Source organism: Balaenoptera acutorostrata, chromosome 9 (assembly GCF_949987535.1).
Source record: "Balaenoptera acutorostrata chromosome 9, mBalAcu1.1, whole genome shotgun sequence".
Lineage (NCBI taxonomy): Eukaryota > Metazoa > Chordata > Mammalia > Artiodactyla > Balaenopteridae > Balaenoptera > Balaenoptera acutorostrata.
This window is the reverse complement of record NC_080072.1, coordinates 76,385,991-76,458,079: the sequence shown is the minus strand read 5'-3', so window position 1 is coordinate 76,458,079 and position 72,089 is coordinate 76,385,991.

Sequence of the window (72,089 nt, the reverse complement as noted above, 5' to 3'; positions counted from 1 at the left end):
TTAGTGCAGAAGAATGAATAACATGTGTACACTATGTGTGAGATTTGGTGTAGGTAGAGAGAGAAATACAGAAAAGAAAATGTAAAAGAACACAAAAGTCAATGTATAGCCATAAAAGTGCATTACAAAGTGCAACCCTTCTAATATATATATATATATATATATATATATATATATATATATATATATATATTTTGTTCTATTTTAAATACAAATTGAGGGCTTCCCTGGTGGTGCAGCGGTTAAGAATCCGCCTGCCAATGCAGGGGACATGGGTTCAAGCCCTGGTCCGGGAATATCCCACATGCCACGGAGCAACTAAGCCCATGCACCACAACTGCTGAGCCTGCGCTCTAGAACCCGCAAGCCACAACTACTGAACCTGCGTGCCACAACTACTGAAGCCCACACACCACAACTACTGAAGCCTACGCACCTAGAACCCGTGCTCTGCAGCAAGAGAAGCCGCCATGATGAGAAGCCTGTGCACCACAATGAAGAGTATCCCCCACTTGCTGCAACTACAGAAAGCCTGTGCATAGCAACAAAGACCCAACATAGCCAAAAATAAATAAATAAAATAAATAAATTTTTTTAAAATTTAGAAAAAAACAAAAATTGGCACAAAGTCACAAATTTTTGGCTCTCTAATGTAAAAGATTGATACAATTAACATTTAATACAATGTTTATGAAGATTCAAGCAACAAAATGATACATAAGTACTTCTAGAATAACTCATAATTTTTGCATATCATCAGACCAACTTTCAATTCTTGAAATACAGAAATGCTTCTACATTTCTAAGTGGCACCTGAAAATGCAGAGGGACAGTGTTCCTGTATTGCCCTCGGGAGATAGTGGAAAGTAGGGAGCCCTCAGAGTCTGAGAAGGATATGACAACTCCGCTTGTGCAGCCTTTCTTGCTTTCTGTCTATAATTTCCTTTGGAACCTGGCAAGGACGATTCTCCCCTGAGGGAAATGCATTGACCTTAACAGACAAGGGGGGCAAGCAACTTGGGTTTATTATTAGATGTGCTTTTCAGAAGTGAAGTTTTAAAAAATGTTTCAGAAAGTGGTGTTTAAATTGCTATAGCTGCAGGCACCTGTAGTTTATGTGCTAACCATGTATGTATGTTTTATGAAGCTTTTTAATCTGTAATTCACTTTTTTTAAAAAGGCAATCACCATAGCAACTATCAGAAAGTTTTGTGCTGGTTTTGACACACAGAGTATCCAAGCAGATAATGCCATATATATCCTATGAAGCCTGCTTAAGCTAGGAATGCCTGGTTTCAGGAAAGTGAGAGTTAACCCATTATTTTAGTCATTTTTTTTCTCATCACTTTAGGCAAATGATGAGGGTGCTGAAGTAAAAGAGAAGTAAAAAACTACTGAATGGTAGGTTTACCACTGCTACTGGCTGAGAGGCCCCTTCCTTAAAGTGACCTTAGCAATTTTAAAAGAAAGCCTAATATAAGAGATCAGAATTTTCCTTTCAATCATAAGGTATTATCTGTAAAGAAAATAAACATTTCCCTTCATGATCACATAAATGTGATTTTTCACATTAAAAATTCACAGGAACTATGGAGACTAATTACTTTTTATCCCAGTAACATGGTAAGGCTATGTCCATAAGAAACCATTTTCATCTCAGATCAGCACAAAACAGTGAAAAATTTTTTTAAATACTTAATGCAATTTTACCAACAATAAAAAATCTGAGAATTGTTATATTTTGGTGATATCAGAGTATGTACATGATATTGTTTTCTTCTGCTTGTAATAAAATTAATAGACGTCTTTTATAAATAGAATATTAAACATGTTTGGCTATAAAATTTGATTAAAACAAATATAATTCCACAAATGTATCCTCAATTTTGAAGCTTTACAAAATGATTTTTTAATTTTTATTTTGGAACTATGTTTTAATGTTGGATTTTCCTTCTTAAATCTCAATTATTTAAATGTATTTCTGAAAATATTTCAAGCAAATCATCAATTAGTAAAATAATGACAATCTGGGTCATAGTTAATAAATAATAATTAACTTATCATTCAATTATGTTAATCATTTCATATTTATTGAACATACTTTATTATATGTGCATGACTTCTAGGTACTACAGGGATAATTTTTCAAACTATTTATATGATCCCTGCCTCTAATAAGTGTGTACTATAAAATGAGATGATAAATAAAAGACAGCTTAAGAGCTAAAATATGTGCTCCATGCAATAAGCAATCATCTGATCATCTTCACATCTACTTCATGCAATCCCCAAGGAAGGCTGCTACAATCTTTTGTCCTTATCTTTATATGTTATATGAAAGGAGATAATCACATTTGTATTATTTCCCCATGGTCAACATATATCCATGGAAAATTACATTTTAAGTTCACATATCTGCTGGGACTTTGAGAAGTAAAATTTAATCTTGGCTTAATTTCCTCTATGGTGGAGCACCACTTTTCTTTTCGCTTTGGACGTCAGCATGTGGATTCTACTGTCATAAAAGACTTTGTCACCCCAGCAAACTCCATCTTAGATGCACATCAGGCATGTGACACATGCTTTTACTTTTCTGGCTGCACACTTGACTCTGAGATATTCACAGCCTCACCTAAAGCTCAAGATCGGGTTTCTCTTAGACTTTTGAATCTTTGCCTGATATCAAGGAACTGCCTTACTTGACTCCTGACTAACTTCATTTTGTTCCTCAGGATCTGAACGCTGGGATATTTTACACATTTATTTGTTTATTTATTTGTATGTCTGACATTCCATTTGTTTCTTTTGATCTTAATTTGTAGCCGCAAGTCCATATCCTGCTTCTAACCCATTTCTCGAAAGGGTGGTATTTTTTCCAATTGTTACTCTTAGCCCCATTCACTTCTGTTTTCTTGAAGGATCTTCCTCTACGTTTTTACTCAGCTCTTTCTAGAGTAGGGAATGACCCTTCATTTGTGAAAAGAATTATAGATGTCAGTAGACACATAAAATGCATGTACAAGATTTTCATGTGTAAAAATTTACACATTTCTTTCCTGGGGAGAGTTTTATAGCTTTCATCGGTTTCCTTAGTGGGTCACTGACCCTCTAAAAGTTTGACTATTATTGCTTATATTTCCAATGTACACACCCATTTACTCCTAGACACTGCATCTTCTACTGGCTTCTTTTCCTTCCTTCTTCTCCATTGCTGGGTACCGCACTGAACTCAGTTTTTAACCCTGCATTACATTGTCTGCATTAGAGGAGATACCTAATTTCACTACTTTGGCTGCATGTGAAAAAAGAAGACCTCAACATTTCTGGCCCAGACACCAAATATTATTAAATTCAAATTAACTAAAATTGGACTGATTATCTTTCCTCCAAAATTAGGTATCTCACATCTATAGGTGACACTATAATTCTTTTGATCCACTAAGTGCAAAGCTTTGGAAATATCTCTTTCTTGTTCTCTTTCTCAATCCCTAGGTGGAATTGACATCCAACAATATTGCATCATACAATATAAACTTCCTACTATCGCCCTCCATTTATCTCAGGCTAAAATTATTGAAGTAGCTTGTTTTATCTTTTCCTATTCTACAATTCATCTCTAAATATTACCATCAGAAGAAAGTTTCCTAATGTGTTATCATTTGCTTTCAATTTACAGAAAATTTCTGGTAGATGCTAACTGTCCCAATGCCAAATCTCACACTTCTATACCTATCATTAAGAGGCCTAACAATTTGGTTCTTATTACTGTCCCCAGACTTACATCTCCAGTGTTATACAACCTAAACCTCTTTCCAAAAGAACCTGTTGTACAAATATACCATGTGCAATATTCCTGTATTAATGTTGTGCCTAAAACTGCCACTCTCATCTTTGTCAAATTATGTTCATTATTTTAAAAAATCATTTTAAAGTTCTGTGTTATCCAAGAAGGCTTTCCTAATTTTTCTGCATGTTCATGGTGTTCACTCCTGAAAATCACATTAAAAATACAACCACTCTTTATTTTCTTTGCAAAGTACTTAGCACATTTAGAAGGCATGAAATATTTGAGTCACCTTGCCATTTTGTGAACATTCCTGACTAGCATGTGAGGTCCTTAATGGCAAAGATTGTGCTTTTACCATATGTTTTCTAATCCAGAGATTTCTTAGTTATGCAGGCTACATACTCAGAGATTTTTGTGTAAATGATGAATTCCATAGAAGCATATCAGTTTTAAAAGTGTGTTTATAATAGGGTTGCCAGATAAAATAGTGAATATCCAGTTAAATTGGAATTTCATAAACACAAAATAATTTATGAAATAATTATTTATGATAATTAATGAACAATTTTGGTACACACATGCCATGCAATGTTTGGGTATACGTATACTAAACAACATCTGTTGTTTATCTGAATTCAAATTTTACTTGGTGTCTGTATTCATATTAATTGAATCTGGCAACTTTAGTTTTCTTTATAGGGATAAACAATTATATGGAATTTAAAACTAAACAATAATGAAGTGAAAGTTGAGCAATAGATTCAGTGTTTTCTTCCCTTCCCATTTAGAATGTAATAGAATATATGGTGAAAAACTATCTAGAAATAGATATTTTGAATTTTGTGGCCTGAGGTTCAAAACCAACTGTCTTTATCTCATTGCAAGTTACCATAGTCTCCCAAGTGAGTTGATGAGTTATTTGTCTCTTTTCTTAATCAGTGTTTATTTAGTTTTTCAATCTTTAACATACTATAAAAGCTTGATATGTGCCACGTACTTTTTTACCTTTTTACGTTTAGATGCTGATGTTATAGCAACAAATAAGACCAACAGAATACCTACTTTAAAGTGACAAATATAATAATATAAAAAGAAAAAAGAATTAAAATTTCAGACAGCAATAAATGCTATGAGGGAAACAAATCAGGTAGAGTGATAAGAGTTGGATGGTCGGGGAGCACCTCTGGAGGAGGCCACAGTTGAGTTGAGTAGAGGCTTGAATGATAGGAAACAGCCATCCATGAGAAAGGGTGAAGCAGGAGCATTCCAGGCAAAGGGAACAGCTGAAGGAAAACTCAAATGGAAGAACAAGCTTGACATACCTGACAAACCAAGGAATTGTACTGTTACTAGACCGTATAGGGCTAGGGAAAGGTGAGTGGTTACAGATGAGGAGGGAGAGGTGGATAGAGGATAGATCATGCAGAGTCCCATTGCTCTTGTTAAAGGTAGTGGATTCAATATTAAATATCTTAAAGATCTACCAAAAAAGGATTGTTTTAAATGACATGTGGAACATTAATTGTTGAGGGTGGGAGACAAGAGAATACACACTGGTGCTGTCTACTAAAGTATGAGAACTGGAGGTAGTGACTCACAGATGAAATCAGGATTCATTTTGAGGTCAGAGCCAACAAATTGTGTTAATAGAACACTCAAGGCAAGAGAGGAATCCAGGGTAAATGTTGAGTTTTGATTTGAGTATCTGGATGAATGGGAAGCTAGAGGAAGAAGCATGATTAGCAGCAGTGAAATGATTCACAAATTCAGGCTTGGGGTGGAATAGCCATTCCCTTGGCTAGAGTTCTGGATAAAATTGCATTTTATTAGGGCAAGAGAAAAAGTCCTTGCTAGGGATTATGAACCCTTTCTGATCTATTTTAGAGAGTAAACAATGGTTGACAACTCCTACCCAGGTATAATAGCATGTGTATTATCGGGGAGGAAATGTTTTAGGAACATTAACTTCAATTTAATGTACATGCCAATATTTAAATTTCTCAAAGCCAGAGGTCAGTCTTATTATTATTATTATTATTATTATTATTATTATTAGTCTTATTATTAATCTTTAGTGTAAATGTCTTATACACGTTATGACAAGTGCCTAATAGATGTTAATTAATAACTTTCCATTCTTAATGGGCTCCTTTCTGTGTATACCTGTATCATATTAACTGAGTTCACATTATTTTCTCAGATAATCTTCTAATGTTTTTTAATCCACAGCCTTCCCCTCTAAACTCTGGCTTTGAGACCAGAAAACTAGTTAAAATATATTTTTTATATTAAAAGATTTTTTTACCTCATTATTGAACAGATAAAACATACTCATAAGCACATGTTAAATGAAAGAGATTCATACCTTGGGGAAAGAAATTAAATTCGAAAATAATTCTAAAGCCACTTTTTTTTTTGTTTTTTGGAGCAGGTTTATAATGGCTAAGGCCATAATAAAAAACGTCAGCTTTAGAGACTGTATCTCATACTGATATCAGCATGTGAAACTCAGCAGGGACACTAAATTTTGAGCATTAACCAGGTTAATCCACAGAGCAAACATCATAGCTATCAAAATCTAAGGCAGCTTTTCGACCCTTTATGTCATCTCTCTCTATAAACCTTATAGTTCACATAAGGATTCTGTTCTTTCTGATTAAGAGAGGAAGAAAATTCTGTCAGCTAACTCAATATCTTACTAGTGAAAAACACAGAAAATTATAAATAACAGCAGCTACTTTATATGATTGGTGAAATGCCATGGCAAAGCAAGCATAATTCTCTCCAGGGCTAGGAAATTCAAGTTTCATCTTAGACATCTCATCTTCATCATTTCAAGGTTTAAATGAAAACAAAATATGTTTTCATAGCATTTTACGCGATTGTATTTTAAGTTCCATGAGTAAAACTAACCACAACAATTACTAGCATTTGACCTTTCTACCTATATTACCTATTTCATAGGATTTTATGAGCTAATATTTGTAAGTATTTAGAACATTGCATGGCATCCATTAAGAATAATATCCAAGGTTTCAATATAAAAAAGTAAATATCTCCTAGTTATTACTTTAAAATGTATATCTCAGAAATAACTAATTTTCTTGTCAACTGCATTATTATGAACTTTCATCAAATCTTTAACCATGGTCATTTTTAAGTCTTTTGTCATTTACAGACAGTTCTGGGTGTACTCTGATGATTTTGCAAATATGTTCCTATAAAAGGGTTTCATCTTCAAGAAATTCATGGAAAAGACTCTGACAAGTACAGGTTTCTGGTAACTGACTGTACTGCTGAACTGAATGAATAAGCATTTTCAGAACTCTAATGAAAAACTGATGAACTCATAAAAGTGCTAACAAAAGATCAAGATGAAAAAAAAGAAATTAATTACATGGGACTGAGTGAACTGATGAGGATGAGTATAATTTTTGTGACTTTCTGTCTGAATTAAAAAAAAAAAATCCCACAAGGACTCAGAGGAAAAGAAAATACAAATCAATTTTCACTGCAAAGTAAAGGAGTTGTTACAGTGGAGGATTACTGGACTGAATGTCAATATTATGACATAGTATAAGTGTGTTTCATGTTTGGTAATTGCAATCATTGTTGCTTTTGTTGTGGTCATCCATGTACAATGCTTGGTGTCAGTCTATTTATCTCTTGTAAAAATAAAATACAGTGTGTGTGTGGAAAAAAAAATTAAAAAAAAAAAGTAAATATCATTATATAAGTGCAGAGGCATAGTTTCTGGGGTTTTTTTTACTTTAATTTTCATTTTTTTATCAATCAGAAAAAGTAATCATTTTTCAATGCCACAAAATGGGTAAGATGTAATTTTTGGTGTGAATTTAAGAGTTTTCTTTAGTTTTTTTGTTTGTTTTTATATCTTTATTGGAGTATAATTGCTTTACAATGTTGTGTTAGTTTCTGCTGTACAGCAAAGTGAGTCAGCTGTATGTATACATATATCCCCATATCCCCTCCTTCTTGAGCCTCCCTCTCACCCTCCATTTCCCACCCCTCTAGGTCATCACAAAGCATTGAGGTGATCTCCTTGTGCTACGCAGTGGCTTCCCACTAGCCATCCATTTTACATTAGGTAGTGTATATATATATATAAATGCTACTCTCTCACTTCGTCCCAGCTTCCCCTTCCCCCTCTGTGTCCTCAAGTCTGTTCTCTATGCCTGCGTCTTTATTCCTGCCCTGCCACTAGGTTCATCAGTACCTTCTGTTTTAGATTCCATATATGTATGTTAGCATCTGGTGTTTGTTTTTCTCTTTCTGACTTACTTCACTCTGTATGGCAGACTCTAGGTCCATCCACCTCATTACAAATAACTCAATATCATTCCCTTCTATGGCTGAGTAATATTCCATTGTATATATGTGCCACATCTTCTTTATCCATTCATCTGTCAATGGACATTTAGGTTGCTTTCAAGTCCAGGCTACTGTAATAGTGTGGCAATGGACATTGAGGTACATGTATCTTTTTGAATTATGCTTTTCTCTGGGTATATGCCCAGTAGTGGGATTGCTGGGTCGTAGGGTAGTTCTATTTTTAGTTTTTTAAGGAACCTCCATACTGTTCTCCATAGTGACTGTATCAATTGATATTCCCACAAACAAGGCAGGAGGATCCCTTTTCTCCACACCCTCTCCAGCATTTATTGTTTCTAGATTCTTTGATGATGGCCATTCTGACTGGTGTGAGATGCCACCTCATTGTGATTTTGATTTGCATTTCTCTAATGATTAGTGATGTTGAGTATCCTCTCATGCATTTGTTGGCAATCTGTATGTCTACTTTGGAGAAATGTCTGTTTAGGTCTTCTGACTATTTTTGGATTGGGTTGTTTGTTTTTTAAATATTGAGCTGCATGAGCTGCTGGTAAATTTTGGAGATTAATCCTTTGTCAGTTCCTTCATTTGCAAATATTTTCTCCCCTTCTGAGGGTTGTCTTTTCGTCTCATTTATGGTTTCCTTTGCTGTGTAAAAGTTTTTAAGTTTCATTACGTTCCATTTATTTAATTTTTGTTTTATTTCCATTACTCTAGGAGATGGGTAAGAAAGGATCTTGCTGTGATTTATGTCATAGAGTGTTCTACGTATGTTTTTCTCTAAGAGTTTTATAGTGTCTAGCCTTACCTTTAAGTCTTTGATCCATTCTGAGTTTATTTTTGTGTATGGTGCTAGGAAGTATTCTAATTGCATTCTTTTACATGTAGCTGTCCTGTTTGCCCAGCACCACTTATTGAAGAGGTTGTCTTTTCTCCATTGTATATTTTTACCTCCTTTGTCAAAGATAAGGTGACCATATGTGCACGGGTTTATCTCTGGGTTTTCTATCCTGTTCCACTGATCTATATTTCTGTTTTTGTGCCAGTACCATATTGTCTTGATTACTGGAGCTTTGTAGTATAGTCTGAAGTCAGTGAGCCTGATTCCTCCAGCTCTGTTTTTTCTTTCTCAAGATTGCTTTGGCTATTCGTGGTCTTTTGTGTTTCCATACAGATTGTAAAATTTTTTGTTCTACTTCTGTGAAAAATGCCATTGGTAATTTGATAGGGAGTTCAATGAATCTGTAGCTTACTTTGGCTAGTACAGTCATTTTCACAATGTTGATTCTTCCAATCCAAGAACATGGTATATGTCTCCATCTGTTTATATCATCTTTGATTTCTTTCATCAATGTCTTATTTTTCTGCATACAGGTCTTTTGCCTCCTTAGGTAGGCTTATTCCTAGGTATTTTATTCTTTTGTTGCAATGGTAAATGGGATTGTTTCCTTAATTTCTCTTTCAGATTTTTCATCATTAATGTATAGGAATGTGAGAGATCTCTGTGCATTAATTTTGTGTCCTGCTACTTCACCAAATTCATTGATTAGCTCTAGTTTTCTGTTAACATCTTTAGGATTCTTTATGTATAGTATCATGTCATCTGCAAACAGTGACAGTTTTACTTCTTTTCTCATTTGGATTCCTTTTATGGCTTTCTCTTCTCTGATTGCTTTAGTTTTATTGATCTCTGCTATTGTTTCCTTAATTTCTTTTTTATTTATTTCTGATCTGATCTTTATGATTTCTTTCCTTCTGCTAACTTTGTAGGGTTATTTTGTTGTTCTTCTTCTTCTTTCTCTAACTGCTTTAGGTGTAAGGTTAGGTTGTTTATTTGAGATTTTTCTTGTTTCTTGAGGTAGGATTGTATTGCTATAAACTTCCATTTTAGAAATGTTTTTTCTTCATACTTCGGTTTTGGGTTGTTGTGTTTTCATTGCCATTTTTTTCTAGGTATTTTTTGATTTCCTCTTTGATTTCTTCAGTGATCTCTTGGTTGTTTAGCAGCATATTGTTTAGCCTCCATGTGTTTGTATTTTTTACAGTTTTTTTTTTCCTGTAATTGATAATCTAGTCTCATAGCATTGTGGTTGGAAAAGATGTTTGATATGGTTTCAATTTTCTTAAATTTACCAAGGCTTGATTTGTGACCCAAGATATGATCTATCTTGGAGAATGTTCCATGAGCACTTGAGAAGAAAGTGTATTCTGTTGTTTTTGGATGGAATGTCTTATAAATATCAATTAAGTCCATCTGGTCTAATGTGTCATTTAAAGCTTGTGTTTCCTTATTTATTTTCTGTTTGGATGCTCTGTCTGTTGGTGTAAGTGGGGTGTTAAAGTTGCCTACTATTATTGTGTTACTGTCGATTTCCCCCTTTATGGCTGTTAGCATTTGCCTTATGTATTGAGGTGCTCTTATGTTGGGTGCATAGATATTTACAATTGTTATATCTTCTTCTTGGATTGATCCCTTGATCATTATATAGTGACCTTCCTTGTCTCTTGTAATAGTCTTTATTTTAAGGTCTAATTTTTCTGATATGAGTATTGCTACTTCAGCTTTCTTTTGATTGTAATTTGCATGGAATATCTTTTTCCAACCCCTCACTTTCAGTCTGTATGTGTCCCTAGGTCTGAAGTGGGTCTCTTGTAGACAACATATATATGGGTCTTGTTTTTGTTTCCATTCAGCCAGTCTATATCTTTTGGTTGGAGTATTTAATCCATTTACATTTAAGGTAATTGTCGATATGTATGTTCCTATTACCATTTTCTTAATTGTTTTGGGTTTGTTATTGTAGGTCTTTTCCTTCTCTTGTTTTTCCTGCCTTGAGAAGTTCCTTTAGCATTTGTTGTAAAGCTGGTTTGGTGGTGTTCAATTCTCTTAACTTTTGCTTGTCTGTAAACCATTTGATTTCTCCATTGAATCTGAATGAGATCCTTGCAAGGTAGAGTAATCTTGATTGTAGGTTTTTCCCTTTCATCACTTTAAATATATCCTGTCACACCCTCTTGGCCTGTAGAGTTTCTGTTAAAAAAATCATCTGATAACCTTATGGAGAGTCCCTTGTATGCTTTTCATTGCTTTTCCCTTGCTGCTTTTTATACTTTTCCTTTTAATTTAATTTTTGTTAGTGTGATTAACATGTGTCTCAGTGTGTCCTTCCCAGGGTTTATCCTGTATGTCACTCTCTGTGCTTCAGACTTCATTGTACTATTTGCTTTCCCATGTTGGGGAAGTTTTTCGACTCTAATCTCTTCAAATATTTTCTCAGACCCTTTGTTTCTTTCTTCTTCTTCTGGGATGCCTATAATTCGAACATTGGTGCACTTAATGTTGTCCCAGAGAGAGGTCTCTGAGGCTGTCCTCCATTGTTTTCATTCTGTTTTCTTTATTTTGCTCTGCAACAGTTATTTGCACCATTCTATCTTCCAGCTCACTTATCCATTCCTCTGCCTCAGTTATTCTGCCTTTGATTCCTTCTAGAGTATTTTTAATTTCAGTTATTGTGTTGTTCATTACTGTTTGTTTGCTCTTTAGCTTTTCTAAGTCCTTGTTAAACATTTCTGGTATTTCCTCTATTCTATTTCCGAAATTTTGGATCATCTTTACTATCATTACTCTGAATTCTTTTTCAGTAATTTTGCCTATTTCCTCTTCATTTATTTGGTCTTGTGGGTTTTTATCTTGCTCGTTTGTCTGCAATATATTTCTCTGTCTTCTCATTTTGTCTAGTTTACAGTATTTGACGTCTCCTTTTCCCAGGCTGCATGGTCATAGTTCCTCTGTCTTCTGTTCTCTGCCCCCGGTGGTAAGTTTTGTCCAGTGGCTTGTGTAGGCTTCCTAATGGGAGAGGGACTTTTGCCTGCATTCTGGTGGGTGGAGCTGAGTCTTTCCCTCTAATGAGCAGGGCCATGTCAGGTGGTGTGTTTTGGGGTGTCTGTGAGCTTAGTATGCCTTTAGATAGCCTGTGGGCTGATGGGTGAGTTTGTTTTCCTGTTCTGTTTGTTGTTTGGTGTGAAGCATCCAGCGCTGGGAGCTGTTGGCAGTTAGGTTGAGCTGGCTCTTGGATTCATTTAGAGGCCTCCGTGAGAGGTCTTGGTGAATAATCTTCCCTGGGGATAGGAATTCTCTAGTGGTCTAGAGTCCTGGACTTGGTCCTCCCACCCCAGAGCCTCAGGCTTGACCTCTGGTTAAGGGACCAAGACCCTGTAAGTCACTCGTCCCAGCAATAGGGGGATTAAAAAAAAAAAAACTAACAAAACCCCAGACAAATGGTAAAAAGTAAAATCAAACAAACAGAAACAAACAAGGAAACATGCACACACACAAAAGAAACAAATACAGAACCAAATAAATCAAAAAGCAAGAGAACAACCAGACAAACAAAAGAACCCAATAACAAAATCAAACAATTAAAAAGAAATCTGACAAAAACATAAAACCAAAAACAAAACCAAAGCAGAATTCCAATTGAAGAATGAAGCAAAGAAACAAAATGAACCAAATTTTCTTTTTTTTAAATTAAAAAAAAGAAAAAAGAGAAAGGGGAAAGAAGACAGAACAACAGAAAAGCAAAGTAGAAGTAGAAATATTTAAAAAAGAAAATATGCTAAAGAAAGAAAAAAAAGACAAAACCCCAGAGAAACGGTAAAAACAAAATCAAGCAAACAAAAAACAGAAACAAGGAAACACATACACACGTAAAAGAAACAAAGAGCCAAATAAAACAAAAAGCAAGAGAACAGCCAGAGAAGTAGAACTCAAAAACAAAATCAAACAGGATTAAAACTAACAAAAACACATAACCTAAAAACAAAACCAAAGTAGTGTGCCAACTGTACAATAAAGCAAGGAAACAGAACTAACTGGTAAAAATGATGTAAAAAAATAAAATAAAAAACACTGGTCAACAGAAAAGCAAAGTAGAAATGGAAATATAAGAAAAATATATTAAAGAAAAAGAAGAAAAAAATAAGTGAAAAGAACTCAGAACAACAGAAAAGCAGAGTAAAAATAGAATATATAAAATAATAGAAATAAAAAATATCTTCTAAAACATGAATATCCCAAAAGACTAAATAAAAAAAAATATTAAAAAAACAAAGGAAAAAGAAAGTAAGAAAAAGAAACAAAAACAAAGAAGCCAGAACCAACAACAGAATGAATCAAAACATGATAAAATTCATAGTAATCATTATGTTTCCCTGAGGTCTCCACTGTAAATGTCCTTGCACATGCTGTGAACCACAGCCCACCTCTGCCTCCACAAGAGGCTCTACTCTGCCTCTGGGCTGGTCTCTGGACTTGTTGTGGACCCTGTGGGCACCACTCAGACTCTGATCTGGTCTAATTCCTGCATGTGCTTGCCCCTAAAGTCCACAGCTGCTAGAGCTAGACTGTTTTCATTTGTGGGAACACTCATTGTGTACTCAAATATTCCATAGATGCAGGGTCTACCTAGCTGATCACAGGTATCTAATCTGCAGCTTGTATTGCTGATGGAAAGATTTTCAATCTTCTTCATTAGTCACCCCATCCCTGGGGTTCAGCTTTGGTTTTATCCCCACCTCTGTGTGTGGTCCACCCACAGGAGTCTGTCCTGAGGCTGCCTTAGAGCTCTTGGTCCTGTGAGGACCAGGCACAGAGGTGGTAAGACTGCTTGAATCTCAGAAACCCCAGCAGTGCCAAATGTGTAGGGAAGAAGGTGGCCATGGGCGCAAGAGATATGACCCTAGTGAGGGCCTTTTCTGGCACCTGGAATAAGGCACATGATGGACAGTCCTGGCTGGGCTTTTTCTAGCACCTGGCAGCAGGCATGGGAGGGCTGGCCCTAAGAGGGCTTTTTTTTTTATTGCTCAGCATCCAGCGCACAAGAGCCAGCCCTGAGCTGGCTTCTTTTATTGTCGTTGGCAGGTGCTGGAGTGTGGGGAAAGAAAGGTTACAGTAGTGGCTCTGCCCCCTGTGTGTGACTCAGCAGTAGTGCCCTGCTTCCATGGCAGTCCAGTCTTCCTCCATAGGCATTCCCTGCTGCAGATTTCCTCCCTCCTGTCCTCTCAGTCAGTCTCCCCACAGCCAACAGCAGTTCTTACTCCGGACCTGTTCTCCAAGCCCCATGCACCAGCTCCCAGGCCCCTTGAACACCTGTGAACACATGTCCCAGTCTGGGTCATGTAAGGCCATGGTTCAGACTGTCTGTGTATTTCTCATTCTGTCTCACCTGCCACAGATAGGCTGTTTCACCCTCTTCCAACAGCCTCAAATGCTTCCCTTCTGTCCCAGTAGATTTCCCCATCTGATGGGGGGGTTTCTCCTTCACAGAGTGGGTTTCTGCAAATTCGGGAATCTCTATTTTGCTTCAGCTCCCCTGCCCTGGGATGCAGGTCCCATTCTACTTCCTCTCCTCCTCCTTCTCCCTTCTTTTCTCCATCCTAGCCAGTTATGCAGGGATCTTTATCGTCCTTTCTGGTGTCCAAGGTCTTCTGCTAGTTTTCAGCTGGTGTTTTGCGAGAATTGTTGCATCTGTAGATGTATTCCTGATGCATCCGTGGAGAGAGATGAACTCTATGTCCACCTACTTCTCTGCCATCTTGAATCTCTTGAGAGTTTTCAATTTTGTGGGCTTTGGATTTCATCTCCTCACTGCTTCTGCAAGCCCACTAGCACCTACCACACTGAACATGTGGCCTTGATCATTTCACCTTCCCCAGCAGCTTTGTTGTCTGGGTTGTTTCTTTGTGGTGAAATATAGGCGTCACTGTGCCCCTTCTCATCAGTGATTCATATAACCAGCCGTGTGCTGGCAAATTTTTAAAAAACTACTCTCCAAAGGAATAAAAACAAACAAACAAACAAACAAAAACAAATGAAAAAACAAACAAACCTGATTTGTAATATTTGACAATATCTGTGGTATAAATACTCCAACTATAGATGATTTTGAACAATTTATGTGATGTCATTGAATGGTATAGTTTGGAGGAAGTGGTAATTATCCATTTTCGTGAGCTAATATCAGTTGTACTACATATACAAGTTGTATGTGTGAGAGTTACCATTGTTTTTATCTGAAATCAAAAATCCTAAAACATAGCAACCTAGAATACCTTTAATCAATATTAACAATGACAAACATTCATGAAATTACTTCCATGTGTTAATCAGTACTCTAAATAGTTTGCATGTGATAATTCATTTAATTCTCCTAATACCATTAAATAAATTCTATTTTAAAATATATTTGTATCTATAATGAATTCAAGAAACAGAGAGATTAAATAAATTTCTCTAGGTTTATGTGTCTCAGATATGTAGAACCTAGGATCAAAGCCAGATATTTTGAATTTCTTATTTTACTTTCAAATCAAGATTCTCATCTTCTTCTTTAAATATTTTTCTAGAGTCCTTTAACATCCCCATTTCCCCAATTCTTCTGAAGTCCCTGTCTTCATTGTCCTTTTTCAAACACATCTATTAAGATTATTATTAGACTATTTTTCTCATAACACTGAGCAAAATTCAAAATTATATTACACTTTTATATTGTCAAATTCAAGACCATAAAATCTTTTATCATCATAATTTACTCAGATTTTGAGTTCCAAGCACCAAATTGACTTTTTCCTAAAATAATCATAGGAATGCTGGACTGGCTGCTACTTCATTTTATGCTCCATATGATTGAGTTACTCATATTCTTTAGGAAATATATAAATTAAGTACTCATTTTCTAACCCTTAATTGATATTATTCTGTATTTCAAAGTGGTATACATGTTTTAATTCCTATGTTTTTTGACTTACATTAGTTGTGTTTTATTATTATTTATATACATAAATATACACCTAGCAAAATGTTTATAAACAAATATATAAAACATGATTTTTCCCTTGAAGAATATATGATATATGCAGGAAAGAAAAATAGGAAAATTCAGAAAAATTAGAGAGCAGTGAAAATTGTTGTATTGTTGGCACAATAGTTTTAGATAATCTTTAACCTTAGAGCATCTATTTCAATTAATTATTAGTATATAATTCTAAAATTTAAGAATCTCTAAAGCACAAAAGGCACCTTAAAATATTTTTATTTGAGTATAATGTATACCAAAGGAAACAATAGATGTTACATCTCTCTTCTCCTCCATCCTCATCCTCCTCAAATTCTTTCCCACCTCTGGTCAATACTTATTTACCATCTCTGGGATTTTTGTTGTTGTTGTTGCTCTCTGTATAGATATTACTGGCATTCGTTGTAATAGTAATACTTCATTTAGAAAATGAATTTTTTTTTTGTAGTGGCCTCCATTTTTTTGTTATCTGGCTTTTTTCTTTTGAGGAAATCAACAGGGTCCTGATGAATCCTAAAGCATCATGTGATAAAAGCAAGATGTCCACCACCGAGATGTCTGCCTCCTTACAGGGCTCTAGTTCAATCACTCCTTTATTTTGTCCATCACAAAGATTGGCCTCAGATGCTTCAGTCTACTCCTAAGTGGTTAAAACATAAGTGGAGTCTTTTCACTGATTGGCTTATTTCCTCCAAAGAGTGTAGAAAATTATTATTCTAAAGATTATTAGCTCAAACAATATTTACTTTAAAAATACACATCATTAACTACTAGAAGAAGAGAGGGAAATTGACCTAACTAAATATAGTTAGAATGCTATTTCTGTTTTTTTCAGTTTAAGAGGAGAAAATCATAACATACTGTGTAGAAAAATTTTAAGAAACAAAATATCTACTTTTTCCATCTTCATTCTCCAAGTATACAGTAAAGTTTTTATACATGTAATGGATGGAAGTTTTGTGCAAATATATGGAAATAAATTATTTTGGCTTTTGTATTTCTGAAAATACAAAAAAATACTATTTATTTTGCCTTTACTTAAATATATATGGATATAATTTTGTTTTATTTTATGTTTTATTTTATTTTATTTTATTTCTGAGCAGTCTAAATTCCTAGATTTTTTTTTTCCCTTCAAGACTTTAAATATGTTGTTTCACTGTATTTGGCTTTCATGGTTCTGACATGCTACTATTCTTGTTTGTTCCTTTATATGTAACATGACTTTTTTCTTTAACTGCTTTTAATTTTCTCTTTATTATTGGTTTTAACCAATTTGATTATGATGTACATCAATGTAATATTCTTGATGTCTTTTTTGCTTAGGGCTCATTGAGCTTTTTGCATTTTGAAGGTTATATTTTATCTTAAATTTTAAATATTTTCAGATGATGTTTCTTAAAATAATTTTTCTGTCCCTTCTTCCCTTTCCTATCTTTACTCCAATTATACATATATTAGGCTCAGAGCTAACTGATACTGTATTCAAATTTCTTAAGTTATTATTCATCTGTGTTACATTTTAAGTAGTTTCTACTTCTATATTTTGAAGTTCATTAAACTTTTCTTCTTCTGTATCTAATCTAACTTTTTAAATCCAAGCCAGTGGTTTCCTAAATTTAAGGTTTAAAAATAAAAATCTGTAGAATTCTATATTCTCAGTTGAGTTCTTTACACACCTTTCATATCTCCATTTAATATGCTCTAGTTTTCCTGACTACCTGGAATATAATTACAATACATTTTAATGTCTTTGAATACTTATTCTATCAACTTAATTATTTCTGGATCAGTTTCAATTGATTTTTCCTTTTCACACGAGTTGTAATTACCTGTTTCTTTTGAAAGAGTGGTAATTTTTTAAAATTATATTTTAATTTAATATTTTATTTTTTTGCATGCTAACAATTGAACATTTTATGTTTTTGTATGCTGGATCTTATTGTATTATTTTAAATATTTTTGAGGTTTTTTTTTCTTGGATGCAGTTGAGTTATTTGGAAAGAGTTTGGTCTTTTTGAGGAAGCTCTTTAGGGTCTTTTAGACAGCACCACAGCAACATTTAGTCTAGGGCTAATTTTTATCCACTACTGAGACAATAGCCTTCTGCATACTCTGATGACATGTGAATTACAAGTCTTTTCCACTTTGATTGTTAGGAACAAGAATTTTTCCTGGCCTTATTTGAGCCTCAAGGATTGTTCTATCCATTCCTTCAGATGGCTCTTTACATACATTTACTTCTCACCACTCAACTGAAGACTTGAAGAGTACTCTCTAGAGATCTCCATAGTTGCTTCTCTCTCTCTCCCTGTCTTTCTCCTAATATCTCCACTCTTGTTCTCTGTTGTGCCATGCAAACTCTAGATTATTTGTGCTCTCTAAATCCCATCTGCATTTCTTCAAATCAGGAAGATGATAAGGCTGACTGATGATTGACTGCAACCTGGCCATTTTCTCCAAGTGCTAAACTAGAGCAATCATAGGACATTCCTTATTTGTTTTCTTTTCTGAGATCACACTCCTGTGCTGGCTGTTCTACAAACTCTAAAAGCAGTTGTTCTATATGTCTGTCCATTTCTTAAAGTTGTTACATCAAGACTGACCTGAATTGGAAGTACTGGAATAGTTTCTTTAACAGAGCTTGAGAGTTATTTAGTTCTGTATATTCAGAGTTAATTAATTAGTATATATATATATATATATATATATATATATATATATATATACAGAGAGAGAGAGAGAGAGAAACTATCATATATCTGAGTTAAACCATAGATATTGCTCTCAGGTTGTTTGCAGTCTAAAAGTCAATCTAAAAGACAGACGAGCAAAAAAATGCATTAAATGATCCATCAAAGAGTACAACTACTACAAGGGACTAATAGGAGCCAAGAGGTGGATTTGGCATTACATTGCAATGATAACACTTCTGGCAGTTTTAACAACAACAACAATCAGTGGCTTTTCCAAATAAAAGTTTATTTCTCATTTTAGTCACAGTCTTATATGTCAGGTGAATCTTTCAGACGTCTCTCTTCTGACCAGTTAACTGAAGGTGTCAAATTCCTCCATCATAGCATATTTTTCATTTAAATTTTTTAAATTTCTAGCAGCATGGGTAGGAGAAAGAATCAACCAAAGATATCTCAGGAAATAATAAGGACCAAAACTTCAATTAGTATACATCACATTTAGATACATCAGTTAGCTAAATTCTTTCACATGACCTGGATCTAACTGCAAAGGAGCCTGAGAAATAACTTTATATGTACTCAGAAAAAAATAATCAGGATTGGGAGTACTTAGCCAATGTCTGCCATGGGCCTATGTGGATGACTAACAAGTCCACCTTATTATTGATAGAATGGATATGGATACTGAATAATAAGAGGAAAGAGGCAATTTGGGAAAAAAATGATTCAGGGCTTTGAAATCCACACAGAAGCCTTTGGGATATATAGAATAAGAAATATGGAACTACTTTAACTTCTTGAAAAAAATGTTTATATGAAAGATAGATTTGGAAAAATTCATGTTACAAAATTCTTGTGAGACAACTAAAGAGGATACATGATTGAAGTGGGCAAAATTTTGGAAGTTTTGTTTTACATGGTGGTATAAAATGATTAAGTCATTAACCAGAAGATTAACAATTAAAAATCCAGTGGTTAAGAATCCACTTTCCAATGCAGGGGACATGGGTTTGATCCCTGGTTGGGGAACAAAGGTCCCATGTGTCATGGGGCAGCTAAGCCCACATGCTCTAGGGCCTATGCACCACAACTAGAGAGCCCTTGCACTATAACTATTGAGCCTGCACCCTGCAATGAAAGACCCCGCATGTCACAATGAAGATCACACGTGCTGCAACTAAGACCTGATGCAACCAAATAAATAATAAATCAATTAATTAATTAATTTTTAAAAAGTCATGAAAGTTGAGACTCAATGAAAATTTCAGAGGTAAGAGACATATTCTTGGTGATAAATAAGAAAAATGGGAAAAATAGAAGGGAGAATTAAAAAATAAATACAAAGTCAACATAATAAAAACTTCCGTGGAAAACAGAGAGCATGTATCCATTAGAATCTCTGGACAAACTTAACAAATTAGAAGATTAAACTAAGTTTTGTTTGTAAAAAAACGTAATGATGTTATACATTTTGCCTCAAAGGCATATGCATAGAAGAACAAGGGAATAAAAGGAGAAAAGGGTGTCATGGGTGAAATGAGTTTGCTCTTCCATCAGAAAAAATAATTCCTTAGAACATCTAAGGATTCTGTAACAGTAGTTTATAAGATTTTTTTGGTGTACTGTTGCCATGCATTTAAAGTTGTCAAAATATAAAATTGTTTAAACTGCACAAAATTAAGACTTAAAACCTATACATGACTAAGCAGTCACAGGAGTATTTAAAGAGAAGTGTTAATGTCAAGATCATAAATTAGCTTTTCTTCAGTGTCAAGACCATAAATTTGTTTTTACTTCAGTCTTGACAAATGCAGGAATATAACTTTTGAATATGGGGGAAAATTTCCTGTTAGCTACTATTAACAACATTCAATGTCTTATCCTTAAACCTGAGAGTGGTTTATCTGAATACAATGTATAAATATATTATTATTAACTGAAATATTTTCCTGTTATTCACAACCATCAGCCAACACACATACACACACACACACACACACACACACGAACAAAAGATGCATTTGTAGATAATCATGTGAATCTTTACTTGAAAATATTTGTTTTTGATTAGAAGTTCCTGTAATCTACTTGTAAATAATAGCTCCCATTGTATTGAATATGACTTCATGCTCACCTCTGTAAATGTGCTTTACATATGGAATTTCCTTTCCTTTAATCAACACAACTATGCTTTATTTTACCACTGAGTTGACTGATATTTTGATGAAGATTAGGATAAGTGTTTTGCTGTTTGAACATTAAGCATTGTTTTTGAAAATATGAATTAGAACAACTTTCACAGGCTAGGTGAGAAAGACTTAAAGGAGACAGGAAAAGATTGAAATGATTTCTATTGTTTCCAAAAAGAACAGGTTTTCTAATAGAAAGAACTTAACTGAAAATATATGCATTCCCCTAAAAACAAGTTAAATAAATCTTCCCTTTAGTTGAGAGAAAACAGAAGGTTTAACATAGACCCAAGGTTTTTAGTGGAGAGAAAAGTTATGATAGAGGAAAGATGTTAGTATTGGTCATGACTTATTCCACTTATCCATATCACTTTTGATCAGTATAGCCAAGGTGGGAAGCAAAATAATAAGAGTCACCAGTAAGGTCTTTGGTCCCATGGCTATGTGGCTAATTTTAAGAATTATCAATGAACCAGGTCGTTTTACACCTGTCACAAGATACTCATGACCAAGGAAAAAAGAGCTTTGGAAAATGACTGAAAAAGAGAATATAAGAAAGTTCACAGTAGCAAAGTTTTTTGCTTATTGTAGCATTGAGGAATCTAATCTCCATATACTATTACTAGAATGTACTAATTACAATATGTTGGAGATGAAACTTCTGAACTGGTAGAGAAAAATGTGCAGCATATAAAGAGATAAGAAAAGTAATGGAAGACATGTGAAAGAAGTAGTAGGAATAGTAGTTACAGCTTTCCATATTGACATTTAGATTTTCTAAAGACCTTCTTTTTTAATGTAATTATCTTGGAGAAACCTTCATACAGAAAAGATAGCTATCTGAGTAAAAATAAATGCAGGGCTAAAAATAAATGACTTCAATCCAAATGTTAGCAGTTTGATTAAGAACAGGGCTGAAGGTTATCCTTCCCATTGTAGAAATTTTACTCATTCCTATAATGGGAAGATTAGTAGTTGAATAGAATCACATCTGGGTAGTGTATTTTATAATGGGTTACATATGCACGTTTGTTGACTTAAACACAGCACATGTGCACACACATGCAGAATCACTTATTTGTATTGTCATCAATCAGCTATTGAGGCAACGCTAAGTTTTTGGCACTGAGCTAAAATTTAAATCAGGAATATAAAGATAAATAACATATGAACCCATTCCCTGACGACTCCTACCAATAATATTATCTTTTTTGTACCTTAGTGCCTGAGCAGGGACACCCTAGGTGGTATCTTCAAAACAACTAATTTCAAAACCTTATTTTATAGAACTTCTGTCAGAATAGGTCTCCTATCTCTATTGGGCAGCCTACCTCATGAATCTGAATGTGACCCATGAAGAAAAATTCCTCTCTAATCTACTTTATTAAAGCACACAAATTGAAGTCTTTACAAAATATCTTTCTGTCTGTGATTCTATGCATTAGAATTATTATTCTGTGATTAGAAATATATAAAGATTGATAAAAATCTATGTCTCCAGCCAATACAATGACGAGATTGCCTATTTATATTTTATGTGTATTTTGAAAGTGTATAAATAAAATGGTACTAAATTATCATTATCATGCCTGTTTAAACATCAGGCATGATTATTATAATATTGTAAGGTATACTGGAGATTACACGTAAAAATAAAGTTATCTAAATTATGTCAGTTCTGTAGACCAGTGATCCCCAACCTTTTTGGCACCAGGGACCAGTTTCTTGGAAAACAATTTTTCCACAGAATGGGGTGTGGGGGAAGGATGGTTCAGGTGGTAATGTGAGTGATGGGGAGCAATGCACAGCAGCAGATGAAGCTTCGCTCACTCACCCATTGCTCACGTCCTGCTGTGCGGCCCTTTCCTAACAGGGTGTGGACCAGTACCAGCCTTCTGCCCAGGGGTTGGAGACCCCTGGTGTAGACCATTTATTACAGAGAATGACAGATTCAAGTACTAAATATTTACTTCTGATTCTATTATCATCCTTAATTTATATACAAAGTAAATACTTCCAACTCTTCAAAAAACAATGCTCAATGCCAATGTACGATATATTAATAATAGCATAAAAGATCAAAGTCTGAAATAACAAAAAAATATTGGGAAAATATATTGCAAACCTCATTTTAATAAAGAAATATCTCCCTTTTAACCAGAAAATGCATGTGGATAATTTTAAAGCAGAAAGCGAAATTCTTCTAACAATCATTAGTTCTCTAGAATTTTTTACTCTATATGAAAGCATTTAGTGTGTAGGACTTGTCAAGATGGAAGGAGACACAGAAGATCCGTGAAACCAATGATATCACTCATGTATTTTTTGTGTGACTTTTAACAGTTTTATAAACAGTTGAGCTGAAAATGGATTTCAGTCATTGGAGTTAAAATTTGGATAAATACGTCCTAAACACTGATCTGAGTGTAGGAACAAGTCTCCCAGTTCCAGATAGATTGTTTCTTAGAGGGAATGACATAATACAGGTCCCTAGGTTTTTCAGTTTATCCTTGGTGTTGGTGATTTCTTCTTGACCATTATAGTGAAAATGGTCAGCTTCTTGCTCAGCTTCTTTTATCCTACTATAATACATGACTTTTTGGAAGCGCTAAGCAACAGTTCTCTTACTTACTTTTATTTTTTTCTAATACTTCTTTGTGAAAGTCTCTGACAGATCTAAACTCATGATAGAAATATTATAAATGAGGGCCAGTTTAAAACTGAGGAAAATGTCAAGTGTTCTTCATATTAGAAATTGTTCAATGAGATTTTCTAATCTGTTGAGAAGTGAAAGTAAAGAAAATAAGATTTGTACATTCTGCCCTTTCCAGCACAGTAATAGGTGTTCCTGTAAAAAGATAACAGCAGGGAATCTTTCCTATTGAACAATATCAGTCAGAAAGTGAGATGATGGGGAGTACCACATGGTATACAGGATGATGAAATGCATCAGGGTTTAAGGACAGAGTTAGGAAAAATACAAAATGGGAGTTGATCAATCATATGAAAGAAAAAACGCCTCAGGCTGATTTCCAGTAGTATTCTTGTTCAAATAGAGACCAAATAAAAGAATTGTGTTATTTCACTGAAGGGAAAAAAAGATTTTTGTTTTGCTTTGTTTTTGTTTTTCAGAAGATAGAATAATTAATGTTTTATAAGAGCAAGCGATTAGCTTAGAAATGAAGTGATTGCTTTTACTTATTTACATATGCCTAATGATGCCCAATTTTGTTTACAATTAATTGAATAATTAAACTTAATTCACAATATAATGGATAAATAAAGGAATAATTGACAATCAGAAGAAAACTGATTGGTGCCATTGGTGGCTTATTTAATATGACAGAGAAAGCTTTCTTCCACAGTATTCATGATTTCTTTTTTTCCATAATGATAAGAATTTTCAACCTGGAAGTGGTCAAGGAAAGCAAAGACTACGTTACCAACCTCCAATACATTTATATGAGACCACATAACTATGTTCTGGCCAATTCACAGAAATGTGAAATATCAGCTTCTGGAAAATTTACTTCAAATATGTGTTACCTGCTCTTTGCTCACTTTTTAACCCTGTTTTTTACCTCTTACTGCTTGGATCATGGATGTGATGGGAAGGTATCCTTAAAAAGTGGTGAGGATAGGATTAAATTTTTCCTATAATGCTACATAAGGTCTGGATCCTTGAGGACACCATGGACTCCAGTCCCCATCCTTATCCTGACCACTTACCTCTAGCATCTGTTTATGAAAGAGAGAAAAAATATATTGTATCTCATTTCAAACACTTTTTTTCAACATTTGAATTCAATATTATTCTATGTGAAGTAGATCTGAGAACCTGGAAATGATGATTTTTTTTTAAGCTTTTAACTGAATCCTACAAATAGAGAAAAACTCAGGCTAGAACCAATTTAACTGACAACAGAGGTGGAAGGGGTTATAGCTTTGTCAAGTGAGAGTCTGTCTCTCTGCAGCCTGAAATCTAAGCTGATGAAGAGAGTACAACTAATATGGAATCTTGGAGGATTGAAAAGTTCATTGCATCTGGAGTCCAAACTGAAGCACACATAAAAACAATGACAATGAAGAGGAATCCTTAGCAGGAGATAACTATTGCCCCAAACTTTTTTTTAAAGAAATTTTCACTGATATCTCCCTGTCAAACAGAGGGAGATGAGTGCAGTAGCAAAGATCAAGTTAAAGCTGCTACTTTACTACAGATGCTAAAAGGAAAAAATATAAGAAACTTAAAGCTTAAAAGTAGGTCTAGGCAAGATCTCGGCTGTGGTTATTTGCAAGTATGCCTTCTAAGATTTGGGGGAAATTATATCGCCAAAGAAGTTATAGGTCTAATCAGTAAAAGCCTGATTTATACCTCTAATGCAATGCTTGGAGCCTCAATTTTGCACCAGCAGAAAGGAGATGGTTAAAGTTGTTAAGATTACAGAAATGGATACTCTTCAATGATAACTTTATTTTTGCTTATAGAAGTAAAATATATGTAGTAAGTACCGAGAAAAGAGAGCTGGGAATTATGGCAATGAACAAGATTATTTGTTCCACAGTGTAGAACAAGAAAAGTCTGGATGAACTCACAAAATAAATTGTACTACTAAAAATACAAGTATTTCTATTTCTACCCAACAAGATGTGATAGTTTTTGTAGACAATGAATGCTAGTTGCCTATCCTCATTTCCAGGTGGAAGTTTTTATTTCAGTTGTCTTATTCTTATCCTACCATCACCATCACATTCTGGGTAGGATGGATATGGTGGAAAGTAGATTTCATGTTCTTTGGTTCAGAGGTGTCTGGACCGGGAGAAACCACATTCACATCTAATAGAAAAAAATTGTGTGGCACCCAAAAGCTCTGAACTTTGAGCTGGAGGCAGAAACTGGATGAGACTTTATTGGTATTTTTCTCCTAAGGTAGTTAGTACAGTCTATGTGAAAAAAGAATGCTGCACATGAATATTGAGGTAACCAAAGAGTAAGATTATGGGAAAAAGTTGTACTGTTATACCTGTTCCTCATGTCTTCCATATTAATAGAATGTTCATCTGTTTATAGAACAGAAGAGAAATTCATCTGTTTACATGTGACTACATGTGACTGTCTTGGCTAAGTGTCAGGTTTTATATTATGCAAAATTATCTATGTAACAGTCTTTAGTTTAGGTTTCAGGTTTAGTTAAAGATCAACTGATGCTTCCCTTTTGAGACTTCTCCTTTTTTTTTTTTTTTTTTTTTTTTGTCCCTGATTCTTGAACTATAATCATAATGTTAGAGGCTCTATCTTGGACCGTGAGAATTAAGGTACACCCTGGAGATGATGGAAAGATATAATGAGCCTGGGTCCCTGAGGACAGCATAGAACAGAGCTAGCATTCTAGCAGGAATGAACAACTTCTAGACTCGTACATAAGAGGCAAATAAACTCATGTATTATTGAAGCCACCTTTAATTTGAATTGCTGTTAAATCATAGTCAAACATAATTTTAATAACATAATAAAAGTAATCACCTAATTTTGAACCTTAAATGGTAGGCTTTGTACAAATTGTAGATGCCCTTCCATATTCTGCTGTTACACTACCCTTGTATTTATTTTTAGACTTGTTTTGACGAGACTTTCTACTCTAATTCTTTGTTTACAATCTGAGAATTTGTTTTAAAAATGGTCTATATTGTATCTCAGTCAAGGTATTATAAATATGTGAAACTTACCTTATCATTTCCTGGTTACTTTTTATGTAGGGCAGCTTTACAAAAGTGCCTTATAAGTCTTAAAACTATAAAAGCCAAACCTTAAACTAACAACTCTATAAGAAGAGAGAGACCAAGGGTGTCCAATGTTTAACTAGGAAACTGATGGAGCTGAAATTTATATCTCTTAGTGACAAGTTTAATAGTCTCTCTTTATACCTTGTTCCTTTACAACAATATCCACAACCTATTATGTATTATCAATGTCTTTAGTCACTGGCAGTATTTACACAATTTTAAAGTAATAGAAATATATTATTAGCACCACAGTTCTTGGATCTCTAATTTAGACAACCATTCAGTTCATTTTAATTCATTTCAGAATATAAGTGCTAGATGTCAAATATACAAATATGATTAAATATAGATTATCCATGAGATGTCATATAGTCTAGTGGAAAAAATAAGTAAGAGCAGATAATTTTAATGTAATGTTATAAGCACAAAGATAGAGGAACACACAGTGGATTCTGAGAATAGGGGTGGTTGCCCCATCCTGGGGAAGTTTAACTGCTCTCTTGACCTCAGCCTCCACATTGATGAGTCTTGACCTCCGTAAGGAGGGGATACTCAACAATAGTAACACTTTAGTTTCAGTCTATGGCAAGAGAGACTCACATGTTTCTGAGCAGTTGTCTCCTAACTTGTCATTCTCTACAATGTTTCCTTCACTCTGACACAAACTTGATAAGTAATTCATTATTTTTAAGATATATTCAAATTTTTACTAATCAGCATACTTATTTTCTCTGCCTGTGGAGAACAAATAGTTAACTATTTAAAGAGATAATCCTGGACAGTATTTACTTTTAATTATCTTTTGCTTTAAAATGAGTTACTCATAATTTTAGAAAAATATGAAATATAAATACTTCTAGAGAATAACTACTATTTTAATTTTACTATGCAATGCAGTAAGTCCTCTACATATGAACAAGTTGTGTTCTGAGAGCACATTCATAAGTCCAATTTGTTTGTAAGTCCGACAAAGTTAGCCTAGGTACCCAACTAACACAATTGACTATATAGTACTGTAGTGTAATACGTTTATAATACTTTTCATACAAATAATAAATAAAAACAAACAAAAATAAAGAAAACATTTTTAATTTTACAGTTCAGTACCTTGAAAAGTACAACAGCTGACATACAGTGGCTGGTATCCAATGAACTGGAGGAGGGAGAGGAGGTGGGAGATGGTAGAGCTGAAGGATCATTAGCAATAGGAGATACCAGCTACGTCACCGCTGCTACATCTTAGCAGTACCAGCTACATCACTGCTGCTTTTATGCTTGCTTCCAGACATCCTGGGCTTGTACTAAAGATACTGTACTACTGTACTCTATATAGTACTGTACAGTAAAGTACACAAAAGCACACCTACTTGTAGAGGATGCATGCATGTGACATTGTACGCCAGACTCGTGAACTAACTTAACGTGATTGGACATGCAAATGCACATTCCCATCTTTGAAAGTTAGCAACTTGAAAGTTCATATGTAGGGGACTTACTGTATTAACTTTTAGGCAGAATTTACTATAGCTATAGTTTCAGATTCAGAAATGTATTGTAGATTTCATTCAAAATATAGTTAATATTCCTTAGCTATTACAGATATAGTTGAAATAAGGCAAAAATCTTTTTGTTTTAATGAATTTATACTGAGACAAACTATTTATTAAATGGAAATCCATATAAATATTTTGAAGGGGAATTTGAAAGTGTGTACAAAATTTTTAAATTTTGAGTAGAAATTTTTACCTTCACGTTATTCTTTTATCATTGTATACTGGTGTATCTGTACATTGAAATACTGGACAGATACTAAAATTATGATAAATAAAATTTATGATGCTATGCACTGTATATTCACATTATTCAAAAAGATCTATAATGTACAGTTAAGTAAAAATGGTAAGTCATAAAACAGTATATATAACATAACTCCATCTTTACAAAATATAAAGGTATACGTATGTAAAGATTAAACACAAAAAATATACACTGAGAACTAACTTTGCAGCAGGTATTGAATTAAGGACTTTATAAGCATTATCTCATTTATTTATGGTATTGTGTTATAACCAATTTGAAGATATACACAATGAGTCTCAAAGACTAACTTTTGTACGTAAAACCACAATATTGCCAGTTAGTGGCAGAGTTGATACTGAAAGTAAAATCGGCTGAATGAGAAAGTCTATACTTGTAATAACCTGACTACATGCATATATTGCATTATGAGTATAGACATATAAAATGTAAACTTCAGAGAATATACAATAAAATGTTTACTTGTGGAATAATTTACCCACTCAAATGATCAGCATAAGTAAGTGCATTATCCAGAATTGTAACCTTAAATACAATTTACCATATCTCACACTTACTTTAACCCAATTTCCCTCAAAAGTTGAGTGGCAAGAATTACTAGATACAGGCATAGAAAAATTGGAGTTGGGTGAGGGGAAGGTGGGACACTACACAGGTAAACTTAGATTATGTCTGACAAAGTAATTTACTTACTCTGCTAAACATAAATATTTCTATAATGTTGCTTTGAAATCAGTTAAAAAAGAAAAAAATGTGCAAAAGAAAGTGGCTGTAGATGGTAAAATAAATATTTGATTTGGTTTGAAACAGTGATGCTGATTAATCAGGTTCTCCCATTTTACTTTTTTTGCTAGTAAGGTTTGGTCCACTCCTCCCCTAAGTTTAAAAAAAAAATCTGTGAGAGGGCACTAGGTGTTCATCAAGACATCAGTATGTTCCTGGCTCATTTCATTTATTATTTCACAGCAAATGAAAGCTCAGGCAACCCAGCCCCATTTTGCAAAAATTAAACAGGAAGGGCTGACTTTAATTGCTTTGCAAGTCTGCTATTATTGAATGACTTGCATAGATAGGTTTGAAATTTATTGGCAAGCAGCTTGATTGTTAGAGCTTAATCTCCAGTTAACAGTTCCCTCTGACTTTGTTCTGCATTCAGTGGGCCTCCCTCTGCTCAGATGAAAATGCACAGAAACCCCTGTTCTCTCAGTCTTTTCTAAACAAAGAATGTCCCCAGTGCCAAGCTTATTTCGATATAATAGAAATGGCATTAAAATTCACTAAACTCATTTAACCCAGCACATTGTGTGCTTGTCTGTTCAGAATGATTTTTCAGTCACTCTTTACTCTATTTGCTATAAGAAAAGAGCATTGAAGCCCATATGTTCGTTCACACAGTCGTAAGGCAGAGATGAGGCTGCTGAAAAAAGATAACAAGCAGAGAATGTTTTAGAGAAAACCATTATGTACTTCTGGGAATACTCCACAGAAATGACACATCCAAGGATGAAAATCAGTACCCAGAACACTCCATTCCAGCTAAATACTCCATCTATGTATTGCCAAATTGTTCTGATTATATATATATATATATATATATATATATATATATATATATATATATATATGTATATATGTAGCGAGAGAGAGAGCGAGAGAGAAAGAGAGAGAGAGAGAGAAATTCTGTGAAGAAAGTGAATACAAAGTAATATCTTGGAAATTATAAGGATCCAGAAAAGTGGTATAAGTGTAATGAGAATACTGAAAAACAACATCAGGAAACTTCTCCACACAGTAAGAGCCCTTAAATGTGAATGAAATGAATGGATTGGGAAGGAAAAGACCTGTAGTCACTGATGTTCTCTTGGGTAGCAGTTCTCTGTCAAATTGATACAGGAAATCAGTCATCTCAATTTAAATATCCCTTTCAAGGTTTCAGAGTAAGAACAAAATGTTATATTTTTCATACTCTAGCTACCTTAGGTTGTGAACACTACAAATAATCCCTGAAATCTGCCGTGAAAAATTTGGCTGGCTCCAGAGTTAACAGTTATCTGGTTAACCAGATATCTGGTCCAGTGTAAATTAAATTAAGGAAGCAGAAACACAAAAATTATTTTTTTAAATATCACAATAAGAAAAAGAGATTGAGAAGGAGATAGCTGGATCTTTTATTATTCAGTCCACTGCTCAAAATATTTGCATACAACTGGTCACATAATTAGGGCTTTTATCCTTGTGGATCTCTTCTTCCTTTCTTTCTTTCCAAATAACCTTCCTTTATATGGCTCCTTCCTGCTTGCTCACAATTCTTCTCATCCTGCCTTATCATTTATTATCTTAGCAATTTCTTGCCTCTCCTTTCTCCTGGTAATTACCACTCATACATGCTGCCCCTTTTTAGTTCTAACAATATGACTTTTAAGTTAAAATACTTAATTATTTAACTTTAACAATCTATCAAACCTCAAGACCAAAGATGGGTATCTCAAAGTAGGTGATTTTAGAGAGCTACCATTATTTTAGATCATATTATAAGAAACCAGTAATGATTTCTGAGTTTTGATATTACTGAGGCTATTAGAAAAGAAGTAAAAGAAAGAGAGACAGACAGACACCCAGGGAGGGAGGATGAGAGGGAGAGAGGAGGGGCAAAGGCAGAAAGCGAGGGAGAGAAAAAAGAAAAAAGAAAGAAAGAAAGAAAGAAAAAATAAAGGAAGGAAGGGAACGACATAGGTACATGACTATTCACTGCAGTATTATTTGTAATGTTAAAGACTATTACAACTCAAATATACATAAACAGGCTACTGGTTGAAAATGTTATAGTAGTAGTCTCTTATGATCCTTTGTATTTCTGCAGTGTCAGCTGTAATGTCTCCTTTTTCATTTCTTTTTTTTTTTTAATTGGGTTATAGTTGCTTTACAATGTTGTCTTAGTTTCTGCTGTACAATGATGTAAATCGCTATATGTATACCTATATCCCCACCCTCTTAGACCTCCCTCTCACCTCCCCCCATCCCATCCACCTAGGTCACCACACAGCACCTAGCTGAGGTCCCTGAGCTATAAAGCATGTTCCCACTAGCTATCTGTTTTACACATGGTACTGCATGTACCTTAATCACAATTTCCCAATTCACTCCAGTCCCCTATCCCCCATGTCCACATGTCTGTTCCCAACATCTGCATCTCTATTCCTGCCCTGTTCACCTGTACCATTTTTCTATATTCCACATACATGCATTAATATATGATACTTCTTTTTCTCTTTCTGACTAACTTCACTCTGTATGACAGACTCTAGGTCCATCCACGTCTTAACAAATGACACAATTTCATTCCTTTTTATGGCTGAGTAATATTTCATTGTATATATGTACCACATCTTCTTTATCCATTCATCTGCCGATAGACATTTAGGTTGATTCCGTGTCCTGTCTATTGTAAATAGTGCAGCAGTGAACATTGGGGTGCATGTGTCTTTTTGAATTATGGTTTTCTCAGGGTATATGCCCAGTAGTGAGATTGCTGAGTCATATGGTAGTTCTATTTTTAGTTTTTTAGGAACCTGCCATACTGTTCTCCATAGTTGCTGTATCAGTTTACATTCCCACCAACAGTGCAATAGGGTTCCCCTTTCTCCACACCCTCTCCAGCATTTAATATTTGTAGATTTTTTGATGATGGCCATTCTGACCAGTGCGAGGTAGTACCTCATTGTAGTCTTGATATGCATTTCTCTTATAATTAGTGATGTTGGGGATCTTTTCATGTGCCTCTTGGTCATCTGTAGGTCTTCATTGGAGATATGTCTATTTAGTTCTTCTGACCATTTTTTGATTTGGGTTTGTTTTGTTTTTTGTTTTTTTGATATTGAACTTCATGAGCCTTTTGTATATTTTGGAGATTAATCCCTTGTCAGTTGCTTTGTTTGCAAATATTTTCTCCCATTCTGAGCGTTGTCGTTTTGTCTCATTTACGGTTTCCTTTGTTGTGCAAAAGCTTTTAGGTTTCATTAGGTCCCATTTGTTTATTTTTGTTTTTATCCTCATTACTCTAGGCGGTGGGTCAAGAAAGATCTAGCTGTGATTTATGTCAGAGAGTGGTTTTCCTATGTTATCTTCTAAGAGTTTTATAGTGTCTAAGAGTTTTATAGGTATTACATTTAGATCTTTAATCCATTTTGAGTTTATTTCGTGTATGGTTTTAGGGAGTGTTCTAATTTCATTCTTTTATGTGTAGCTGTCCAGTTTTCCCAGCACCATTTATTGAAGTGACTGTCTTTTTCCCATTGTATACTCTTGCTTCCTTTGTCATAGATTAGGTAACCATAGGTGTGTGGATTTATCCCTGGGCTTTCTATCCTGTTCCATTGATCTGTATTTCTCTTTTTGTGGAGTACCATACTGTCTTGATTAATGTGCCTTTGTAATATAGTCTGAAGTCAGGGAACATGATTCCTCCAGCTCTGTTTTTCTTTCTCAAGATTGCTATGGCTATTTGGGGTCTTTTTTGTTTCTATACAAATTGTAAAAATTTGTTCTAGTTCTGTGAAAAATGCCATTGGTAACTTGATAGGGATTGCATTGAATCTGTAGATTGCTTTGGGTAGTATAGTCATTTTCACAATACTGATTCTTCCAATCCAAGGACATGGTGTATCTCTCCATCTGTTTGTGTCATCTTTAATTTCTTTCCCCAGTGTCTTATAGTTTTCTGCATACAGGTCTTTTGTGTCCTTAAGTAGGTTTATTCCTAGGTATTTTATTCTTTTTGTTGCAATGGTAAATAGGATTGTTTCCTTAATCTCTCCTTCTGATCTTTCATTGTTAGTGTATAAGAATGCAAGAGATTTATGTGCATTAATTTTGTATCCTGCAACTTTACCAAATTCATTGATTAGCTCTAGTAGTTTTCTGGTAGCATATTTAGGATTTTCTATGTATAGTATCATGTCATCTGCAAACTGTGACAGTTTTACTTCCTCTTTTCCAATTTGGATTCCTTTTATTTCTTTCTGTTCTCTGATTGCCATAGATAGAGCTTCTAAAACTGTCTTGAATAATAGTGGCAAGAATGGACATCCTTATCTTCTTCCTGATCTTAGAGGAAATGCGTTCAGTTTTTCACCATTGAGAATGATGTTTGCTGTGGGTTTGTCATATATGGGCTTTATTACATTGAGGAAGGCTCCCTCTATGCCCACTTTCTGGAGAGTTTTTATCATAAATGGGTGTTGAATTTTGTCAAAAGCTTTTTCTGCATGTATTGAGATGATTATGTGGTTTTTATTCTTCAGTTTGTTAATATGGTTTACCTCATTGATTGATTTGCTTATATTGAAGAATCCTTGCATCCCTGGGATAAATCCCACTTGATCAGGATGTATAATACTTTTTATGTGTTGTTGGATTCTGTTTGCTACTATTTTGTTGAGGATTTTTGTGACTATGTTCATCAGTGATATTGGTATGTAATTTTCTTTAAAAAGTGGTATCTTTGTCTGGTTTTGGTATCAGGGTGATGGTCGCCTCCTAGAATGAGCTTGGGAGTGTTCCTTCCTCTGCAAATTTTTGGAAGAGTTTGTGAAGTATGTGTGTTAGCTCTTCTCTAAACGTTTGATAGAATTTGCCTGTGACGCCATCTCATCCTGGACTTTTGTTTGTTGGAAGATTTTTAATTACAGTTTCACTACTTATGATTTGTCTATTTATATTTTCTGTTTCTTCCTGATTCAACTTAGGAAGGTTGTACCTTTCTATGACTTTGTCCATTTCTTCCAGGTTGTCCATTTTATTGGCATATAGTTGCCTGGAGTAATCTCTTACGATCCTTTGTATTTCTGCGGTGTCCTTTGTAATTTCTCCTTTTTCATTTCTAATGTTATGGATTTGAATCCTCTCTCTTTTTTTCTTGATGAGTCTGGTTAAGGTTTATCAATTTTATTTATCTTCTCAAAGAACCAGCTTTTACTTTTATTGATCTTTGCTCTTGTTTTCTTCGTTTCACTTTCATTTATCTCTGTTCTGGTCTTTATGATTTCTTTCCTTTAATACCCTGTGGCAGGTGTGAGAAGGCCAGTCCTGGTAGGGGTTTTCCTAGCGCCGGCCAGCAGGTGTGTGTGCACCAGCCTTGGCAGAGAACCTTCCTAATGCCTGGAGGCAGGTGTGCGAGAGACAGCCTTGGAGGGGCCCTCTCCTAGTGCCTGCAGGGACAAAGGCCTGTGCATGGGGAGAGGCTGCAATGACAGCTCCACTCTGTGCATCACACAACAGTGGCACCTTGCCTCTATGGCAGTCTGGGTTACCTCAATAAGCACTCCTGGTAGCAGATTACCTCCCTTCCATCCCCTCAGGTTGTCTCCTCATAGGCAATGGCAGTCTTCTCCCTGGATTTGCTCTCTAATCCCCACATTCCAGCTCCCAGCTCCTGTGCTCACCAGTGGGCACACGTCCCAGTCTGGAGCACACAGGGCTGTGACATGGACTGTCTATGTAGGTCATTCTCTGTCCTGTCTGCCACAGACCAGACATTTCACCCTCTTCCAACAGCCTCAGATTCTCCTCTTCTGTCCCAACTGATTTCCCTGTTGGTGAGGGGGCTTCCCCGGACGCGGCAACCTCTCCTCTTCCTCAGTGTCCACCCCCCCAGGGGCACAGGTCCCATCCCACTTCCTCTCCTCTTCCTTTTCCCTTCTTATTTCTTTTGTCCTACCCAGTTATGCAAGGATCTTTCCTGTCCTTTCCAGTGTCCAAGGTCCTCTGCTAGTGTTCAGCTGGTGCTCTGTGAGAATTGATCCTTCTGTAGATGTATTCTTGATGCATTTGTGAAGAGAGATAGCCTCTACGTCCTCCTACTCCTCTGCCATCTTGAAAAAAACCTCAACATTCGTTTTGAACTGGCATAAAAAACAATGGGCAAACTTGAAGATACACAGATACGTTATGCAAGTTGAAAAATGGAAAAAGAATAGGAAAAAAAATGACCAGAGACTCAGAAAAATGTGGTATACCATTAAAAGCATCAACATACATGTAATGGGAGTACTAGAAGAAAGGGAGACAATAAAAAATTCAAACAAATAATGATTGAAAACTTTCAAATTTATAAAAAATTTATTTAAAAAATAACTTACACATCTAGGGAATTAAAAGAAAACTTTAAGTAAGAAAAATATGGAGACCCACAACCAGATGCAGTATAGTAAAAATACTCAAGGTTAAAGACAAGGAAGAAAAGTCTTGAAAGCAGAAAAAGAAAAACAATGCATCACTTACAAGGGGAAACCCAGTAAGACTAACAGCTGACTTTTTTTAATTTTAATTTTATTTTTTTTTTATGTTTTTTATTTTTTGGCTGTGTTGGGTCTTCGTTTCTGTGCAAGGGCTTTCTCTAGTTGCGGCAAGCTGGGGCCACTCTTCATCGCGGTGCGTGGGCCTCTCACTATCGCGGCCTCTCTTGTTGCAGAGCACAGGCTCCAGACACGCAGGCTCAGTAGTTGTGGCGCACGGGCCTAGTAGCTCCACTGCATGTGGGATCTTCCCAGACCAGGGCTCGAACCCATGTCCCCTGCATTGGCAGGCAGACTCCCACCCACTGCACCACCAGGGAAGCCCAACAGCTGACTTCTTAATGGAAAATTGAAAATAAATGCCAGAAGGCAGTGGGGTATTGTATTTAAAATACTCAGAGGAAGAAAAAAATAAAAACAACCTGTCAGGACTCCTATATCCAGCAAAGTTATCTATCAAAACTGAAGGGAAAATAATTTTTTAGATAAACAAACACTATGAACAATTTTTGCTAGCGGACCTGCCATACAGGAAATACTAAAAGAATTTGTTCCATATGAAGGAGAGTGTCCCCAAACATTAATTCAAATCCACACAATGAAACAAAAGGAAGATTAAAAATAATTATGTAATTATTAAAGACAAAAAAGTTTATATTTGTCTTTCTTTGTTTAACTGATTCTAAAAAGTAATTGTATAAAATAATATATATAGAATATATTTTAAGTGTGTCTATATAGAAGTTAATATGTGTGTAATATGTTTGCCAGTAAAAGCACAAAAGAGGTGGGTGGGAACAAAGCTGTAATGGGCAGAAGAAATGACTACAGATGGTAAAGAAATAATCATAGCAATATGTTTTCAGGTTTATAACAGTAATAGATTAATATTAATAACAATAATAATCCCCAGAAAAGGATGAGAGGATAGAGCTATATATGAGTAGCAAGAGACTAGACCTATATTGAAATATTCCTTTTTGTTTCTATTATTATTCATATTAAATCTGTTAATGTCATATATGAATATATATATAGATATATGACAAGGTTTCAGGATACAAAATCAATGTACAGAAATCAGTTGTATTTCTATTCTGGAATTAACAATCCAAAATAAAACCAAGAAAAACAATTCTACTTACAGTATCAAAACAAATAAAATATTTAGGAATAAATTTAACAAAGAATTGAAAATCTTATACTCTGAAAACTAGAAAATGTTGTTTGAAGAAATTAATGAGTAGCTAAATAAGGGAAGAAACGTCCCATGTTCATGGATCAGAAGATTTACTTTGTTAATGTGACAATACATCCCAAGCTGATCTCCAGATTTAACGGAATCTTGATGAGAATTCCAGCTGACTTATTTGTAGAAATTGCCAATTGGATTCTAAAATCAATAGAGAATAGTAAGACACCCGAACAGTCAAAACAATTCTGAAAAAGAAGAACAAAGTGGTAAGATTCACATTTTCTGATTTCAAAACTTACTGCAAAGTGACATTAATCAAGACAGAGTACTATTGGAATAAGGATAGATAACACTGGAATAGATCTAATAGTCCAGAATCAAACCTGTATATTTATAGTCAATTGATTTTCAACAAGTGTTCAAAGACAATTCAATGGGGAGAGTACAGTCTTTTCAACAGATTGTACTGGGCCAACTGGATGTCCACATACAAAAGAGTCAAGTTGGAATAGACATTTTTCCTAAGGATATGTACAAATGATCAATAAGCACTTGGAAAAATGCTCAGTATTATTAAGAATTAGAGAAAGGCAAATCAAGACCACAATTACAAGCCAATTCACACACAATAGGATTGCTATAGTCAAAAAGGGAAAACAAACAATAAGAAATGTTGGCAATGGTGTGGAGAAATTGGAACTCATACATTTTTTTCTGGGAATGTAAAAATAGTACAACCACTTTTGAAAACAGTACAGCAGTACCTTGAAATGTTGAACATAGGGTTATCATATGATCCAGGAATTCTACCCCTAGAAAGTCATTGCATTGTTTTGGCTATTATGAATAATGTTGCTATAAACATTCATGTGAAAGTTTTTGTGTGGATGCATGTTTTCATTTCTCTTCTAATGTATCTAGGAGTGGAATTGCTTGGTTCTGTTTTTTAATCATTTATTTTATTTTTCAAGAATATTTTGTGTTGTTTATATTTGATTTTCTTTGTTGTTTTTAATACTGTAAATGTTACCCTAAGTGTGATGGCATTCAAATTATACCACATATTCTATGATTCTATATATATATGGACTTTAAAAATATATATTATTCCATTTAAGTAAAGTGTCCAGAATCCAAAGAAACAGTAGGTGGGAGGTTGGGGATGAGGAATAACTACCAATAGGTAGGAAGTTTCTTTCATAGGGTATTAAAAATATTCTAAAATTAGATTGTTGTCTTAGTTATGCAACATTTGAATCTACCAAAATTATTGAACAGTTTAATGGGTGAATTGTATGTTATGTATTATATTTCAAAAATAGTTATAAAAAAGGTAATTTACTGTTTGAACAATAATAGACTATCAGACAATTCACTGTGGGTTTATAACACATGTAAAATGTAAGGTATGAAATCATAAAGTCTATGAGAAATGTCAGTATACTACTGCAAGATTCTTATTCTATATCTGAAGTAGTATACTAGCATTTGAAGTAGACTTTTATGTAAATAATTCTACGCTTTTTCTGTAAATCTAAACTTTATACTATAAAACCTAAAGCAACACTAAAGTAGTAAAAACAAAGTGTTATAACCAATAAGCTAATAGAACAGATAATATGGAAACTTTTTTTTTTTTTAATTACTCAGTAACCTCAAAAGAGAATAGGAAAAAAGGATAAAGGAAACAGAGAACAGATGGGACAAAAAGAAACCAAATACTAAATGATAAATTTAAAACTAAAACATTAATTATCTCTTTAAATGTATATTGTTTATACAGTTCAATTAAAAGCAGATTTTTGACTACATAAGAGAGCAAGACCCAAGTCTATGTTGCCACAAGAAACATATTTTAAATATAAAGACAAAAATAGGTTAAAAATGAAAGGTTGGGGAAATATATACCATGTAAACACTAGTAAAAAAGAAATGTGAATAAATGTATTAGTATTAATGCACCTACTAATAGAGCTACAAAATACAGGAAAAAATAACTGATAAGACTACAAGGAGAAATGAACATTTCAACAATATTTGTGGAGATTTCAATTCCTCTCTTTCTGTCTCAATAATTTATATAAGAGGTAGACAAACACTATCAACCAATTTGACATGATTAACATTTATGGATCAATGCACCTAATGATAGCAAAATACACATTTTTCTCATGTGAATATAGAAATTTGCAGACCTTATTCTGGATCATATAAAATGATTCAATAAATTTAAGCAGTTTAGAAACAATACAAGAAAACTCTAAAAATTCCCCCAGTATTCAGAGACTAAACAGTATACTACAAAATAACCCATGGATCAAAGAAGAAATAAAAAAAGGAAAATAGAAAGGTGTTTTGTTTGTTTGTTTGTTTTCTGAATGAAAATGAAAACTCAGAGACAAGAATCACAAGATGTATCAATTCAGATATGGAATTAACTTGAAAATAGAGCAGAACAAATCAGGATGCACAACAGTTGCGTAAATTAAGCTCCTACACGTGAATGTGTGTTTATATGGCCAGGAGTTATTGTTGGAAGGTTATGTAGGAAATAGGTATTTTCATTGGAAGAGTGGAAATATAGGTCCTTAGAAGCAAACTTAACTTTTCATTATTTACATTGCATAATTGCACAGAAGTGTATTTGTTTCATAGTGTGTGGACGTCTATTACTTCCATACTTCAACAGTTTGCATGTAGTTGGGTACACTAATGCTCATTTGATTTCTTGATTTCATCTTTCGATGCATTTATTTTTGCATGTTATTTTGATTTAGGAAGAAAGCTAAAATAAAATTTACTTATCTTGAAATTGTAGGAATTAAAATAACATATAATTTGGCATCATAAATCAATATAAACATTGATATAAAATTACCTTTTCAAAAGAAAAACATGGTCAAAATTATTTTAGGAGTGAACTCTGCCAAATTTGGGTTTTTTAAATGTCTTTCTCAATAAACATGCACTTAAAAATTTATTGACTCATTCAAAATTTTGTTGTGAACTTGTACAATAGGTGTTGTTTTTCTAGCATATAATTGACAGTACATATGCACCACAAAAATTTTTCATAATTTGCAAATAATATAATAAAAATTGCAGTTCTTCTCTTGAAATATATGAGAGTAGGCAGAGATAGTGTTGTAACATTTGACGTGCACATCATATCACTAAATTATAAATTTTAACTTTACAGCATGGTTAATATAGTGAAAAATACAAGGCTAAAGATGGAGGATACACTTAAAACATTTTTTTCCTTACCGACAGTCAATCAACTCTTTTCATTTTACCAACATTCTTTCAAAATTTATGGCTTCCCAGGACTAATTAATGACCCTCTTAATAATGTTCCAGGTTAGAATGTTCTCTCCTGAACTACTTGAATACTATTCACACTGAACTAGAAACGTTATTGCAAGCACCTTTGGGTGAACATCTGGGACTTGCTAAGCCTTTCAGCATGTATAACACTATGCTGTATTTCGTTCCTGTAATCAGTATTAATATGCCCACAGTATTCTTTTAGTTTTAAAAAGTGTTTAATTTTAAAACAAAATGTTAATGACTTTATTCATTAAACACAATCTGAAATACTTAGATGACTTTTATAAAGTGATCACATCCACTCAACCAACATCCTAATTGAAGAAAAAGAATATTACATTTTTCTAGCAGTGTATGTGTGTTTCAATATCTTTACATTACATCAACTCTTGTTATCTTACATTTTGATTCTTCCAACCCTAATGGGTGTAAAGTAGCATTGTACTGTGGTTTTGATTGACATTTCCCTGATGGCTAATAATGTCAAGCATTTTTTATGTGCGTATTATGTTTTGAATATAATACTTGGGGAAATTTCTATTAAGATCATTTGCTATTGTTTTAATGGGGTCATTGGTCTTTTATTATTGAGTTGAAAGAGTTAATTATGTATTTTATATACAAATTCCTTATCAGATATATGTATTATAAATAGTTTCTCCCATTCTATGGGTTGTCTTTTCACTTTCTTATTGAGTATGCTTTTAAATTTCTACGACTTCAATCCTTTTAAATTTTCTGAGATTGGTTTTATGACCTAGTATATAATGAATCTTCAAAAATATATCCTGTACACTCAAGAAGAATGTTTATTTTGCTGTTGTTAGGTGGACTATTGTGTATATGTCTTTTAGGTCTAGTTGATTTGCAGTGTTGTGCAAGTCTTCTCTTTCCTTATTGATATCCTGCCTAATTGTCTGATCCAGTATCAACAATAGGATATTAAGTTTCCAATTACTAATGCTGAAGTATCTAATTTTTCCTTTAATTCTGTAATTTCTGTTCCATGTATTTGGGGTTCTATTGTTAAGTGCATATATGTTTATAAATGCTATATATGTCTTACTAGCTGACACTTTTATCATTGTAAAATTGCCTCTTTATTTCTTTAACATTTATTTACTTTAAAATCGATTTATGTGGCTATTTTCAGAATAAATATTGCAGCTCAATTGTGGTTATTGTTTGCAAGGTATATATTTGTCTCTTTTACTTTCTCAGTTCTTTCATTTTGATAATGTTATATTTAAAGAATATATAGTAAGATCCTTAATCTTTTATCATGCTATTACTCTCCTAGTTTTATCATATGTTTAGTCCTAATAAAAATGTTTGCTGTTGTTTTTGTTTTCCTTTTATTTCAGAAAAGTTTAAGATAAAGTTTGTATGGATTCTGGGATTTATATATTCACTCATATTATTGGTAGGGTTATTATTTACATTGTTTTTGTAACTATACTTAATTTTGTTGACTATCCCAGTGAATGACAATATCAATATTTATCCATTATACACTTAATGTATTTGGGTTGTTTTCCTTTTTTTTTTTTCCAGTTCAAACAGTGCTACTGTGAATATATGTGTACATGTCTTCAGCTATATGTGTACAAGAGATTTATTGAATTCATGCATACTAGGAATGGAGTTTCTGTGCCAAGGTATATGTGATAGTAAACATCAATATGGTACTAAACTCTTTTAAAAGTGGTTGTACCAATGTATAGTCATACCTGTAAGAGTTCCTACTGATCACATTTTGATAATTTTGATTGATTACTTTTTGACATCAGGTAGATGCAGAGCTCTATTTCATTTGGGTCCTGTGAAAGACTCCTTTGTCCTAAGATACAAAATTTCCTTGCTTCCTTGCTTCTGTATTATTATTCCACATCCTGCTTTGGTGATTAACTAGAACCCCAGTCTTGCTGTATCTCCATCTTCCTCATATGGGTTGGCCTTGCTTTCCTGCATAGCTTCCATTAGTTTCACATTCAAGTGCATATAAGGACAAAAACAACCCCACTAAGTAATGGCAAGAGAAGTATTATAATAGTCTGTGAGCACATAATTTACGTAATTCTACCATGTGCCCCATCACACGGAGGCATGTAATTTTCAGCTGCAGCACTGATTCATAAATAACATTTTGCTGGTTTCAGATACTCTTCCTCAGAATGCAATATTTGCACTGAAGCAAAAATAGATTTTTAAAACAACTATTTGAAAAAAATGAGTATGGAATTTGATTTTTTCTGCTATTTTTAACAAAAAAAGTTGAAAATATTTTATATGTATCAAAATATACACACAGAAATTGCTAACTAAATCATGGAACCCAAGAGATTAATAGTATCCAAAAATATGGAAGAAAATTGCATTAATTAATTTAAAAATACAAATTTACCAAACAACTAATATATTATATATAGCAAACTTGATCATCTTCTGAGGATATAAATTTTAAATAAAAATAGTTCTGTCAGAAGTTCAATTATAGAAGGGGATCACTGCAATGTATTTTATGAGTGTAGTCTACTATATAGAAAAATATATTTACTGGAGGAGCAAATGACTTTTATCTAAGCTAGCTTGTGTGGATTTTTCTTTTTCATATGCCAGAAATAATAAAGTAAGATTATCTTTATTTTAAGCATTAAATAATCTTATGTTTCATTACCAGAAAAATTTGTAAACATAATTTTACTTTCTCATGAGACTTCCTGTTCACCCAGAATATTTCTCAAGCTAAGCTATTAGCATCACATTTTTTAAAATAAGGGGGCTATAACCTTCAGGTTTAGGCAATTGCATTGGTATTTTTTAAATTCTAGTCTATGTATAAAACTTGTATTTCAAGATGTACACCTATAATCAGAAGTCATCAAAGATGGACATTTCACTAGAATGAAGTTTTCATTTCAATCAAGCTATTGTTTCATTTGGATTTCAGAATATTTTCCTACACAGTTTCACAAAGACACACACACACACACACCCCTAAAGTAAAGTAAAAATTGTTGTAATCAAGATGTAATAACTTTATATTGCATGATACATAAAGATGTGAAGTTTCCCTGAATAATGGCAGGAGTTGTGGAGAAGAGAAAGATTGTTATCCAGGTACCAAAATTCTTATAAACAAGGACAAAGTGCATAAAGGTCCTCAACAAATTCGGGAGAAGAATAGATGGACACAGTGAAAAGTTTAACAAAGAATCAAAAAATTTAAAGAAGAACCAAACATAGATGAAGAATATAATAACTAGAATAAAAAATACACTCAAAGGAATCAACAGTAGAGTACATGATACAGAGAAAAAAATCAAGACAGAATAGTGGAAAGAATTCAAGTGGAATAAAAAATAAAAGTTTTAAAAAATGAGAACAATTTAAGAGAACTTGGGGACAACATTAAGCATACTAACATTCACATTATAGGATTCCCAGAACGAGGTGACAGAGGGAGAGAGAGAGGGGCAGAGAACTTATTTGAAGTGATAATAGTGAAAAACTTCCCTAACCTGGGAAAGAAAATATACATCCAGTTCCAGAAGTACAGACTCCTAAACATAATCAACCCAAAGAGGTCTGCATCAAGATATATTGTAATTAAAATGAAAAAAAAAAAAAAAACAACATAAAGAGAATATTAAAAGCAGCAAGGGAAAAGTAGCTAGTTACTTACACGGGAATTCCAAAAAGACTGTTAGCTGACTTTTTAGCAGAAACTCTGTAGTCCACAAGGGAGTGGCATGAAATATTTAAAGAAATGTTAAAAGGACTTCTCTAAGTGAAAAATAATAGATTACAATTAGAAATATGAAAATTATGAAAGAAAAATTCCTTTGGTAAAGGTAAATATATGATAAAGGTAGTGAACCCATAAAGCTAGTAGGAAGATTAAAAGACAAAATTAGTAAAATCATCTGTATCTACCATAAGTAGTTAAGGGCTACACAAAACAAAAAGATGTAAAATATTAAATGTAATGTTCAAAACATTAATGTAGGAGGGGGAGTAAAAATGAAGACTTGTCAGAATGCATTTCTTAAGAGATCATCAACTAAAATGATTATATATACACATATACCTCATAGTAACTACAAACCAAAAATGTATAATGGATACATACCCACAAAGAAGAAAAGAATCCAAACATAACACTATAGATAGTAATCAAATCATGAGGCAAGAGAGAAAAATAAGAAGGAAGAAACAAAAAAAACTACAAAAACAACGAGAAAACAATTAACAAAATGGCAATAAATACATGCTTATCAGTAATTACTTAGAATTTGAATGGACCGCATGCTCCAATCAAAATACAAAGAGTGGTTAAATGGATAAAAATATATTCATAGATATACTGCTTAAAAGAGACTCACTAAAGATCTAAAGACACATACAGACTGAAAGTGAATGGATGGAAAAAGGTATTCCATGCAGATGGAAATGAAAAGAAAGGGATGTGATGTACACATGATTAATATAATAAACATTTCTGGTGTCATATAGGAAAGTTGATAAGTGAGTAAATCTGGGAATTATCATCACCACAAAAATATTTTTTTTCTTTTTTTAAAATTTTGTGTCTATATGAATTGGTTGTTCACTAAACTTGTAGTAATCATATCATGATTTGTTAGTCAAATCATTGTGCTGTACACCTTAAATTTATACAGTTCTGTATGTCAATTGTATCTCACTAAAGCTGGAAGAAAGAAAACAAGGACTAGGATAAAAAAGGTCCTCTATTTGTATTTCATAATGGTGAAGACAAATGTCCTGAAGCTCAAGGGTGAGGATTTGAAAGAATGTTAATTTCAATAAGATACTGGCAACAATGAGAATGATGTTGAACTCTAGAAAGAAGCAAGGCAGTGTATTTAAGGGGAAATGGTTCAAAATTTATTGCCATATGTTTACTACCAAATGTGTGATCATTGTTCACTCTTGGTGGGATGTAAACTGAAAACAGTATGGAAATTCCTCAAAAAATTAAAAATAGAATTGTATATAATCCAGCAGCTCCACTTCTGGGTACATCCAAAATAATAGAAAGTGGAGTCTGGAAGACATATCTACATATGCATGTTTATTGCATCTTTATTTACAATAACACAAAAGTGGAAAAAACCCACATATCTATCAACAGATAAATGAATACACAAAATATGGTCCATGCATACAGCGGCATATTATTCAGTCTTAAAAAGGAAATACTGAGACATGCTACAACATAGATGAATCTTTAAGACCCTATGCTAAGTAAAATAAACCAGTCATAAAAAGACAAATACTATTTATTCCACTTAGATGAGGTGGCTAGAATCATCAAATTCATAAAAACAGAAAACAAAATGGTGGTTTTCAGGAGTTGGGAGAGGGTAAAATAGGAAGTTATGTTTAACGGGTATAGAGTTTCAGTTTTGCAATATGAAAAGGTCCCAGATATTGGTTGCACAACCATAAGAATATACTTAACATACTGAACTTTACAAGTAAAGAAAAATGCTGAACTGTACACTTAAGACACTACATTTTATGTGATGTAAATTTTAAAACATTTAAAATATTTTTTTAAAATGCCAAATCAAAAAAATATGTGATCAGTAGGAAATATTGGAAAGAAAAATGTAATAGGTGGGGAGGGTGAGAAACAGACAGGAAGGGTGAAAATATTGGCGTGAAATTGGAAATCTATCGGTAAAAAAAATTCTTGAGTTGTGGGTAGTTCCTGTGAGAACCAGACAGAGAAAGCAATAATGGATTATCACTTCAAAATTCTTGAGAGTACTTGGTAATAATTTATTGTTTGGTCTTGGCACAGGTCTCTAAATAGCTTTTTGATTCTGATGTACTTCAGCCCTTGTTATGTAAGACTGGCACTGATGCTTGAGCTCAAAACATTTAGGTCATGATTTTTTAGTCAAGAGCAATAATTCCTGATTAGATTTCATGTGTTCAATTAAGTATAGTGGGGACCTGAATTGTTAACAACATTAAGAACAAAAAGTAAAAGTTTGTGTGAAATAATCAAAATAATTTTATCATAATTTATATTTTCTTTACTCTTTACTCTTATGAGTTTGTACACTCTTAATGTGTTTGTGTCTATTTCGAATACAATGACAATTTTCACACTTTTTTTATACTACCATTATAACATTGTGTTATATGTCTTTTGACTTAATGACACTCATTCTGGTTTATTCTCTTATGGCATGGTTCTATTTTTATATCTTATTTTCCAGAATTAAATGATTTAATTTTAAGTGTTTGAATTCCTTTCAATGTTCAAATAGAACATAATATATGGAGCATATGTCTGAGAAGAAGAAAGAATAAGATAAATTATATAAATTTTAGAGAAAGAAATGCTATATTAGAGTCTCAGTTTCAATAAATGCTATATTAGAATCTTAGTCTCAGATAAACTTGCCAATGAACACATACTATTATATTCAATCCTCTGGGCCTAAGTTCTTCATATAGGAATAGAAATAACAATATTTAACCATGAAGTTACTTATAGTATGTTAAGTAAGAAGATATATACAAAAATAGTAGATTTAGGGGAGGTTCCAAACAGTTTTTAGAATGATGAAAAAAAAAGGCTTTGGACATGGTTTTTTGTTTGTTTTTTAGAGTTAAGAACACAGTCTACATTAAAATTTTAAAATATATGAAACTTACAGAGAAATGCATAAAATTAAGGATAAAGCTTCAGTTATTCTAAAGCAAATATTGATAGAACCCAAAAATTTCTCTGAATTCTTCTTTCCAATTACAAATGCCTCCAACATTGCTTAAAGGTAACAATTATCCTGGCTTTTGCTTATAACTCCCATAGACTGAAAGAAAATATTTGTAAAATGCACATCTGATAAAGGACTATGATGTGAAATATGCATAGAACTCTTAAAACTCAACAAGAAAACAAAAAACAGGATTAAAAAATTAGATCAATGTCCTTAACAGACACTTCACCAAAGAAGATATGCAGATGACAAATAAACGTATGAAAAGATGCTTCACATCATATGTCATCAGGGAAATGCAAATGAAACCAATGCTATACAGTACATACTGGAACTCTTATGACAACAATTGCTACTGAGAATGTGGAAGAACAGGAACTCTCATTCATTGCTAGTGAGAATCAAAAAGGTTATAGCCACTTTGGGAGGCAGTTTGGTGGTTTCCTATAAAACTAAACTAACACAACATTGTAAATCAACTATATTCCAACAAAAATTAAAAAAAAAAAACAAACCCATATCCCTATCCCAGACTTTCTTCCATATTCCAAATCCAAAATCCTTTGAATGTTTCAGCAGTGATAAATGCATTTTGATGCAAATGAGATGGTAAAACCAAATGAAAAGAGGAGCAGTGAGACTAGGAGAGTCCATATCCAGCGCAACCTGAACGTGTGCCAAATTAGATGTACACATGTCCAATCTCTCTCCCTCCTCCCCTCCCTTCTAGATCTCATCCCAGGGATTCATTAAGCAGCCTACTCCTTAATCTGAATTTCTTTCTTCCTTAGTGAATAGAGACAGTTTCCAGCACTTCCTACATCATCAAGGTGGAGTTCAGTTTTGTTGTTATTGATATAATTGCCTTTAGAGAGTTGGGGGTCATGAATTCATTTTCCCAGCCCCTAACTTTCTTGGCATAGACTGGCACTGAAAACCAAAGTCTGCAGAGCAGAGAGACCAAATGTGTAGCTTAAGGAAATTTTTAAACTTCATCACTCTTATATGCAGAACATGGGAAATTATCAAAGCCTCAATTGACAGAATGATTGCTCAAATACCCCCCCAAAAAATCCAAAAACAGTTAAGTTTATCATTAGAAAACACATCCCATAGCTGTGTTGGCCATGGAGATAATCTGTCTAGTGAAGAAAGTCAGTGGAACTTTCTTTTCAAGGGTCTCTGTGCAAAAGTATATTTCGGTGGACAGAGCCTGATACCAGTCTTGGCTCCAAATGATATCAATTATATATAGAACATTCATAACTGACTGAAGATTTTTGAAACTCAGTTCTCTCATAGTTGAAGGCAGACATTTCCTGGTTAGAGTATTATAATGATAAGACTGTGTGCCTTTTTTCCCAGCAAATAGTAAGTGCTCAGTAAATAAATCATATTGTCATTAAAAACATAAAATCACTGTCATACTGAAAATTCCTTGGACTTAAAAGAAATAAAAACATAGCAAATGTGAATTGGGCATGTAGACTTACAGAAAAGAATATGTTCTCTTCTGTATATTTTATTATAATATTGTATTTCATAAGCATTTTTATTGGTGGAACTGAATACATTGCCTGAGGGAAAAAGCAGTATGTATCTAATCTACTTATATTCACAGAAAATTTTGTAAAAGCTAGAATCTTCAAGGAATGCAAAGCTATCATTAATTTAATTTCTACCTAATTCCAGATTAGCAGGAAAAATCATTTTGTTTGAACACTTGTCAAAATTTTTCCTAAAATATTTTAGCTAAATTTTCCATTGAAGTAAGAATAGAATGGACGCAGAATACTTCTGTAATGACTGAGGGTATTACATACTCAAGACCACCATGGTAAAAATATAAATAACATAAATTTAAAAAATCTGGAAAACTGGTCCTACAGATGCAGGAATTATAGACTTCAGAGAAAATAAATGTTTGGTTGAATGCATACTGATCAGGGACCATGTCCCAGAACTGATTTATTTTGAAAAAAATCTTTCATGTGAGCTTGTGATTCCTTTCCTTTTATGTTTTTGAATTATTTTAGATATGCAAAAGATGCTCATGTACCCACCATCTGCACTAAAAATGTTAATATTTGCCCAAAAAATCACCTAAACATACCCTGATGATAAGATCTGACAAGCATGTTCCTTGGTATTTACCCAAAAGAATTGAAAACTTATGTCCACACAAAATCTGTGTTCATAGAAATTTTATTTATGATTGTCAAAACCTGGAAGTAACCAAGATATTCTTCATTAAGTGAATGGATATATAAACTGTGGTACATCCAGACAGCAGTAAAAGGAAATGAACTATTATATAAAGCCAGTGAAAAGGCAAGGAGGAACTTTAAATAAATATTACTAAGTGAAAGATGCCAAACTGAAATAGATACTGTATAATTCCAACTATAAGACATCCTAGAAAAGATATAGCTATGGAGAAGGTAAAAAGATCAGTAGTTGCTGGGGTGGTATGAAGGGATGAATAGGCAGAACACAGAGAATATTTAAGGGAATAAAAATACTGAGTATTTTACTATAATGATAGATACACGTCATTTTAAATTTATTAAAACCCATAGAATGAAACCTAAGGTAAACTATGGAGTTTGGGTGATTAGATGTGTAAATATAGGTTCATGTTTTGTAACAAATGTACTACTCTTTTGGAGGTTACTGATAATGAGGGAGGCTATGCATGTGTGGATCAAGGGGTACATGGCAAAGTCTGTACCTTCCTCTCAATTTTGCTGTGAAGCTAAGACTGCTCTTCACAAAAATAAAGCCTTAAATATTTAAAAAAAATTAAAAGTGATTGAACCCAATTTATATTTTCAGAGCACTTTCTATAGTTTCCCATTTCTACACATAATAACCAAAAACTGGGTTTTAAAACTGTTAAATTTAGATAATTAGGAACCATTTTTCTGGGTTATGTAATTTTGGTTTTAGTTTGAATTTTCACTATTATTATTGATTATGAACACCTTTTTAAATGCTTCTTGGTCTTTTAAATTTCCTTATTTTTGAAGCTTCTTTTCAATGCTTTTACCACATCTTTCTATTAAGTTGTCTCTCTTATTGCTTTGTAGAAAATCAATATATCTTCAGAATATATGTCTTTAGTTATATCTATTGGAAATATGTTCTCCTTTTTTGTTGTTGACATTCTTATTGTCTTAATGATGTTTTTGGATGAAGTGAAATTCTTAATTTGAATGTCATCCATTTTACTATTTTTTATTTATGGTTAATATTTTTTGATGTTAATCAAGAAAACTCTTCTTATAACTAGGTAATGAATATATTCTTCATATATTTGTAAAATATTATTGTGTTCACTTCCCATTTGGCTCTAAAACCCAACTTAAAATGTTGAGTGTGTATAGTTTAAATTCGTATTGTGTTGCATACCCCCTCATACAGACACAATTTTTCCATGATCTTTTGTTGAAGCACTTATCTTTCCCAATTGCCTTGCCGAGTCACTGCTATAAACTAATTGTTTGTCCCACCTGCCAACACCCCAAATTCATACGTTGAACCTAATCCTCAAGGTGCCTTTATAAAAGAGACTCCAGAGAGCTTCTTTGTCCCCTCCACCATGTGAAGACACACCACAGGACAGATGTCTATGAACCAAGAAATGGGCTCTTACCAGACATACAATTTACTATCATCTGATCTTGGACTTCTTCAGAACTGGCTAAAGATAAAAGGAACTACAAACTGTATATAAACACTGAACTCTAGTAGGTAAATTTTTTTCTCTTGGGGTACAGGTTTAAACTTCTGAATCTGCTTTACATGTTTACTGGGTTGAAAAAATAAATAAATGATGATATTTGCAGTCTTTTAAATTTTAGCCATTATAGTATTTATGTAGTGGTACTTACGTGTGATTTTAATTTACATTTTCCTAGTTACTAATAGTGCTGAGCAAAATTGTATGTGCTTATTCACCATGCATGTATTTCTTGAATAAACTGCCTACATCAAACTTTTTCCTTGACTGTTTGAATCATTACTATTGTGTTGTAAGTGTTCTTTACATATTCCAGAGACAAGTTCTTCAACAGATAAATACTTTGCAAATATTGTCTCCCAATCTGTCACTTGACTTTTTAAACACTCTTAATAGTGTATTTTGAATAACAGAAGTCTTAGTGTTGATGAAGGACAATTATTCAAATTTTTGGTTCTCTTTCTGTTTATATTTAATAAATGGTGGATTAATCTAGAGTAGGATTTCCTCAATTTTGAAAAAAATTGTTTTATAGTGTCAAATTTTACATAGATATCTATGATAGATTTCAAATTAATTTTTTTATGATGTAATGAAAGTATGAAATTATTATTTTTTGAACTTGAATACTTAATTGCTCTACTACTATTTTTGAAAAGATTATACTCTATCCATTGATTGCATTGGTTCATTTGTTAAAAATAAGTTGGCTGTATGTATTTTCTTTATTTGTACTTTATATTTCTTTCCATAAATGTATATATCTGTATTTATGACATGACTAACTGCACTGATTAATGTAGCTTCATAGCTAAGTGTTATAAGTAGGTACCCTAAGCCCCAACTTTTTTTTTTTCTTTTTCAAAATTATTTTGACTCTTGTAGATTCTTTGCACTTTCAGATAAACTTTAGAATCAACTGGACACTTTTTACCAAAACCTGTTGGGAATTTGAAAGGAATTTTGTTGAACTGATAGACTCACTTAAGGACTATTAACATTTTAACAATAAAAAGTCAATTCATGGGCAGAGTATATAATTTATTTAAATCTTTTCTTTTTTCTCATGTATGTTTTGTAGTTATTAGTGTACAGGTTTTTCCTATGTTATTAGACATAGATGCAAATATTTTATTTTTTTCTGTAATAGATGGTGCTACTTATTTAGTTTAAATTACAAATTACATTCTTTCTGGTACATAGAAATGTCACTCATTTTTGTATGTTGAACTATGATCCTGTCAACTTGTTAAACTTACTTACCAGTTCCAGTGGCTTTTTGTAAATTAAAAATAGAATTGTTTATATAAATAATAAAGTATCTGTAAAGAGTGGTAGTTTTACTTCACGTAGTCTTTTATTATTTATTTGCCTTATCCCATTGGCAAAGTACCCCAATACAATGTTCAAATAAAATGGTGAGATATAAATGATAAAAGATATATTTGGAGTTAAATGTTCTAAATTTCTTAGATGGTCTATGAAAAAACTATAGATAACCATTAATATTACATTTTGATAATTTTAATATGAACTTTGTAAGTTTTAGACAAATTATTAAATTTTAAAAATTGATGTATTAAACTATAAATTATTAGGAAAAAATAAAATAATTTCAAATATTCGATCAAAAACACATGGAAAGTAGAGAAAAGGAATAGGACAGTGAGACAACTTGAAAAAACATACAATAATAGATTTAAATAAGAAATCAATTGTATAAATATAATTACATGCAATATAGAAGGAATAAATGCTCTATTTAACAGACAAAAATTGTCAGAGTTAAAAGCTATAGAAAAATCTCTTCCATGAATATAGATGTACAATTCCTAAACAAAATATTAGCAATACAAATTAAGTAAAAGAGGGTATCAATCATTGATTTGATTCTATAACAAGAACACAAGTTTAATTTAAAGAAAAATCAGTTTTAACTATATTAATACATTCAAGGTTAACATATAATTATCTTAACAGGTACAGAAATATTATATGATAAAAAAATCACCAAACTTTAATAATGAAGGCCCACAGAAAACTCAGAATAAAATAAAATTTTCTTAATTTAATTTTTAAAAACTTCCTAGAAGGGAGTGGCCAAGATGGCAGAGTAGGAAGACCCTGAACTCACCTCTTCTCACAGTCATGCCAAAATTACAATTATTAACAGATCAATATGGATGAAAATATCTTGAATACTAGCAGAAAAAGATCTTCTACAACTAAAGGTATAAAGAAGGAACCACAACGATATGGGTAGAGGAGCAGAGATGAGGTATAGCCAAGATCCATATCCCTTGGTATGTGACCCAAAAGTGGGAGAATAATTACAATTGCAGACACTTTCCCAAGGGAGCAAGGGATCCAAGCCCCACATCAGGTCCCCAGCTTGGGAGTCCAGCACTGGGAAGATGAGGCCCCAGAGCGTTTGACTTTGAAGGTCAGTAGGGCTTAGTTTCAGAAGAGCCAGAGGGCTGTAGAAAATAGACACCAACTTTTAAAGGGCATGCACAAAACTCACACACTCTGAGACCCAGGGTAGAAACACTAATTAGAAAGGAACTTAGGTCAGACCCACTTTCTGATTTGGAGAGCCTCCTGCCTCTCCAGGGACACACTCTGGGGGCAGAGACACTAGCAGTAGCCATTTTGAGGAACATGTACCATGTGTACACTGGTGCTGAGAAACACCATTTTAGAATCCTCCTCCTAGCTTATAAGCACAGGGATCCAGGTTCAATCACCAGCTGGTCAGCACCAGTCCTGGGACATACCAGGCCAAATGACTAGCCAGTCAGGTCAGGGACACTGTCCCACCCACCAGCAGGTTGGCTGCCTCAGGAATCCCCAAGCTCCCAGTCCAGGACCTGGTTCCACTCTGATGCCTGAGGCCTTGCAGCCAGCCACTGGGACAAGGACCAGCCCACCAGCAGACCAATGAAAGCTCTGGGGCCTCCAGGCCATGTAGTCAGAGACTCCAGGAACCACCAGTGGAGACATCAGTGCTAGGACCCCATGGTAAATAGCCATGTCCACCAGTGGGTAGACCCTAGCCATAGGAGCACCATAGCCCCCCAGCCAGCCATGTCAGGACCCAGCCCACAAACCAGGATGCCTTGGCCCTGGCACAACAACAAATAGGCCAACACTAGCTCTAGAATCCCAGCCCCACAGTCAGCCAACCTGGGACATGACTCTGCCCATCAGGAGGTCAGCACTATACCCAGGACTCCTTGGGGCTCAGCAGTCAGCTGTCTCAAGACGTGGCCGCACCCACCAGTGATCCTGTACCAGGGCAGGAACTCCTCAGGGCCATTCAGCCAGCCATGCCAAGACCCAGATCCCCAACCAGCTACCAGCAGCAGTCTCCACACTAGGCAGGGCCTAAAAACCAATTGACCAGGGGACAGCCTACTAGTGGCCCAAAGCATCAGCTTGTCACAACAGAAGGGCCCACACAGCCCACATAAAGGGAACCCCTAGAGCATATAGCTCCAGTGGCCAGAGAAGAGTATGCTTCTGGGCCCCTAAAAATATCTCATACGTAAGGCCACTTCTCCAAGATTGGGAAATGTAACCAATCTACCAAATACATAAAAAAATACTGCAGCAAATTAGGCAAAATGAGGCAACAGAGGGATATGTTCCAAAGAAGGAACAACATAAAACCCTAGAAGAACAAAGTAAAGTGGAAGCCATCTAACCAATAAAGAGGTTCTATGTAATGATCATAAAGATGCTCAAATAATTCAGGAGAAGAATAGACAAACACAGTGAGAAGTGAGAAGTTTCTAACAAAGAGTTAGAAAATATAAAGAACCAAACAGAGATGAAGATTATAACTACTGAAATAAAAAATACACTAGAAGGATCAACAGTAGCTTAGATAATACAGAGGAATGAATCAGCAAACTGGAAGACAGATTAGTAGAAATCACTCTAGCTGAACAGAAAAAAAAAAAAAAAGAATTAAAATATGAGGACCACTTAACAGACTTCCAGGCAACAATAAGCTTATAAACATTCACATATAGGGGTCCCAGAAGAAGAGAGAGAGAAATAGTCAGAGAACATATTTGAAGACATAAAAGCTGAAAAATTCTCTAACCTGGGAAAGGAAATAGACATCGATTTTCAGGAAGATAGAGAGTTCCAAGCAAGATCAATCCAAAGAGGACCATACCAATAAATATTGTAATTAAAACAACAAAAATTAAATATAGAGAATACCAAAAGCAGCAAGAAAAACTAACTAGCTATATACAAGGGAACTCCCATAAGGCTATCAGCTGACTTTACAGCAGAAGCTCTGTAGGCCAGAAGGGAGTGTTGTGATATAATTAAAGTGACGAAAGAAAAATCCTGCAATGAAAAATAATCTACCTGGAAAGGTTATCATTCAGATTTGAAGGAGACATAGAGATTTTACATACAAACAAAATAAAAAAGTGTCCAGAACAATAAAACCAACTTTAAAACAAATATAAGAGAATTATCTAAGTGGAAAAAAAAGCCACAACTAAAAAAAATAAAATTATGAAATGAAAAATATCATTGATATAGGGAAAAATACAGTAAAGACAGTAGATCAACAACCTATAGATCTAGTAGAAAAGTTAAAAACAAAAGTAGTCAAATCATCTATATCCACAATAAGTAGATAAGTGATACACAAAACAAAAAGATATAAAATTTGAGGTCAAAACTTTAAATGTTGGGCAAAATAAAAATGCAGGGTTGTAAAAATGCATTCAGACTTAATAGATCAGCAACTTAAAATAATTATATATATATATATATATATATATATATATATATATATATATACGGCACATTTATATATATATAAAATATCATTATAACCAAAAATCAGAAAACTATAATACATACACAAACTCAAAAGAGAAAGGAATCCAAACATAACACTAAAGATAGTCATCAGATCACAATGGAAGAGAATAAAAGAATAAAGTACAGGGGTGGCGAGAAGATGGCGGAAGAGTAAGACGCGGAGATCACCTTCCTTCCCACAGATACAGTAGAAATACATCTACACGTGGAACTGCTCCTACAGAACACCCACTGAACGCTGGCAGAAAACGTCCGACCTCCAAAAAGGCAAGAAATTCCTCCCGTACTTGGGTAGGGCAAAAGAAAAAAGAAATAACAGAGACAAAAGAATAGGGACGGCACCTGCACCAGTGGGAGGGAGCTGTGAAGAAGGAAAGGTTTCCACGCACTAGGAAGCCCCTTTGCGGGCGGAGACAGCGGGTGGCAGAGGGGGGAAGCTTTGGAGCCACGGAGGAGAGCGCAGCCACAGAGGTGCGGAGGGCAAAGCGGAGAGGTTCCCGCACGGAGGAGCAGTGCCGACCAGCACTCACCAGCCCGAGAGGCTTGTCTGCTCACCCGCCGGGGCGGGCGGGGCTGGGAGCTGAGGCTCGGCTTCGGTTGGATCGCAGGGAGAGGACTGGGGCTGGCAGCGTGAACACAGCCTGAAGGGGTTAGCGCACCACAGCTAGCCGGGAGGGAGTCCGGGGAAAAAGTCTGCAGCTGCCGAAGAGGCAAGAGACTTTTTCTTCCCTCTGTGTTTCCTGGTGCGCAAGGAGAGGGGATTCAGAGCGCCGCCTAAACAAACTCCAGAGACGGGCGCGAGCCGCAGCTATCAGCGCGGACCCCACAGCAACAGGGGCGCAGAGGAAAAAACGGAGAGATTCCCGCACAGAGGCTCGGTGCCGAGTAGCACTCAGCAGCCCGAGAGGCTTGTCTGCTCACCCGCCGGGGCGGGCGGGGCTGGGAGCTGAGGCTCGGCTTCGGTTGGATCGCAGGGAGAGGACTGAGGCTGGCAGCGTGAACACAGCCTGAAGGGGTTGGCGCACCACAGCTAGCTGGGAGGGAGACCGGGAAAAGGTCTGCAGCTGCCGAAGAGGCAAGAGACTTTTTCTTGCCTCTTAGTTTCGCTGCGTGCAAGGAGAGGGGATTCAGAGCGCCGCCTAAACGAACTCCAGAGAAGGGCGCAAGCCGCGGCGATCAGCGCGGACCCCAGAGATGGGCGTGAGACGCTGGGGCTGCTGCTGCCGCCTCCAAAAAGCCTGTGTGTGAGCACAGGTCACTCTCCACACCGCCCCTCCCGGGAGCCTGTGCAGCCCGCCACTGCCAGGGTCCCGGGATCCGGGGACAACATCCCCGGGAGAACGCACTGCGCGCCTCGGGCTGGTACAACGTCACGCCGGCCTCGGCCGCTGCAGGCTCGCCCCGCCTCCTCTGTACCCCTCCCTCCCCGCGGCCTGGGTGAGCCAGAGCCCCCGAAGCAGCTGCTCCTTTAACCCCGTCCTGTCTGGGTGGGGAACAGACGCACTCAGGCGACCTACACGCAGAGGCAGGTCCAAATCCAAAGCTGAACCCCAGGAGCTGTGCGAACAGGGAAGAGAAGGGGAAATCTCTCCCAGCAGCCTCAGAAGCAGCGGATTAAAACTCCACAAACAACTTGATGTGCCTGCATCTGCTGAATACCTGAATAGACAACGAATCATCCCAAATTCAGGAGGTGGACTCTGGGAGCAGGAGATATTAATTTTTTCCCCTTTTCCTTTTTTTTGTGAGTGTATATGTATATGCTTCTGGGTGAGATTTTGTCTGTATAGCTTTGCTTTACAATAGCTTTATTTTACTTCACTATATTATAGCCTCTTTCTTTCTTTCTTTCTATTTTTTCTCCCTTTTACTCTGAGCCGTGTGGACGAAAGGCTCTTGGTGCTCCAGCCAGGCATCAGGGCCGTGCCTCTGAGGGGGGAGAGCCAACTTCAGAACACTGGTCCACAAGAGACCTCCCAGCTCCACGTAATACCAAACGGCAAAAATCTCCCAGAGATCTCCATCTCAACATCAAGACCCAGCTTCACTCAACGACCAGCAAGCTACAGTGCTGGACACCCTATGCCAAACAACTAGCTAGACAGGAACACAACCCCATCCATTAGCAGAGAGGCTGCCTAAAATCATAATAAGGCCACAGACACCCCAAAATACACCACCAGACGTGGACGTGCCCACCAGAAAGACAAGATCTAGCCTCATCCACCAGAACTCAGGCACTAGTTCCCTCCACCAGGAAGCCTACACAACCCACTGAACCAACCTTAGCCACTGGGGACAGATACCAAAAACAACGGGAACTACGAACCTGCAGCCTGTGAAAAGGAGACCCCAAACACAGTAAGATAGGCAAAATGAGACGACAGAAAAACACACAGCAGATGAAGGAGCAGGCTCAAAACACACTGGACTTAACAAATGAAGAGGAAATAGGTAGTCTACCTGAAAAAGAATTCAGAATAATGATAGTAAGGATGATCCAAAATCTTGGAAATAGAATAGACAAAATGCAAGAAACATTTAACAAGGATGTAGAAGAACTAAAGAGGAACCAAGCAATGATGAAAAACACAATAAATGAAATTAAAAATACTCTAGATGGGATCAATAGTAGAATAACTGAGGCAGAAGAAAGGATAAGTGACCTGGAAGATAAAATGGTGGAAATAACTACTACAGAGCAGGATAAAGAAAAAAGAATGAAAAGAACTGAGGACAGTCTCAGGGACCTCTGGGACAACATTAAACGTGCCAACATTCGAATTATAGGGGTACCAGAAGAAGAAGAGAAAAAGAAAGGGACTGAGAAAATTTTTGAAGAGATTATAGTTGAAAACTTCCCTAATATGGGAAAGGAAATAGTTAATCAAGTCCTTGAAGCACAGAGAGTCCCATACAGGATAAACCCAAGGAGGAACACGCCAAGACACATATTAATCAAACTGTCAAAAATTAAATATAAGGAAAACATATTAAAGGCAGCAAGGGAAAAAAAACCAAATAACACACAAGGGAATCCCCGTAAGGTTAACATATGATCTATCAGCAGAAACTCTGCAAGCCAGAAGGGAGTGGCAGGATATACTTAAAGTGATGAAGGAGAAAAACCTACAACCAAGATTACTCTACCCAGCAAGGATCTCATTCAGATTCGATGGAGAAATTAAAACCTTTACAGACAAGCAAAAGCTGAGAGAGTTCAGCACCACCAAACCAGCTTTACAACAAATGCTAAAGGAAATTCTCTAGGCAAGAAACACAAGAGAAGGAAAACACCTACAATAACAAACCCAATACATTTAAGAAAATGGGAATAGGCACATACATATCAATAATTACCTTGAATGTAAATGGATTAAATGCTCCCACCAAAAGACACAGGCTGGCTGAATGGATACAAAAACAAGACCCATATATATTCTGTCTACAAGAGACCCACTTCAGACCTAGGGACACATACAGACTGAAAGTGAGGGGATGGAAAAAGATATTCCATGCAAATGGAAATCAAAAGAAAGCTGGAGTAGCAATTCTCATATCAGACAAAATAGACTTTAAAATAAAGACTATTACAAGAGACAAAGAAGGACACTATATAATGATCAAGGGATCGATCCAAGAGGAAGGTATAACAATTGTAAATATTTATGCACCCAACATAGGAGCACCTCAATACATAAGGCAAATACTAACAGCCATAAAAGGGGAAATTGACAGCAACACAATCATAGTAGGGGACTTTAACACCCCACTTTCACCAATGGACAGATCATCCAAAATGAAAATAAATAAGGAAACACAAGCTTTAAATGATACATTAAACAAGATGGACTTAATTGATATTTATAGGACATTCCACCCAAAAACAACAGAATACACATTTTTCTCAAGTGCTCATGGAACATTCTCCAGGATAGATCATATCTTGGGTCACAAATCAAGCCTTGGTAAATTTAAGAAAATTGAAATCGTATCAAGTATCTTTTCCGACCACAACGCTATGAGAGTAGATATCAATTACAGGAAAAGATCTGTAAAAAATACAAACACATGGAGGCTACACAATACATTACTTAATAACGAAGTGATTACGGAAGAAATCAAAGGGGAAATCAAAAAATACCTAGAAACAAATGACAATGGAGACACGACGACCCAAAACCTATGGGACGCAGCAAAAGCAGTGCTAAGAGGGAAGTTTATAGCAATACAAGCCTACCTCAAGAAACAGGAAACATCTCGAATAAACAACCTAACCTTGCACCTAAAGCAATTAGAGAAAGAAGAACAAAAAAACCCCAAAGCCAGCAGAAGGAAAGAAATTATAAAGATCAGGTCAGAAATAAATGAAAAAGAAATGAAGGAAACAATAGCAAAAATCAATGAAACTAAAAGCTGGTTCTTTGAGAAGATAAACAAAATTGATAAACCATTAGCCAGACTCATCAAGAGAAAAAGGGAGAAGACTCAGATCAATAGAATTAGAAATGAAAAAGGAGAAGTAACCACTGACACTGCAGAAATACAAAAGATCATGAGACATTACTACAAGCAACTATATGCCAATAAAATGGACAACCTGGAAGAAATGGACAGATTCTTAGAAATGCACAAACTGCCGAGACTGAACCAGGAAGAAATAGGAAGTATGAACAGACCAATCACAAGCACTGAAATTGAAACTGTGATTAAAAACCTTCCAACAAACAAAAGCCCAGGACCAGATGGCTTCACAGGTGAATTCTATCAAACATTTAGAGAAGAGCTAACACCTATCCTTCTCAAACTCTTCCAAAATATTGCAGAGGGAGGAACACTCCCCAACTCATTCTACGAGGCCACCATCACCCCGATACCAAAACCAGACAAAGATGTCACAAAGAAAGAAAACTACAGGCCAATATCACTGATGAACATAGATGCCAAAATCCTCAACAAAATACTAGCAAACAGAATCCAACAGCACATTAAAAGGATCATACACCATGATCAAGTGGGGTTTATCCCAGGAATGCAAGGATTCTTCAATATACGTAAATCAATCAATGTGATACACCATATTAACAAATTGAAGGAGAAAAACCATATGATCATCTCAATAGATGCAGAGAAAGCTTTCGACAAAATTCAACACCCATTTATGATAAAAGCCCTGCAGAAAGTAGGCATAGAGGGAACTTTCCTCAACATAATAAAGGCCATATATGACAAACCCACAGCCAACATTGTCCTCAATGGTGAAAAACTGAAACCATTTCCACTAAGATCAGGAACAAGACAAGGATGCCCACTCTCACCACTATTATTCAACATAGTTTTGGAAGTGTTAGCCACAGCAATCAGAGAAGACAAAGAAATAAAAGGAATCCAAATCGGAAAAGAAGAAGTAAAGCTGTCACTATTTGCAGATGACATGATACTATACATAGAGAATCCTAAAGATGCTACCAGAAAACTCCTAGAGCTAATCAATGAATTTGGTAAAGTAGCAGGATACAAAATTAATGCACAGAAATCTCTTGCATTTCTATACACTAATGACGAAAAATCTGAAAGTGAAATTAAGAAAACACTCCCATTTACCATTGCAACAAAAAGAATAAAATATCTAGGAATAAACCTACCTAAGGAGACAAAAGACCTGTATGCAGAAAATTATAAGACACTGATGAAAGAAATTAAAGATGATACAAATAGATGGAGAGATATACCATGTTCCTGGATTGGAAGAATCAACATTGTGAAAATGACTCTACTACCCAAAGCAATCTACAGATTCAATGCAATCCCTATCAAACTTCCACTGGCATTTTTCACAGAACTAGAACAAAAAATTTCACAATTTGTATGGAAACACAAAAGACCCTGAATAGCCAAAGCCATCTTGAGAACGAAAAATGGAGCTGGGGGAATCAGGCTCCCTGACTTCAGACTATATTACAAAGCTTCAGTAATCAAGACAGTTTGGTACTGGCACAAAAACAGAAATATAGATCAATGGAACAGGATAGAAAGCCCAGAGATAAACCCACACACATATGGTCAACTTATCTTTGATAAAGGAGGCAAGCATATACAGTGGAGAAAAGACAGCCTCTTCAATAAGTGGTGCTGGGAAAATTGGACAGGAACATGTAAAAGTATGAAATTAGAACACTCCCTGACACCATGCACAAAAATAAACTCAAAATGGATTAAAGACCTAAGTGTAAGGGCAGACACTATCAAACTCTTAGAGGAAAACTTAGGCAGAACACTCAATGACATACATCACAGCAAGATTCTTTTTGACCCAGCTCCCAGAGAAATGGAAATAAGAACACAAATAAACAAATGGGACCTAATGAAACTGAAAAGCTTTTGCACAGCAAAGGAAACCATAAACAAGACCAAAAGACAACCCTCAGAATGGGAGAAAATATTTGCAAATGAAGCAACTGACAAAGGATTAATCTCCAAGATTTACAAGCAGCTCATGCAGCTCAATAACAGAAAAACGAACAACCCAATCCAAAAATGGGCAGAAGATCTAAATAGACATTTCTCCAAAGAAGATATACAGATGGCCTACAGACACATGAAAGAATGCTCAACATCATTAATCATTAGAGAAATGCAAATCAAAACTACAATGAGATATCATCTCACACCGGTCAGAATGGCCATTATCAAAAAATCTAGAAACAATAAATGCTGGAGAGGGTGTGGAGGAAAGGGAACACTCTTGCACTGTTGGTGGGAATGTAAATTGATACAGCCACTATGGAGAACAGTATGGAGGTTCCTTAAAAAACTACAAATAGAACTACCATACGACCCAGCAATCCCACTACTGGGCATATACCCTGAGAAAACCATAGGTCAAAAAGAGTCATGTACCAAAATGTTCATTGCAGCTCTATTTACAATAGCCAGGACATGGAAGCAACCTAAATGTCCATCGACAGATGAATGGATAAAGAAGATGTGGCACATATATACAATGGAATATTACTCAGCCATAAAAAGAAATGAAATGGAGGTATTTGTAATGAGGTGGATGGAGTTAGAGTCTGTCATACAGAGTGAAGTAAGTCAGAAAGAGAAAAACAAATACAGTATGCTAACACATATATACGGAATCTAAGGGAAAAAAAAAAAAAAGGCCATGAAGAACCTAGTGGCAAGACGGGAATAAAGACACAGACCTACTAGAGAATGGACTTGAGGATATGGGGAGGGGGTGGGGTGAGATGTGACAGGGTAAGAGAGTGTCATGGACATATATACACTACCAAATGTAAAATAGATAACTAGTGGGAAGCAGCCGCATAGCACAGGGAGATCAGCTCAGTGCTTTGTGACCACCTAGAGGGGTGGGATGGGGAGGGTGGGAGGGAGGGAGATGCAAGAGGGAAGAGAAATGGGAACATATTGTATATGTATAACTGATTCACTTTGTTATAAAGCAGAAGCTAACACACTATTGTAAGGCAATTATACTTCAATAAAGATGTTTAAAAAAAAAAAAAAAGAATAAAGTAAAAAAAAAAGAACTACCAAAAAAAATGAACAATATGGCAATAAGTACATACCTAACAATAATTACTTTAAATGTACATTGATTGATTCTCCAATCAAAAGGAATAGAGAGGTTGAATGGATACAAAAAAAGACCCATATATATGCTGCCTACATGAGACTCACCTCAGCTCTAAAGACCCATACTAACTAAAAGTATGTTAAAAGTTATTTCATGCAAATGGAAACAAAAGAAAAGCTGGGGTAGCAATACTTGTATCAGACAAAATATAGTTGGCTGGTGGGAAGCAGCAGCATAGCACAGGGAGATCAGCTCAGTGCTTTGCGATGACCTAGAGAGGTGGGATAGGGAGGATGGGAGGGAGGCTCTAGAGGGAGGGGATATGGGGACATGTGTATGCATATGGCTGATTCACTTTGTTGTGCAACAGAAACTAACATGGTATTGTGAAGCAATTATACTCCAATAAAGATCTATTAAAAAAAAAAAGGAAAGATTTAAAAAAGTAGACATTAGAACAAAGGATGTAACAAGAGACAAATATGAACATTACATAATGATCAAAGGGTCAATCCAAGAAGAATATACAAGAATTGTAAATATATATGCACCCAACTTAGGAGTACCTAAATACCTAAAGCAAATATTAACAGACATAAAGAGAGAAACTGACAGTAACACGATAATTGTAGGGGATTTTAGCAACCCCCTTACTTCAATAGACAGATCATCGAGTCAGAATATTAATAAGGAAACACTGACCTCAAATGGCATATTACAGCAGATGGATTTAATAGATATATATAGGACATTCTATTCAAAAGCAACAGAATACACATTCTTCTCAGATGCACACGGAACATTCTCCAGCATAAATCACATGCTATGACACGAAATAAGCTTTGGTAAAATTAAGAAAATCTGACTCATACCAAGCATCTTTTTGACCATAATGCTGTGAAGCTAGAAATGAACAAGAAAAAAATGCAAAAAATACAAACACATGAAATATAAACAATATGTTGCTAAACAACCAATGAATCATTAAAGAAATCAAAGAGGAAATCAAAAATTACTTAGAGACAAATGAAAAGGAAAGCACTATGATCCAAAACTTATGGGACTAAGCAAAATCATTTCTAAGTGGGAAGTTTACAGCAATACAAGCTTACCTAAGGAAAGAAGGAAAATCTCAAATAAACCACTTAAGCTTACACCTAAAGAAACTAGAAAAAGAATACCTAAACAAACAATACCTAACATTGGTAGAAGGGAAAAAGTCATGAAGATTAGAGCATAAATAAATGAAAAAAAAAAAAAAAACAACTTAAAAAACAATAGAAAAGAGAAATGAAACTAAGAGCTGGTTTTTTGAAAAGATAAACAAAATTGATGAACCTTTACGCCAGACTCACTAAGAAAAAATGAGAGCGTGCCATTTCTAATAAATCAGAAATGAAAAAGGGGAAATTATAACAAACACTACAGAAATATGAAGGATAATAAAAGATTAATATGAGCAACTCTATGCCAATAAAATGTACAACCTAATGGACAAATTCCTACAAGTGTTCAATCTCCCAAGACTGAACCAGGAAGAAATAGAAGATATGAACAGGCTGATTACTAGTAATGAAATTGAATAAGTAGTTAAAAAAGCTCCCAACAAACAAAACTCCAGGACCAAACGGCTTCACAGATGAATGCTATCAAACTATTAGAGAAGAGTAAACACCCATCCTTCTCAGACAATTCAAAAAAATTGCAGAGGAAGGAACACTTGCAAACTCATTCTACGAAGCCAGCATCACCCTGATACAAAAACCAGACAAAGATACTACAAAAATGAAAATTACAGGCCAATATCATCCTCTCAGACTTTAGACTGTACTACAAAGCTACAGCAATCAAAACAGCATGGTACTGGCATAAAAAACAGACACCTAGATTAGTGGAACAAAATAGAAAGCCCAGAAATAAATCCACACGTCTATGATCAATTAATCTATAACAAAGGAAGCAAGACTATACAATGGAGAATAGACAGTCTCTTCAATTAATGGTTCTGGGAAACCTGTACAATTATATGTAAAAGAATAAAATTAAAACATTTTCTCATACCATATACAAGAATAAAAGCAAAATCAATTAAAGACCAAAATGTAAGACTGGAAACCATACATCTCCTAGAAGAAAACATAGGCAGAATGCTCTCTGATATAAATTATAACAATATCTTTTTGGATATGTCTCCTAAGGCAAAGGAAACAAAAGCAAAAACAAACAAATGGGGTCTAATTAAACTTAAAAGCTTTTGCACAGCAAAGGAAATCCTAGATAAAACACAAAGACCACCTACAGAATGGGAGAAAGTATTTACAAATGATATGATCATTTTTGGTTACCAGTGGTGGGGATGTTGGGGGAGGGGAGAATTGGATAAAGGTAGTCAAATGGTACAAACTTCCTGTTATAAGATAAATAAGAACTAGGGATATAATGTACAACATGGCAAATATGATTAACACTGTTGTATGTTATATATGAAAGTCATTAAGAGAGTAATGTGGAGAGTTCTCAACATATGGAAAAAAATATTTTTTTTTATATTTCTTTATTTTGTATATATATAATGGATGTTCACTAACCTTACTGTGGTAATCATTTCATGATATATGTAAGTCAAATCATTATGCTGTACACCATAAACTTATACAGTGCTCTATGTCAATTATATCTCAATAAAAATGGACAAAAAAATAAAAATTTCAAATGTATAACAAAATTGAATCATTTTGCCAGAAGAAGTGCCTAGAAAATAAAAAAAAAAAACTTCATAAATTGTCCATACTGAATAATAAAATGTTGAAAGCCAACTTCAAAGAGTAATGAATCAGGTAGGCTGCTTAATTCACTTCTGTTGTATAATATACTACTGAATTTCCTAACCACGAAGTAATGAAAAAGGAAAAGAATAAAATTAAAGATTGGAAAAGAAGACAAACAAATCATTCAACAATGATATGTAGGACTTATGGGAAATCCAATGGGTTTTCAGATAAACTACTATAATTAATAATCTAGACATATTTCTAGATAAAATTTAATATAAAATCAATTTTATGTTTACATACAGCAACAACTCAAAAAAGGAAATAATAAAATATCATAGAAGTATTATACACCTAGGAATAGATCTGGCCATAACAACCAAAATATAAGACCTCTAATCCAACACAGTAAACATTAAATAATATTGAGATAAATAAAGCAACATATAAGCACATAAATATAAACACAATGTATATAGTTTTGAGGACTCAATATTTTTAAGAGGACAATTCTCCTCAAATAAATGTTTGGATTCAAATCAGTTCTAGTAGAAATCATTAATGATGTAGAGATCTTGAAACTCATAAAATTTATATGGAATTCAAAAGAACAAGAATAGCCAAAACCACCTTAAGAAGAACTAGGTGGGGACACCTCCCCACTAAATATCAAGATTTGTTATAATTATATATCATAATTAAGTTAGAGGGGTATTGATATGATTAGTACAACAAAGGCCAGATATAGACTCAGATTCATCCATAGGTGGCTATCTTAGTCCTTTTGATCTGCAATAACAAAAATACCCCATATTGTGTTGCTTAATCGAAAAAATTTTATTCCTCACCATCTTCTCACTGTGTCCCCACATGGTGGAAGAAGCCAGGGAGCTCTCTGAGGTGTGTTTGATAGGAACACTGATTCCATTAATGAGATTTCCGCCCTCATGCTAATGACCTCCCAAAGACCCGACTTTCATGTTCCATCACCTTGGCGATTAAGTTTTAACATATAAATTTTGGGGAGACATGAACATTCAGTCTATAGCAATCCCTATACTTTTGCCTTTCCCAGAATATCATAAGAATGTATTTCTTTGTACGTATGTAATTTTTTGGTGTGCCTTCTTTAACTTAGTGAAATACATTTAATATTTATACTAATTGTTGAAAGGAAAAAGAGTTCACACCTTTTTATTGCAGAACCATATTCCATGGGGAACTATTGATTTGAACAAAATTGTTCATTTGAGAGATGTCTTAGAATGGAACGGGAGTGAAATTCCAAACTTTTAAAGATCCTTATATTTTAATTTGTATGAGGAAGTTTTAAAAGAATCAAATTCCAAGATTGTTTTCCTAAAATATTATTGGCTAAGGCAAATGAAAAATAAGTGAGCCTTAAAATGATCTGTTTTAGATATACCATAAACAAAAGTTGGACTTAATGGCTTTTATCCTACTATTCCTCTTCTCCCTTCTTTTGCTGTGCTGTTACTTGTGCCCCTAGCCCTCTTTCTGATTCACTACTCTAACCTCTCATTCAGTCAGAAACCTCCAAAGCTCAACTGCCTCTAAAGTTAAATCATCTTCAGGATAGAATCCTTAATACTATTTGAGAACATTCAGGAGTAAATCCCAATGCAGACCTGACCCCAGCTCTCCACCTTTTGTTGACCTTAAGACAGAAGCAGGAGGTTTACAATGAAGTAAAAAAATTGGAATCTGGAATGGAATAAAGTCCTTCTGTCAGATCCCTTACCTCTTATTGAGCATTTAGAAAGATTATCGAGACAAAAACATTATAAGACTAAGAATAAATTGATATTTTTGTCAGTTATTGCTCCTACTTGTCATTAAGCATTAGGGGATACATGAAGATACTGTAAGCAGAATAATCATTGGAAAAACAATTATTCTATATTAGCTACATATCTGAGGGGTAAAAAATAATATGTAAGGCTTAATGAAGCTGCTTTAAGAGGAAAAGAATTGTTGGATTTCTCTTTTTACTATTAAACATATTAGGAGAATGTTCTCTGAATGTTGAAGGAAATCCTGTAGATTTGTATTGATACCAGCAACATAATATCTATCATAAACCCTGAAAACCTCACAGTCTGTCCCTCAGTGTCAATTTTGCATGTAGTAGGTATTTCTAATAATCCACAAGGTAGTCTCTAATCTCAGATCATAACTGTTATCCTTGGATCCTTAACTAAGGAACATTCTTTTTTCCATTTTGACACCAGAGCCATTAAAATAAGTAGGGATCTGCTATGCAAATGAAATTGTCAAATTAAATATTCTTCAAAATGTCCTTTTTCTTGACATATACAGGATTCTTTTATTCGTAATCAGATTGTAGCTATTTGGACATTGACTAACGTATATATTCGTGTCTAGATCAAGACTAAATTCAAGATCTCCATGAAATTACAGACTCTTTGTGACCAAAATTTCCATTAAGATTGGCAGAATTAGTGGGCGGTGAAGGCAACAAGGTTCAGATGAACACATAAAATCTACCTAAGTTGCACAGTACTTTTTAAAACTGGCAGCTAAACAAAGCCTAAAATTAGTAATTGAAAATCTAATAGAGAAGCAATCAATCATGCTTTGCAACAACCGTAGTGAACTCATTTCCCCTGTCAAGGAACCCAAAAGACAATGATATTGCTTTGCTAAGGACTTTATAACCATAAATAATGTAATTATACTTTATTTCCCTATGGTATTCAACCCAATGTTATTTTATCTTCATACCACCTGAGGCCACATATTCTAGTATTACAGATCTGTGTTCTGCTTTCTTTAGTCAGCCATTGGGTCAAGATAGTCAAAACTTGTCTTTTCCTAGACAAATCAATAATATGCCCGAGTAACTATGTCCCTTATGTTTACTGAAGCTCCTTCCTACTTTTCTTTATGTTTATGTCTGTGTCCACAGACATAGACATAAAGTTACACTTTCTAATTGGATATCTACATTTATCCAGTAAAGAGATGGATGACTTTGGTGTTGGGAAAACTAGTAAAGTAGTCTTTTTCAGGCTTCAGAGGCAGAAGCAGAGCTTTGCCCGACCTGTGACTCTGCCAGGACTGCGCTCTTGCTTGCACACGTAACAATTGCTCCTAGCGAGTCAAGTGGCACCTACGATAGAAAAGGAAGTGGGTCTTGGAATTTCTTGAGCCCTGGGGACCTGGTCAGTCCCCCCAGGGTCTGGAAAATCTTGTGACTCACGTGGCAAAACCAACAGCATTGTTAAAGTGAATCGAGCTGCATTTTTGCAGGCAAACTGATGATATCAGTTTGTGGCCTGGAACTATAAATGGAAGCCCCCAGAACTCCAATCTGAAGTCTCACGCATGGGGTGGATGCACCGCCCAGGACCCTTCCCGACTGGGGTTCCAGATTGCTGTCACTCGGGACATCCCAGCTTCTGTTTGGATCTGGAAGTAGGTGTCGGCCCAATTCGGTGATGTATATACCCTGTTATGTTTCTCTAATATTCTTATTCCTTTCCTTCTAATGATTGTATTATTAAAATTAAGTTAAATCACCTTTCACTAAATAATTGATTAAAGCTGTTTATTTGTGTGAGACGAGTGGTTATTTTGCCAGCGAATCCAACGAACCTTAAAACCGAAAGCAGGCAAAATATTTGATAAAGATGAGGTGAGCTACAAGTATGATTCCATCTATCTGCTTATTGTTTTAGCTTAGAAGGGATATAACATTTCCAAAGAAAAGTTAAAATTTAGTCAAAATTAAGTGCGTTAATTATGAAAATTTATCCCAAATAAATAAATTATTTACCTTTGAAGATCAGCAATCATTTACATCTCTCTTGCACTGTTTACTAAGAAACAATTCAGGAATTTTCCTAGACACACTGGCTACTGCAGACAATGGGTGGCCTACTTTTCTGAAATAGTCACATTTCCATATGACCTAACTGAGTCACAGTAACCAATATCTTACCCGGGAACCAAAATATGAATGGGAATGCTGTGATTTAACATTAGCTTTTCAACACTCCCTCCTCTGGAACTTCCTAATTATCATAAACAATCAGGGTTTATTTTGACCTATAGTTTTAACTCAGAAAAAGTGATCACTAGATCATTTGATTCCATTCAAATAAAGGCCCTAATTTGAGATTTAAAACAATAAAAACTTAAGATGACCTACTTCTGTTCTTAAACCTCTTTATACCATGGTTTCCAGGAGGCATAGAGAATGGGAAAAATCAAGCATGTTATGATTCAAAAATTGACAAGGTAGATACCCAATGTCAGTAAGCTCATAGAAATTCTTACCCAAGGAGTTTGTGAGACCAAGAGTCATTGTTTCAAATCAGAGCAGCCTAGACACAATATTAGCCTTTCAATGTTTTTTTTTTTTTATTTTAGGGGAAGAATGTTGTACTTATATTCCTGCTTACATCTGAGATTTTTAATATTATTAATAATATCCAGGAAACACAAAAACAACAAAAAAATTACGATAATTAAATATCTGGATAATATTCCTCTATGAGACTCTGATAGCTTTTTGGATTGGGAATAGGATCTGTAGTCTTGGATTAACTGGGGAATCTTGGCTCCTGACTTGAGGTAGACTGAAAACTCTTATCATAATGTTTTCCTAAATATTTATCTGCATTTCATTGTTCAAATGGGTAATCTTCAAATCTTCATATGCTACTTATCACCTTGTCCAATTAATTATTCCAACATAGAAATATTCAACAAAACGCATAAAGTATGCTAACATAATGGTTGAAACAGCCACCACTGGAACCCTGATGTGTATTCATTACTCTTCAAACCATGGTGTGGATTGGACTGATCACTGTACCAGTCCAATTCCAGCTTGGGATAAGAATGACTACAAGTGGAACTGAGAATTGAGCTGGTATGTTAACAAGATTTATTTAAGAATGTAGATTGCCTATATCAACATGACATGATGTAGTTGTGTTTTCCAGCAAAATTCTGTATGAGAAAGATAAGACAATGAAAAACTTAACTACTTTTTACGGAAATTCTCACACATAGACTTATCAGATATAGTGGTCTACTGACTTGGACAACTTGCCAACTACTTAACTACAACTTGCTCATCAGGTTCACTTAAAGATGGTCTCTTTATTGTGTCCACCAATCTTAAACATCTTAAAAAATATATCACAAAATTTGCCCAATCCTAGTAAGTTCTCCACCTTGAAACTGTAACTCACATGGGCCCAGATTGAAAAGTCCTATACATTTCCCATTTCTTTCTTCCCCTTTTGAGACACTGTCAAAAATGTCAAGAAAGTGTGCTCCCTTACTGAAGTAAGTTCTAATAAATTTTTCACTTTATTAACAGGTCTTTCAATGATATTTTGGGTGAGTTCAACAGTTTTCAGCCATAAGAGACCCTTGGAGACAACATGGAATAGGAAATCATGAAACATAAACTCTACTGTTAACTTTTGTGTTCATTAACATTCTGGACCTCAATTTACTCATTTCTAAAGTGAGAGTCAGTGCAGACATACTTCAAGGAATTTATGACTAGGGACAAGGAATTTTCATGATCAGACACATAATGAGGTATATATATATATATATATATATATATATATATATATATATATATGTATATATTCTCTAGATATCCTGTGTGCATTATAGATCCAGTACACATATTCTGATGGCTGATGCCTCACACTACATTTCCATTTAATATTTAAATAGGTTTTATTTTTATGGTTCTCTGTTTAGTTCTTAACCATGATTTTACAGGATTAATGTACCACTTTCTACATTCTTAATGTGAGTAAAACAGAAGGCTCATATTGTAAGCAAATATGTACAAGTCATTTCCTTAACTGCTCTTTCCCCAAGGGGAAATCTTTTGCTTTAAAAAATTTTTAAAACACTTTATAAAAAAAATAACAAAATTTTACCTCACCTATAGACAACAATAATGGCTGCTGTAACTTGCATTGAATTTCCCCAAAATCAAATCTTGAAAAATGCTCTGGGACTCCTGATCTCTTGGATATTAGGG